The 60,948-nt window shown below is 44.3% G+C and overlaps 2 protein-coding genes across 5 annotated transcripts; one reads left to right on the forward strand and one right to left on the reverse strand.

Moving 5' to 3' along the window:
- Positions 1 to 15,192: 15,192 nt before the first annotated feature.
- Positions 15,193 to 34,217, forward strand: RCN3 (reticulocalbin 3). 2 transcript variants are annotated; one of them, XM_061588102.1, is made up of 7 exons: positions 15,193 to 15,282; positions 18,293 to 18,537; positions 21,145 to 21,338; positions 24,480 to 24,652; positions 29,075 to 29,135; positions 30,397 to 30,596; positions 33,481 to 34,217. In XM_061588102.1, exons 2-7 carry the CDS (start codon positions 18,305 to 18,307, stop codon positions 33,586 to 33,588), a joined length of 969 nt encoding a protein of 322 aa, XP_061444086.1. In that variant the 5' UTR covers positions 15,193 to 15,282; positions 18,293 to 18,304; the 3' UTR covers positions 33,589 to 34,217. The 2 variants fall into 2 exon arrangements, with proteins under 2 accessions (XP_061444086.1, XP_061444085.1); XM_061588101.1 differs by having other exon boundaries at positions 34,054 to 34,217.
- Positions 33,464 to 48,280, reverse strand: NOSIP (nitric oxide synthase interacting protein). 3 transcript variants are annotated; one of them, XM_061588104.1, is made up of 9 exons: positions 48,015 to 48,280; positions 44,761 to 44,874; positions 43,808 to 43,913; positions 42,360 to 42,441; positions 41,398 to 41,539; positions 40,425 to 40,531; positions 39,165 to 39,352; positions 38,907 to 39,015; positions 33,464 to 36,820 (listed from the first exon to the last, which is right to left on the reverse strand). In XM_061588104.1, the coding sequence occupies exons 2-9, from the start codon at positions 44,828 to 44,830 to the stop codon at positions 36,749 to 36,751; spliced, it is 876 nt and encodes a 291-aa protein (XP_061444088.1). In that variant the 5' UTR covers positions 44,831 to 44,874; positions 48,015 to 48,280; the 3' UTR covers positions 33,464 to 36,748. The 3 variants fall into 3 exon arrangements, with proteins under 3 accessions (XP_061444088.1, XP_061444087.1, XP_061444089.1); XM_061588103.1 differs by having other exon boundaries at positions 44,761 to 44,878; XM_061588105.1 differs by lacking the exon at positions 48,015 to 48,280 and adding an exon at positions 47,789 to 47,808 and having other exon boundaries at positions 44,761 to 44,878.
- Positions 48,281 to 60,948: the final 12,668 nt, after the last annotated feature.

Here is a 60,948-nt window from a genome sequence, read left to right on the forward strand (position 1 = left end):
CTGAGACTGGTACCTCAAGGCCACAGGTCTGGGAAGGATGGAGAAGCACTCAACTGTTAGACACGAAAGCTCTAGAAGATTTCATCATCAGAAAGCCCCCTGATTGGCTAATTAATTTGTGGCTGTTGCTGGGCTTTCCCCCATAAAAGTAGAACTAAGATTCTGGGTCTTTGTTCCCCAATGTTTCTTAGTGCTACCTGATGTTGGGGTTCTATTTTCCATCTGCTCTCCAGGCTATACATCTCTGGGGAGATGTGGAACCATGAAGTTACAGAAGACCTCTTGGAGGCTGGGCCTGGCAACCAAGAGGTCTTCTGTTTCTTTAAAAGGTGTGCAGGGGTAAGGGAGAATTCCACCTTGTGGTTTTTCTCATTACAGTGTTGCAAGAACACCTGCATCTAGCTGACTTCCTCTTCTCTTAAAGATACAGGATCAGTCTCAGGCCATGAACCTTGCAACCCTAGTTGTGCCTGGCTGGGATCAATTGCCCTGGGCTTGGGAGTTGGTGAGAGTTCTTGACATACACCATTTTAAAGTAACTAGGATTTTGCTTTTTGGCTTTCTTATCTTCTGCCGTCACAAGAAACCCGTAGAAACTCCAGTCTCAACAGTTCCATCTCAGGAAGGCACCTGAAAGCCCCATATGCCTACTTTCCTAAGCACTGACAACCCCTTCACCCTCAAGTTGGGAGGCCAGTCACATATACACACACACACATGCACAAGGAAACTCAACCATGGCAGTCCACACTAGCAAGAGAGAGAGTTGTTCCCATACCAATAAACACACATACTCAAAATGGCTGCCCTCCCCATCCCATTGCACAATAATATGGAAAAAAATATCTTTTCAGACCTAAGATAATGAAATTTGGGAGGAAAGAGCAGGATTTGAATTAAGGACAATCAGGGAAATGTTTGGTGGAGCAGAAGAAAATACTGGAAAACCACACAATAACAAATTTTTGAGTAGAAATTAAATGTAGGATTTGACATTATACAACACTTCACTTCCTCAAACATATATCCCCATCCCTAGACTCTGTGAGGGACAATGTCTCCCCCAAATCCACTTCCCTTTCCTAGGCTCTTAGATGACTCTATCCACTGGAGTGAGCAAGGTTCTTGCCTTTCTTCCAAATGCAGTTGCTTCCACAGAATCCGCATCCTACTGCATAATCTATTTCAAGATGCTTCAATCCACAACATTTCCAGATGTGTTTGTGTTGCAGCACCAACAAAAGAATTCCATTCCAAACCATTTGCCCTCCCCCATAAATTCATTGGTAAGGTAGCGGGAGTGCGGGGGTGCGGACCTCCGGCGCGCGCCCTCCCAGGTGCATGGACAGGGGTGGCTGGCCTTGCGCGCATGTGCGCACACTCACCACGCACTCCATGCTGACAGTGGAAGGCCCGTCCCGGCTTCACTGCCAGCGAGTGGGTGCCTGCTTTCGGTCTTGCCCGCCCGCCTCCAAGAAGGAGTTGGCTGCGCCGACCTGGAGCGCTTCTCAGCTCCTTTGCCGGGCAACGGCGTGGGGTGGGGCGGCTCTGGGTGTCACCCCCCTCATGGTGTCACCCGGGTGCGGTCCACACCCTCCGCACCCCGGTAGTGACGCCCCTGGTGGACTCCATTCCTAAGTGCCACATAGAATCCATTCTTACTGAAAATCTAGGAGTCCTCACTCCCCACTTCTCATACTCAAACCCTCTAGGCCAGGGGTGGAACCTCAGGCCTGGGGGCCAAATGTGGCCCTCCAGGCCTCTCTACTTGGCCCTGAGGCTCTCCCTAGGCCACATCCCCTCCTTGCCTTTGCATCACATCCTCCTTGAGTGTTTTTCCCGAGCTGGAATGGGTCCTTAAAGTCTGATGTTGCCTGGATGGAGAATAGAGAGCCATGTGCAGAAATTAGCCTACTGTATAAATGTAAAATAATATATTCCTTGCTCTGCCTGCTTTTGCCTCTGGCCCTGCCCATCACTGGTACGTGGCCCTTGGAATGTTGCTTGGAAAAGAATGTGTGTCTCGGGCTGAAAGTTGTTCCCCACCCCTGGCCCCAGTGGCATTCCCAGAGAATCCAGGATTTTTGACTCCTAGCCCCCTCCCCAAAAATGCATTATACAACCAATAAGCTAAATCAGATTCCATTTCAGACAGAGACGAATGGAGTCTTTGCTGCCCGTCTGACTCTTTCACCCAGAAATTGCTAGGCTCCACTCCCACTTCAAAGCTGGGAACAGAAGGCATGAAGTCCTAGGGCCTTTAGGAGAGTCATGAAGTTTACTGGATTTGATCAAGAACAGCCAGGTATTTGTGACCAGCCCAAGGGAGGCAAAAGGCAGGTAAGCGACTGAGAGGGGGGGGATTGGGGCATTCAATTTGAAGGACAGAAGTTGTGGGTCAAGCAGTGGCAACAGATCACAACCAAATAACTTGAAAGAAATGGAGGGTCTGTATGGGGGGTAGGGTTGCCAGGCTCAGGGCCTGAGAATGATTCTGTATCTTTAAGAGAAGAGAAAATTCAGCCAAGTGCAGGTTTTCTTGCAACACTGTAATGGGAAAGACCACAAGGTGAAATTTTCCCTTCCCCCTGAACAACTTTTAAAGATACAAAAGAGAGGCTTCTGATTACTAGAAGCCAACATGGATTTGTCAAGAATAAATCCTACCACGCTAATCTTTTCTTATTTTTTTTTTATCAGGTAACCCCTCTGGTAGACTCTGGGAATGCTGTGGACACAATATATCTCGACTTCAGCAAAGCTTTTGACAAAGTGCCCTATGATGTTCTGATTAGCAAGCTAGCTAAATATGAGCTGAATGGTACAACTATCAGGTGGACCCACAGGTGGCTACAGAATCGTAAGCAAAGAGTGCTTATCAATAGTTCTTAATCTGGGGGGAGGTACCAAGTAGGGTACCACAGAGCTCAGTCCTGGATTCAGTGGTCTTCAACATTTTTATTAATTGCCTGGATCAGGAGGTGCAGGGAATGCTTATCAAATGTGCAAATGATTCAAAATTGGGAGGGATAGCTAATACCCTGGAAGACAGAAACAAAATTCAAAGGATCTTGATAGGCTGGAGCATTGGGCTGAAAACAACAGAATGAAATTTAACAGGGATAAGTGCAAAATTCTACACCTAGGAAAAAGAATGACCAGTTATAAGATGAGGGATACTTGGCTCAGTAATACTGCATGCAAGAAGGATCTTGGAATTGTTGATCACAAACTGAATATGAGCCAACAGTGTGATGTGGCTGCAAAAAATACAAATGCTATTTTAGGCTGCATGAACAGACTTATAGTTTCCAAATCACGTGAAGTACTAGTTCCCCTTTATTATTCGGCACTGGTTAGGTCTCATCTTGAGTACTGTATCCAGTTCTGGACACCACACTTTAAGAAGATGCAGACAAACTGGTTCAGAGGAGGGCAACAAGGATGATCAGGGCACAGGAAACAAAGCCCTATGAAGAGAAACTGAACGAACAGGGCATGTTTAGCCTTGAGAAGAGAAGATTGAGGGGAGATATGATAGCAGTATTCAAGTACTTGAAAGGTTGTCACACAGAGGAGGGCCAGGATCTCTTCTCGATCATCCCAGAATGCAAGACACAGAATAATGGGCTCAACTTACAGGAAGCCAGATTTCAACTGAACACCAGGAAAAACTTTATGTTAGAGCAGTGCAACAATGTAATCAATGACCTAGGGAGGTGGTGGGCTCTCTAACACTGGAGGTGTTCAGGAGGCAGCTGGACAGCCACCTGTAGGGTATGCATTAAGTTGGGTTCCTGCATTGAGCAGAGGGTTGGACTGGATAGCCTGATAGGCCCTTTCCAAATCTACAATTCTATAATTCTCTGACCAAAGAGTCTGCAAGAGAGAAAAAGTAGTCAGGAGAGGGACATCAGGCTTGGTCCAAATAGCCTGTGTGGAGACCTTATAGTACCCACTGGCACTGGGCCAGAATTTCACAATGTACACTGTGAGGGCAGGTGGGAAGAATATGCCTAAGAGCCACAGGAGTGGAGAATCCTGAAAAAGTAGCAATCTCCCTAAAATTGATTGGTGGCAAAGAAAGGCTGGGACATCAAAATTACATGTTTTAAACAGATTTGGGAAGAGTACACACAACTCAAACTTTTCAACAAAACTGGCAACTTTTTATTATGGATCAGATTGAAAAAAACCTGGTGAGACAATAACGATTGATATTCTCTGCCCTGCACTGGATGATATTTATTTATTTATATTACATTTCTATCACCACCTTACCTTTAGAGAACTCAAGGTGATGTGCATGGTTCTTACTCTTCCCATTTCATCCTACAGCAAACCTGTGTGGTAGGTTAGCCTGAAAGACTGTGACTGGCCCGAGATCCCCCAGTGATTTTTGTGGCTAAGTGGGGATTTGAACCCTGGTCTTCCAGGTCCTAGTCCAACACGCTAACCACTATACCACACTGGTCTAAATAGAATATTAGACATGATATGTGACCAGACCATGTATGATTTAAAGATAATTAGGGAATTTTATGTAAATAAATATTTTATTTAAAAAAAAAACAGAATAAAACAAAATCTGGTGTGAAAGAGCAATAAAATAATTTTCTTTAACAAAAAGAGCCACAGGACTAAAGGGCATGGAAATGGCCTTTACAGAGCCTAATAGTTTGAAAAAACAAATGGGATCAGTATCCCAGGATCAGGACCAAACAGCCCAAATGATAAAAAGCAGGCAGGTCCAGCATTATCAGGTCAGGACCAACTGGAGAGAGAGGGGGGTAGAGAAGGAGAGGGTAGAGTAGAAGAATCCTTGGCACTTTGGGCGAGATCATCACCTTCAGGTTAAAATTGAGTTGGCAAAAAATGAAAAACGGGGCTCTTTAGAAAGAGTGTACGGCATAACTGGCAGCATCTCTGAAGAGTGGGAGGGCTATCCATGTGGCAGCCTAGGGAGCAGCGGTGGGGGGGGGGAGCAGCTAAGTACAAATTTCTGTTGCTGCCACACACCGTCAATTAAAAATGCAAAGCAGATTGACTCATGTGTGAAGGGGGCCTGGGGGCAGCCAGGGACTGTCAGGCCGGATCTAACTGCCCGGTAATGGCGACACATGATTGTGGGGTGAGGGAAAGTGGCATGGCAAAGGGTGGATGATGATGCCTGGAGGGGATGGATTGCTGAGGAAATCTAGAGCACATAGTCCCTTGTGCTGCTCCTCCCCCCCAACTTTGGGGGGTGGGGGGAAAGAAGAGCAAATAATCTCCAAGTGTATCAAGGCTGGACACCTGCCTCACAAATATTCTCTTCTCTAGTGCAGTTATGGGTTAAGACTGCAAGACCCTGTACAGCCTAAACAGACACACTTTGTCCTACAAAATGGATTCCGCCCACTACCACATGGAATTGGAGAGCCACACATACCCTGCCTCCATGCCTTGTCCTTCCCTGCATTCCCTTGCCCCCCCCCCAATAACCCTCCGCTCCATCGCTTTAGATTATCTCCTGCCACTGACAGGACCCTGATTTGTTAATTGCGACTTTAAAGTGGTTCTGTTCAAAGGCATGTCTTTACCCTGACTCCAGTGAATGTTTCTCAAGGCTGCCCCAGAAACGGCAGTTTGGGGGGCTGGGTAGCATAAGATTCTCCGCCCTATCCCTTGAGGCCAGAGAGGGAAAGAGAAAGGATTTCAGCAGTAGCCACTGATTCCATAGGCCCAGACACAGTCTCTGAGTTTCAGCGATATGAAGCAGAAGCCGCAACTAGACACGGTGTGTGGGATTGTGGGGGTGAGGGTTTGGGGTACTGTGAGGGGAAGGCAGGAAGCGTATGCTTAAGGAGAGCTGTGGGGCTAAAGAGCTTTGAAATAGGGCTCCTATTGGGAGGAATTATTAGATTTATTAAATCTAATAAATGATAATAATAAAAAACATGCTCCTTGGGGTGGGGGAAAATCTGCTTGAAAACAGAGCTGGGCATCTCTGCCTATGCTGTTCCCCCACCTTTTCCCACGTCAAGGAACTGCCAAGCAGTGGCCCATGTGAGGTGGCACCCATTGCTCGTTGTCATGAGGCCTGAGCCCTCCCCCCCCCAGACCAGGTCCGTGGCACATGTCACTTCAATGTGAGGCAGGGGCTGGGCTGGGGCAATCCAGCATGGCGGAGTGAGCTGCCGCTTCCCTCCCCCAACCATCTCTCAGGGGTCTGGAGGGTCCCAGACATGTCTGGGGAGAAGCAGAATGGGACATTGGAGAATAGTTTTAGATAGTTTTATGACTGTTATGTTCGGTTTATTTATTTTGTTATGTTATGTACTTTGTTGAGATTTATTGTTTAGTTATGTTTATTTAAAATGTGATGTATTTTTCCTTTCAGTTGTACTTTTTTATGTTGTAAACGGCCCAGAAAGCTTCGGCTATGGGGCGGTATAGAAATTTAATTAATTAATAAATAATAATAATAATAATAATATCAAAGGAATTGGAAAATTCCTTCTTCTCCCCATCACCCACCCCTAGTTCTGCTGGCACCCCTCCAATTCAGCCTTTGCCAACCTGGTGCCCTCTAGATGTTTTGGACTACACCAGCCTTTCCCAACCAGTGGGCCACCAGATATTGTTGGACCACAGCTCCCATCAGCCTCAGCCAGCATTGCCAATGGTCAAGAAAGATGGGAATTGTGGTCCAACAACATCTGGTGGCCCACTAGTTGGGAAAGGCTGGACTACACAGATGTTTTTGGATACATCAGCCCAGCCTGCTCAAGAAAGTTAGCTGCACGTGCAGTTCATTCTATCATCAAAGGCGTGATCAATCCAAAAGACATTCCAGAAAACATCTGCCCATTTTAGAGATGAGAACATAACACTTGAGCTCACAGAACCCACAAGTTTTTAAAAGGGTGTTTTTAAAAAAAAAACTTTAAAAAAGGAGCAAAGGGGCAGGAGATCTGGGGCCAAACACAAAAGACCTGAGGCTTGAGCCCTTTGGGCTACCCCCTAACAGCACTTCTGCAGTCACCTCACTGTGCCTAATGGTAGGATTGGCCTTCCCAACTATCGCCCTGTTTTAATGGCTCCCTCCAAATGCTGCCAATAAAGCACCATTCTGACAACCCACAACCCCTCTATGTTACATTCACCCTAAGCTCTCCTTAACCTCAGGCCCATTTCCTTCCCCAACCTCAGTCTTGTCATTCCCATAGCCCTGCTCTGCTGTTGTCACTCAGGCCACATCCGCACCATACATTTAAAGCATGATTATATTGCTTTAACAAACATGTCTTCTCCCTAAGAGTCCTGGGAACTGTAGTTTGTCAAGGGTGCTGAGAGTTGTTAGGAGACCCTATTATTCCCCTTACAAAGTTACAATTTACAGAGCAGTTTAACAATCAATCCCTCTTCTCAGGAAACTCTGGGAATTGTATCTCTGTGAGGGGAATGGGGTCTCCTAACAACTCTCAGAACCCTTCACAAACTACAGTTCCCAGGATTCTTTGGGGGAAGCCATGGCTGTTAAAGTACTATGACAGTGCTTTAAATGAATGGTACAGATGTGGCCTTTGACTTAAGCCAGCACTCTCCCATATCCAACCCCCCTCCAGTGCTGCTAATGCCTTCAGTCCTGGGTCCCACAGCCTCCCAAATGAGCTGGTGAGTCCAGTGACATCTTCACTTTCTTGACCCACATTTTGCTGATAACTCACTCTGCCTCTATGCACTCATCTCAGCATTTGCCTTCTCTTTCTGACCCCCACAATGCCACCCCCACAAGTATTTGGATTTTGTCCAACTTGCCCTGCAGGCAACTTAGTTTCTTCTCCTCTGCTATATACACACAGACTGATTTCTGTTTCTGGAAAATTCCATGCCTGCCTTCTGGGCCGTGGCTAGCCTCGCCTGGGGCTGGCCCAGAAAATGCAGCTGAAGGCAGGGCACATGGCAGAGGAAGGGGAAGTATATCTTTCCAGCCTGGAGCGGATGCCATCAGCTGGTGTCAAAGATCCCTTGGGAAAGCTTGACAAGAGGATGCCAGATGATGCCTCCCCCCATGCCCTCACTCTCCATAGGGATGGAACGGGACTAAAGAACCAGATGGGGTGGAGGGCCTGACAGAGGAGTGGGAGCAGTGTAGAGAGTCGATATGAGAAACAGCACATCAGGAGATGAGATGGGCTGGGAAGGTGTGCTGTGGGTTGGAAGAAGCATCCCAGGACTAGTATTAAGCTCCTATTACACCATTGCTCAACATATATGGAGGTGTTGCCTCAGCAGCACTCTGTGGCCTGTAACCCCCATTGCACACAGTGGGACTTATTTCGGAGTAAACAGGCGTAGAATTGCAGGGTTGGCGCCTCATTTAATGTTCAAGGGGCTGAAGCTCAATGAAAGGGAGGAACCAATAGCAGCTACCTCTAGAGCTCTCTGTAAACAGGAGTGACCTGAGAATGACCAGAGACAATCAAATCCTTCAGAGCCATTTCTCAGGCTGTGAACACACTAGTTGCCTACAGCGAAGAATTCCATTGGCCTCACCTGAAAGGGGCACAGGTTGATCTGCCGATCAGTTGTGAAATCTCTTGGAAGCTGAATTTTTAAAAAAAGATGCACTCAAGCTGCTCCCACCAGGTTTTACAGTAAAAAGGGGCTGGGTTTGATTAGCGTCGTGTACCTCCATTTTCAGAAGAGAGATGTGGAGACGCACTGGAACCGGCAGAACAGTGAGTGTGTTTCTACCCTCAGTTTAACAGAAGCTGGTGACTGAAGATAACCTCTAAAATAATTCCATGTAATTTCTATGCTCCCTTTGATGGCTGGAAACCAGAACAGCCCCCCTCGTCCCCCTGCAAGACCTGATGTGGGTTCAGATCCTGGCCTGTATACATCTAGAAAGAGGGGCAGAAATATAAAATCCAATCTGGATTCAATTAGTGGTTTTCAGTGCTATTCCTGCTCAGAGTGGACCCACTGAAGTTAATAGAAATAATGGGCAGAGCAATCCAAATGCTGGGGAGCCGGCAAAGGGGTGGAGGCGGTGGCAGAGGAGTCGGCGGATGGCTCCGCAGGATCCTCCTTCTGCTCAGGAGTCGCTGGCCTGACTAAATGCCGGCTTTATTGGGAACCATGTGCTGAGCCAGCTGGGAAGCTCTGGCTCCCACAAACAGGCCTCCTAGGGAGTAAGCGCTCCCAATAGGCTGCAATGGAAATGCTTTTACTGCGCCGGCTTTTTGGATGGCGGAGTTTATGGGTGAATCGGGACCCAGAGGAAGGCTCTGAATGCTGAAGATTATCTAAATAATTCAAAGTAAACCAAAAGCCAAGTCAATTTCCTAAAAGCAGTGACTGGAAACCTGTGACCTTCCAGATGTCCTTGGACTACAACTCCCATCATCCTTGATTATTGGCCAGGCTGGCAGGGACTGATGGGATTTGGCATCCAACAACATCTGGAGAGCCACAAGTTCCGCACCTCTGGGCTAGAGTAAGGAGAACAGAAATTGCATCTATATAGAAAGTTTACTGTGTGTTATGAGCCAAATCACTACTGGAGTTGACTATCATGCCCTGCTTTTGGGCTTCTTTATGGGGTAAGGTGCTCTATTATTATTATTATTATTATCTTTATCTTTATTTATACCCCGCCATTTTTCCAAAACTGGAACTCATGGCGGCTTCCAGATAAAAAACACATATAATTAAAAACATACAAAGTCTACATTAAAATAAGATTAAACTATTTCCAATATTAAAACCATACACACATATAGCTAAAAAGTTCAAACTAGTTTAAAAATGATATAATAGACATTAGCAATGCAGCACCCTTCACGCCCTATCCTTAGCCTTCAATTCCAAAGGATTGTTGGAATAGGAAGGTCTTTGCTTGTCAGCGGAAGGACTGCAAAGAGGGGGTCATTCTTACCTCCCTAGGAAGGGAATTCCAAAGCCTAGGGGCAGCCACCGAGAAGGCCCTCTCATGCGTCCCCACTAGTCGTACTTGAGAAGATGTGGGTATTGAGAGAAGGGCCTCTCCTGAGGATCTCAGGGCCCGGGCAGGCTCATACAGGGAGATACAGTCTGATAAATAGCCTGGACCTAAGCCGTATAGGGCTCTAGGAGAGATAATACGTCTGCAGTGGAGAATTGCACTAGAATTGATCTAGGAGCCAAGACCACTGAAGAAACAGGCTAATGTTTTTATGGCTACAAAGGGAAGCTGGAAGCAAACAAACCTCATTCACTTTTACACATGGAGTTTAGCAGCTGAACAGGGTGAGGAGAGGTGGTACTAGACTGACATCTTGTGGAATCAACTGGTACTACAGAAACTCAGGTGAGATAGCCACCGCGAGCCAGAGAGATGCATCTTGGTGGAGGGGAAAAGAGCACAACGGCCCCAAGGCATGAAGCGGGGGTGTGAGAGAGCAGGAGGCAAATGACAATGTCAGATTATGATGCTAACCGCAAATCCAGTTTAGAAAATTTAGAAACATGTTTTAAATCATTTCCACTGGGGTAGCTGTGCTAGTCTGTTGCAGGAAAAACAACAGTTTTGTGGCACCTTACAATGTTTTTTTATGGCAGAAGCTTTTGTGGACTACAGTCTACTGCATGAGATGCACAAAGTGTTATTTTGAGTTGCAGATAGATATGCACAAGGTTCACTGGAGGGGGCTGTAAACAGTGAGGTCAGATGGAAATGAAGTGCAGAAAAGTACATTGATAATTATGTTAAAGTGGCTACTAACAATGATGAAAACAATTATTATTGATATCACAGTCATCCTGGCATTGCTAAGTTAATTAACACAGGTAGTGGTTTTTTTGTTATCCCAATTCAAACCACAGCGACAGCATTAAACCTCTTGATGAACTGTTAATTCAGCAGTTTCACAGTTTCCCTTTGAAGTTCCCAGTGTTCCAGTAAAGCCCACCTTAAGGCCTATTACAAAGTGTCCTGGAGACTGAAATGTCCCCCCACTGGTTTTTGGATATTGGCATTTTTGCTGTTTTAAATATGGCAACTTTCTGTTCACAAAGACTTTGCACCCACTACTTGCTATATATCCACACTGTAAACCCTGAAGTATGGCGTTATACTACCCCCACCCCCATCCCGAAATAGTTGGGTACTTTGAAGAAACACAATTTGTTTGTTTAAAGCAGGAGCGGGGAACCTTTTTCAGCCTGGGAGCCACATTTCCTTTGGTGCAGCCTTCCAAGATCCACATGCCAGTGTGAGGCCACAAGCAAAAGTGGGCAAAGCAACTAATGTAAATTTTACCTTTGTACAGTAGGCAACTTTCTACGGGCACTCCGCACATCCCTCTCTGTCCTCCATCCAGGCAAACGAAAGGCATTATCAGAGTTCAAGAATGCATTTCAGTGTGGCACAACACTCAAGGCAAGGCCAGTGAGATGCGTCGCCTGGGGAGAGCGCATGTGGCTGGGGAAAGGTGTGAACTGGGGAGAGTCCCAAGGGCCATAAAGAGAAGCTTGAAGGACCACATTTGACCCCTGGACCTGGCCTGGCCTCCCCTGGTCTAAATAGAAGCTGAAGATTACTCTGATGGAAGTGTCGGTTCTTTTCACTCTGCTCACCTCCCCCGCTCCAGCCAACTCAGGTCCCTTCCAGTCCAATAAATCAATAACATTTCTAAGGGGTACCTTGGATCTGAAACAAAACTGTTTCTGGTCTCCTGTCTCTGACCCAACTCTACAAGAAAATGTCCCAAATGGCCAATATCCCATGGGGGGGGGAGAAACGATGTGCTTTTCCACAACCTTTGTGACATATCGTTTTCCTTATATCCAGAATCACGTACTGAACATTTGCATATGGACATAAACCAGTAGACACAGGAGAGAAATCAGTCCATTTGGGAGGGCAGACAGAGGCAGCCCCTTACAACCGTGCTTTGGAAAGTAAACGCAAACTGGCTGCCCACCTGTATCCTGAAACTGGTGTTGCTTTTCAAAACACTCTTGTACATACAGAAGGATGAAGTGGGGAGTGGGGGAAGAGGGGAAGAGAGTATTACGAGTGCTTCCAGACCCACTAGTTTTGGGTGGGATTCAATCATGTACCAGCAAATTCAGGTTGTGTGGTTACAGTTGATTGGGAGGTCTTGCACAACAAACCCGTTTCCCCAAAAGTGCAAGGAAAGTGATGGGAAAATGCACTGGAAAGTGTGGGACAATACTTGCTTTAATGAAGCAATGTCATCTTACCTTCCCACAATGCAAACAAATCAGAACGAATGCTCACTAAATAGCCAATGATGGATAGAGACACAGTCATTGTTCTGCCAGTTCCAGCTCCACCTCTCTCTTCTGAAAATGGGAGCACACAACACTAGTTAAACCCCACCCCTTTTTCCTGTAAAACCTAATGGGATCAGCTTGGGTGTTTTTTTTTTAATGATTGGCAGATCAACCTGTTGCCCCTCCAGGTGTGGCCAATGGAAACACTTTTCTGTAGGCGACTAGTTCACTCACAGTCATTGTCTAATCTCGCTGCCAACAAAACAGGATGACTGCTCAATAAAAAGGGCATCTGAAAGCATCCAAGTGGTATACAGAAAAGAAAGACTATTTGGAGGGTCAAATGTCTACACAACTGAATGAAGAGGCAATAGTGGCAGGAAGAGAAGAACAACAGGCTGTATCCAGGACAGACCTTGGAGTTTGGGCATCCTAGGCAAAGTGCCTTCTTTGATACAATGGTGCACCTGGAACACGTGGGCCCTCTTCTCACCCTTCAGTTCCCCTATTCTAACTTCTGTCCCTTTTAGAGCCCCTGGCTCAGCTTGCTTCCTCCACTTCAAGACAGTCTTTCCAGCTGGTCAGGGATTGGGAACTCTAGCTCCCATCAGCCTCAGCCAGCATGAGCAATAGTCAGGGATGATGAGAATTGTAGTCCAGTGACATCAGGGCAGCCACAGCTAGCCACTCCTGCACTAGGCCCAGACAGATTGCTGCTTCCTCCCGCCCCTTGCTTAATTAAATCTATGCAGCTATCCTGCTGGGATCCCCTTTCTTAGAGCATTCTTCTTCTGTTCAAAAACCTCCTTCAGTGCAGCAAAGAGTAATGCAGTGGCAAATTCAGAAGTGCAGGGTCCCTTCATGATAGTCACAGCCACACATTCTCCCCCCTTTTTTCTTTTGCTGCTGGATTGAGAATGAGATCCTTATTAATGCCTTTCCCCACAACAACAGATGTCTCTAGGAGTCAATCATCATGAAAGGGGAGAGTGTTAGCTACTGAAGAGAGTCTTCTCAGTGACTGACTCACTTCCTTTCACTCTGATTGCCTCCAATCAGCAGGAAAAGACAAAGAAGCAAGTTAGAAAACTCTTCACAATGGCTAGAGGCTGATTACCTTGTAAGACACTGGAGACATTGGGACCCTGCTGGCACTCTGCTCCCCAAAAAGTAAAGGGTCTAAGACTCCCTGAGACCCTGGATGACTACCCCTGCAGAATTGTATGGTCATAGTTACACCATACATGTAAAGCACATTTAAAGCACATGGCTTCCCCCAAATAATCTGGGGAACTGTAGTTTGGTAAGGGTGCTGGGAATTGTAGCTCTGTGGGAGAGTAAACTACAGTTCCCAGGATTCTTGGGGGTAAGCCATGACAGTTAAAGTGGTATAAATGTATGGTGTGGATGGAAACATGTGGCAAGATGGTGGTATTGAGGAAGACGTAGTGTCCCCACCTGCAGTTGCTGGTGCATTCTGCCTTGTCTCACCGTAGGCCTCTCTGTCACATCCTTGAACAGTCCAGTGGAGGCTCAGACTGCTTCTAGGGGGGTGAAATTAAACTGCACACTGGCAAGTTCAAGCTGTACAATTAAAGTGTCACTCTTGTGAAACAAACCAGGTTCCAAAAAAGGGGGAGGCATTCTTATAGTAAGGAAACTGATGGGAAAATGCACTGGCAGTTGGGATAACAATTGCTTGATGTGACATCATCTAACCTCCCTGCAAACAAATCTGAATTAATGCTCAATAAACAGGTCGTCTGCAAGCGACTCCAGCCTGGTTTCTCTTTTCGCTGCTGCATGCTCACAGACAATGCTGAGCAAGATGGACCATCGACGGACAGATATAATAAGGCAACTCCTTCTGCTCCTAAGAAACTGGGAACCAACGTCAGTCTTGTCGTGTTCAACCCACTGGACCTCAAATATCCCAGAGAACTCTCAGGCTTCTCCTATGCAGACTTAGGCACCTAAACCTATTGAAATCACATCTCTCTTCCATCCATTGATTTCTTTGGGGACGGAGCCGGCCCTACCATTAAGGAGAGTGTGGTGTGTGTGATGGATGCTGGGGTTGAGGGTCACCACCACCACCTTTCGCTCCGTTTCTCTTAAGCCTCTCCCTCAGCGGTAGAGGAAGCATCATGCTAAAAGTCCCAGGTTCAATCCCCGGCATCTCCAGATAGGGCTGGGAGAGACTCCCTGTCTGAATCCTTGGAGAGCCACTGCCAGTCAGTGTAGACAGTACTGAATTAGATGGGCCAATGGGTCTGACTCAGCATAAGGCAGCTTCCTGGGTCCCTATGCCCTTAAGTGCGGTAGAAGATGCTGCCCCGTCACAATGTCCGCTTCAAAGGCCAACTGCGTTAGCTTCTGCCTGGGCAAGCGGCGTGTGTGTGTGTAATCTTGTCCTTCGCCTGAAGCGGCAAAATCTCCTGGGAGGTGAAAAGGGCGGGTTCATGGACCAAGCCGACAGTTAACGGGCGCTTGAGCTTCTCGATAGAGCCCCAAATCAAAACTGATTGAACTGACGAGGCTTGCTCATTCACTCTGCTTAAGGTGGCCACCCCACCTCCCCCTTTTAAATGCCCGAGCGAGGGTGGCCACATTTTCTGCCTACTTAAACCCTGGCGTGATCGCCAAGGAAAGGGGTGGCGGCAGATCATTGGGGCCGCAGCTGCCCCAAGGGTGGCAGTAGGGGGTAGGTGTCTTTCCGCAGTTGGTCGACGGGAAGCAGGGGGACCCGGAGGAACCAAAAGCCCGCCCCGCCTTGCCTAGTAAGCCTCTGGGGGGGAAACTGTGGGAAGAATGGAACTTTGTGTCAACGTGGCGCCCATCGGCCAGTCCCGGAGCCCCTCGGCCACGCCCCTCGGCTGACGGCGGCCTCCAATTGGGCTCTGCAGAGATGAGGGGCGTCGCCCTGGAGACTGGGGGAGACACCAGCGGGGCTGAAGATGAACGGAGGCGGCACTTCATCCAGAGGGTGCATCGCGCGGGTTGAAGCTGCTGGTAAGCGGGGCGAGGGAAAAGCCGTAGCTGGGATGTCTCCAAGGAGGCTGCGTGTCGGGTGGAAGGGGATTCTTGGCCGCAGTTTAATGGAAGGCGCGGAGTAGAGGTGGGGCAGAGGGATCTGGGGTGCGGCATGAGAAGGAGGGCGCCTGGGCCCTGCTGGGGACACTGAGGAAGAGGAGCGAGAGGAAGGCTGTGGGGAGAAGGCGGCGCTGGGCGTGGGGAACTTTAATATGGAGCAGAAAGGTGCCCCTCCTCTTGCTGGAGGCGCGAGCGTTGTAATGGATAGGGTAGCGCTTTTTGGGGGGGATATCTTAGGCGATCTTTTATCTTTATCTTTTAAGAGATAAGTGCAGTGCCCGGTATATGTGTGTATATTCAATAAGTCAGGGCATCTTGATGGGTGCTGATGTCCTGCTTGGCGGGAGGGACTGTGATTTCCCCCCTTCCCAGTATTGGGGAGCCTCTACTGTAGAAGGGAAGCAGCGTGGCCATGCATTGGATTGCTGGGGTTCCAAAGTCTGAAATGTTACTTTAGCAGGCAGGGGGCTTCACTGAAGGAGAGGAAAGGACACTTAGGCACCAGTGTGTGTGGATGGGTTTTCAGGGGAGGGCAACAAAAGCTGCTCAGTTGTGCCCAGGAGTTTGCTTTCAGACCAGCATTCCTTATGCCAGGGATGGCCAACCTGGTGCCCTCCGGGTGTTTGTTGAGACTACAACGCCCATTAGCCCCAGCCAGCATGGTCAGTGGTCAGGGATGATGGGAATTGCAATTCAACAGCAACAAGAAGGCACCACGTTGGCTATCCCTGCCTTATACCCTACTTCTCCATCGTGGCACATTTCCTGTTATGGGATGCTAATTCTTTTCCTTTTTGTCCTGGGATTAGATCTGCTTCCTTTCATGACTTTTCAGTGTGAAGTGTTATTATTGGGGGCCCTCCTAATCTGAGAAAATGTTTTGGTTTTTTTAATCTTTCCAAAGTCTTTGTGATGTTGAAGCAGAAAGTCATTGTGGTTGTTTTTCTCTAGCTTTGGTGTGTTAATTTTGTCTGTCTTTGGAAGCAGGTTACTTTGTACATTTGTTAGGGCTTGGTTTTAGTTTTGCACATTTCACTGTGGTGAGGTCGTCTGCAAGGGTGAGTTAGTTGAGTACAGTGGTTGAAAGGGGGTGGTGTCCAGTTTATTTCAAGCCCCAACACTGCCTTTGCTGGTGATCTCAATAATTTGGCATCGGATGTGTCTCCCCTTTTGTACTGTGGCCCAGGAAGTCATGCCATGTTCTGAATCTGTGTCACTTTGATCTTCAATGGCTTTGTTCTGAACAGAGTGGGGACAGCTTTAATTCAAACGCCTCCAGGAATTGAACATTCTGTATTTTAGGCAGTACAACTGGGAACTGGCCTAGTTCCCCTTTGATGCTGGGATTACTGAATTTCTTATTATTATTTTGGTAGGGTTTGCCCTCAAAACAGCAGGTGCAGTCCTTGCTTTGGAGTCTCATCTTTCCCTACAGATCCTTAGAGCTCAGGAGATCTAGTGGTTGTGGATTAAAATTGACGTAGGAGAACGGATTAGGAGCCGGGACTCCTGGGTTCTCTTGATGGGTCAAAACTCCAGCACTCCCTGAAAGTGACATTTGTGTGTGGCTGGTGGGACCAAATCAAAGTAGGTGGAACTGCTAGATTGACAATGTGCTTGGGAGTCTGGACTCCTTGTTTCTTTGGTATGGGAAAGAGGACTAGGGGTGAAAACAATTGCTATGCTTGAGGGCATCTTATTTGTGGTGATTGAGAGCCAATGTGCTATAGTGTTGGTCCAAGACTGGGGCGACCCAGGCTGAAAACTGAACTCTGCCGTGAAGCCCATTGGGTGACCCTAGGCCAGTAACTCACTCTCAGCCCAATCTACCTCACAGGGGTGTTGTGATGATGAAATTGGGGTGGGGGAAAAGAACCATGTATGCTGTCCTGAGCTCCTTGGAAGAAGGTTGAGAAGACTGAGATATTAGTTGCGTTGCCCCCCATACTACAGAGGCCCAACTGGCCTCACTCAGAAGACGGGCATTTAGTGTCACTGGTCCCATGCGGCGGAACATTCTTCTAGCAGGATTCGGCAGACATCCTCGCTTTTTTCAGGCATCCCTTGAAGACTTTTTGCACTGCTTTTAATGATTTTTAAAAATGTTCTTATGTTGCTGTGCTTCTGAGAGGGTGGTACATAAATACTTTTATAAATAAATAAAAATAGCTAACAATATTATTATTACACCATTAGCAGAATAGCATTTTACGGAGTATAACAGGACAGGCCCCTGCCCAGAGGAGCTTACAGTATAAAATTTGACACCAGGGAACAAGGGAGAAAGCGGGAGAAGTGGCAACAGGGTAAAAAGGGAAGTAATATGTGGCTGTTTCTTGCATGTGCTTAGACTTAGTTATAAGACGAGTTTACAGAAGGGCATGGGAACAAGAAGGTAGAGCCCAAAGCTTCATGGGCAGGGGGAGAATTGGTTTTGAGGAGGGCTTTGAATAAAAAAAGAGAGGTGGCCTCAGGGCAGGTGTTCTCTGAGGCAGTTCCAAGTATATGGGACAGAAAGGACAGAGACAGCAGGAGACCTTCAGATTCTGGAGGTTCTTTTTCTCTACCCTTGGCGTGTTAATTCTGCCTCCCTTGGAGGCAGATTACTCTGTATATTTGGTACGGTTTTAGTTTTGTACATGTCACTGGTGGTGAAGCTAAGGAGCAAAGATCACAGCCAGGATTGTATCAGGGTATGTACGGTGTTAAAGGCAGAGGACAGAATTGAGGAGCAAGGATTCAAGCCTTGTGGAATTTTGTATGTGTGTGGGGGGGAAGATGGGGATAAATAGGGAGCTGGTTTAAGCTCCCTAGTCGCCCTCCTGTCTTGAAAGAGTATAACAGAGGCCTAGTTGGCCTAAAGTGGCCTGGCTTGTGATTCGGTATATGTGTGTCTTTTTCCTTGCTGACCATGTCCCTTTTTCAAAAGTCGTGTTCTGCAATGGCTTGGCAGAAGATGCTCTTTTCCTCCTGCCTCTTGACTCTGTGCCTCACGTGGGTCTTGGCCAAGCCGCCTCCCGACAAGAAGGATCGTGTCCACCATGGTCAAGACCTCAGCGACCATCCTCATGATGACAGTGAAGATTTCCAGTATGATCATGAAGCCTTCTTGGGCAAAGAGGAGGCCAAGACGTTTGACCAGCTGACTCCTGAAGAGAGCAAACAGCGGCTTGGGTAACCGGTTATGGAATTGGTTATTGGGTGGAGAATTTTGCATCCTAAGGGGCTGAGAGAGAGAGGAGCTTCTAGTCCTCTAGATTGTGTGCAGTGGTTGATGGAGTCCCAGGAGTTAAAGGAGGGAGTACCTGAGTAGGATTTCCCATGTTTGGGGGGGGGATTTAGGGACATGGATAGTACTTTGCTCCTCTTCACAACTAGTGAAACCAGAATCAATTTTGCAGAATAAGTAACCAATATGTTTATTTTCTTAACCAGCATTGATTTAGACCAGACTTCCCCAAGCTGGTGCCCTCGAGAAGTTCCGACATCAGTCCTAGCCAGCACAACCAAAGGTCAGGAATGATGGGAGTTATAGGCCAAAGCATCTAGAGGGCATCAGGTTGTGGAAGGCTAATTTAGATAGATTGTAGAATCCAGATTTGTTTGATATAGAACGTGGGCCATCGCTGTTTCAGTCGCAGGCACCTTTGAAGCACCTGGGTATTGTCACTTGCCCATTGCTATGGCTTTGAGCTCATTGTTGATAAGGCGGTTAGCCTTTTCATTAGGGGTGGGCAACCCAGGGCCCTCCCAGATGTTGCTGAATTCCCAACATGGTCCGTGGTCAGGGCTGATGGAAGTTAGAGTCAAGCAACATCTGGAAGGCCACAGGTACCCTATTCCTACTTAACAGCATAATACACCCCAAAAGAACATTGTGATTAAACAGACATTACACAAATCACAGTGATTTGAGACATGTGCTGTATCTTAACTTTCATCATGTTGGCAAGAGGCACCATTCGCCTTCACAAAGTTAATTTCACTTGTTACTGGCCAAACACACGAAGAGTGCTCCAGTAGTCCTTTCCATGAATTCCTTGAATGCATATCGGCATAAAGTGCATAGCAAGAGTGGGCACACATGGGACACTCCCACCAACAATGTCCCCACCTGCTTCACATTGAGAGGGAAGGTCTGAAGGGGTTTCTAAGCATGTTCAGCTGAACAGGGGAAGTTTGGGATGTGGGCAGTGCATGTCCCTTACATGCGCAAGGAAGTCTGGGGTGGGACATCATGTATGCACCTACTTGCTCCACATATTTTGGGCTCACTTGCATTCTTCCGAACCCACAAAAAGGGCTGTTATGTTCCCACTAAGCATGTGTTCAGCATCCTTCCAAAGACGCCAAAAAAGTAATCTTGAGATGAGACCACACACCCGTTTCAAACTAGTTTCCTTAAGGCATCAAATTTTCTGCCTAACAGAGCAGAAAACCGACTGGGCAATGAGGTGTTCTGTCTAGGACTGTGAAAGCCAGTATGGCATAGTGAAGAGAGTGTTGGTTTTCAAACTTCCTGCCTCAAGTCAACCTTTTCCATGTCTGCTAAGAAACCCCTGTGCATTCTAGAAGGTTCTGTAGCATATTCAAGGCCACATGTTTGGTTCACACCAGGCATTGGCCTGGCCTTTTGGGCCTTACCACTTGACCTGTGTGAATTAAGGGGACATTGTAGACTGTGCTCAATACCCCTATGCAAGTGTGCAGGCAAGGGAAGATTGGTAACCGTGGACACACTGATTTTCGGGGAAGCATGCCCACCATTACAGAGTTTTTTTCATTGGGGAATCCCTGCTAAGCTTCTGGTTTACCCCAGGGCTCTCTGAAGCCCTTTGAAAACCACTAGGATTTCTTGGTCTTGGACTGATATTTTATATATTATACATGCCCATTAATTTCAGTGGGTTTACTCTGAGTATGACTAACACTGGAGTATAACTAACACTGGACACAACTGAATATCTTGTGAGCAGTCAGAAATGCACATCAGACCCAAACAGGAAATTTTAAGAGAGTTTATTAAAAATAAAGCTTAATAGAATAAAAAGGAAAAGGCAGAGTGGTGCATGAAAGAAAAGCAAACGTTTTTGGAAAATTAGCTATGTCTAGGAGCCAAGCTAGGATCGTCCTCAGAAGTAATGCCAAATATTGAACGGTCAGAGGGATGATGGAGGATAGGAGAGAGGACAGAATGTTGACAACTTTCCATTTTTAAGAGCTCTTGACCAGGGTTGGTTCTGATTGGCAGCTGGCTCTGACCAGCCAATCACAGGACTTGCCTGTAGCACGGAAAATGTCCTGAGGCTAGAGGAAGAAAACAAGGGTGGCAAAGGTTTGAAGGTGGGGGCCTGTCAGAAGGCGAGAGAACAACCTTTCCTCAGCTTGTGTATTGGGAACTTGGCTGGATCTACATGGCCTATCTACCTCTAGGAAATGGAAGCTGAGTGAAAATTCAGACAAATTAATGGAGGATAAGGCTATCAACAGCTACTAGCTATTTTCTATCTTCACTATTGGAAGCAGTATACCTCAGAAAGCCAGTTGTCGGGAATCTCACGTGGGTTAGGAGGGGGAGTGGGGAGAACATTGTTGTGCTCAGGTCCTGCTTGTGGGCTTCCCATAGGCCTCTGTTTAACCAATGTGAGAACACGACGCTGGACTACAGAACTTTGGCCTAATCCAGCAAAGATCTTCTTATGATGAGCTGTGAACATATCTTGGTGGCTGTTTCCCTTTTCCCTAAGTCTCTGTATTGTTGCCCCAATACCCTCCCTGCAGGAAGATTGTAGATAGAATTGACCGTGATGGGGATGGCTTTGTGACTCAGCCAGAGCTGAAAGATTGGATCAAGCACACGCAGAACCGCTACATCTACGAGAACGTGAACAAGAACTGGAAAGACTATGACAAGAATAACGATGGCCACATCTCCTGGGCTGAGTTCAAGAATACCACTTACGGTTACTACGAAGGTGCGGGTGGAGGAAGGGAAGTGTGTGAGTGTGCGCAGAAGGGAGGTAAAGATGTGTCACAGAGGTTAGGCCACCTGGAAGATCCTTGCAGATTCTAGTCCAATTCTAGAAGGAGCAATTTAGTAGGAGGGAAGGGCCAGGATAGCAGCATATATAAAAAGGAGCTTGCATTTGAGTGGTGTTGTGGAGAAGCTTGAGACTACAGGCAAAAATCTACTGTCTACTGGATTTAAGAAGCCAGAGCAGATGGTAAAAGGCTGAGAGCCAGGACCACTTCTTCTGGTGGGTGAAAGGGGTTTATTTAATTTGTCTTAGGGCTGGAACCCAGGACTTACAGGTGCTGAAGAACAGGGGCAGGGAGCCTTTTTTCCACCTGAGGGCCACATTCCCTTCTGAGCAACCTTCAAGGGGCCACATGCCAGGGATTGTGGAGCCGGAGGCAAAAGTGGGTGGAGCAATGAATACAAATTTTACCTACAGTAGGCTACTTTAATCGGCGTTCACAGACACATTCCAGCCAGGCAAAAACACTCAAGGAAGGGGCACAGGAGGGCCAATAGTGGGTATGTCTGGGAAGGGGGTGTGGCTTATAGAGAGTCTCGAGGACCAGATAGAAAGGGTTGGAGGGTCAGCCCCAGGCCTGAGGTTCCCCACCTGGGCACTAATAACAGATGGTAGCCTGAAGGAAGAGCATGTGCTTTGCATGCAGAAGACCAAGGTTCAGTCCTTGGTATCTCCAGTTTAATGACCAGAAGTCGTAGAGTGCTGCCAAACCTCATCCACACTGGGATCGTTTTGGTTTCCAAGACATTATTTTAAATGGAATTGCCTCTGTGCATTCAGATGACAATGAATATTGTACTGGATTCTCACCCACCCACCCCACACACAATTTATTAAAGAATTCCATGCCACATGTCAACGTTTAGAGTGAGAGGTGCATGAGGTGAGATGAACAGGTAGTCTGACCTACATAAGGCAGCTTTATATGTTGACAGGGAGGAAAATGTATTGAGCTTGAGAGTCAGGCTGTCTGGGGTTCTTGGGAGCAAACTGGGGTCTTGACAGATTTAGAGGAGTAAGGGTTGGCTTGACTTAAACCCTGCTTACATCAGAGCTGTGTGCAAATGGCTGTCAAAATTCCCTGCCCTATTTGTGGGCAGAGAAACTGAGGCAAAACATTCACCACATTTCTCCAGGAGAAGGAGAAATTCTCCAGCAGTTTCTCAGGAGCAGAGCTTCCCCATCAGCAGTGGCAGGAGAAGAGCTTCTTATTTATTTATTTATTTATTTATTTATTTATTTATTAAACTTGTATACCGCCCCATAGCCGAAGCTCTCTGGGCGGTTTACAATAACTAAAAACAAATACAATTTAAAATACATCTTTTAAAAACAATTTAAAACACAATTTAAAAATGTAAAACAATATAGAACACATGCTAAAATGCCTGGGAGAAGAGGAAAGTCTTGACCTGGCGCCGAAAAGATAACAGTGTTGGCGCCAGGCACACCTTTTTTTTTCCTATGGGATTTCCCCCCTATCGCTGCAAGCAGAGCAGCAGCAACAAGAGCTTTGTTGACAGCCTGGCCACCATTTTGCATCCACCACAATGCCCTGCCCCTACCATCATTCTGGAACAATGGGAGAAGGGAATGGCATCTCCCCCACCCCGACTAAAAAAAAATTGTGGTGAATAATTGAAGACAGTTCCTCAAACAGGTCTTTTTCTAACGGGCAGGGGGAGAGAGAAAAATTAGAAATGTTCTCTGGGAATATTTTTTTCTCCTTGTAGTGTGTTGTAAGTTGCTTGGAGACCTTCAGGTAACAAGCAACAAACAAGTCTAATCAATAATATTAATAAATAATAATTCTGAGGAATTTTGGCTTGGTTCTGGCTTACATGTCCCATTATCCAAACTCTCTCTGATCTGTTTACGCCAGTAAGTTTCTAGCACGATTGGCTGATGGGCACAGGGACAAGTGCTCAATCCACTTCCCCTCAATCACTTGTTGCTAGCAGCCTTGTTGTAGCTGGCTGGGGCTCCCAGGGTTGGCCTGCTGCCTTGGGAGAGAGAGGGAGATGTTGGCCTCTTTCTGCTTTTGGCAGTTTTCCCTCTTCCTGGTGCCAGCTTTGAAGAGGTTGGCTGCCCCTGAGAAGCTAGTTTCAGCTACTAGAAAGGCACCGGGGATTGTTGGTTGAGAGGCTACGTTGGCCTGTGAACCACAGGGGGGGTGTAACCACTGGCTCAAGGGGTGGGGATGCAAACACAAACAGCAGGACTGTCATCTTTTGTATCCAAAAGTAGGCAAACTGTAGAGTTTCCTAGAAATGCTGAAATACCCTGGAGTTCCTCTTTTTTGTAGTTAAACCCCTGAGTCTTGACTGTAAGCCCTGTTCAGGCACTGTATTTCCTCATGCGTGATTACCACTGCATGAAGGGAAGAGTGGGGCCGACCTCCTTGGGCCCACTCCCTCGGTTGCATCACTGTCACCGCTCAGACAGTGTTAAGGTTTGGATTTGTAAGATTAGTTCACTTCCCACAAAGAAAATCCCAAAGTGATTTACAATCAGTAAAAAATACAATAATAAAATTCTCATAATTAAACCATATCATCGTATCAGTGGTGCTGCCCAAACAAAGACATCATTACCTAGCACTGAAACAATGACAAGGTTGGTGCCAGGTGGGCCTCTCCAAGGAGAGCATTCCATAAACTGAGGGGGGCAGAATCACAGAGAAGGCCTGTTCTCTCCTCATCACTCTCCGGACTTCCTTTGGAGATGGCGATGAGAGAAGGGCTTTGGCTGATGATCTCAGGGTCCAGGCAGATTCAGATGGAGAAAGGCAGTCCTTTGGGAGCTGAACAGCTGCAGTGAGGGCCCTGGCTTACTCTTGGAGGCTCCATCTGTGTTTTAGAACCCTGGACAATCAGGGTCCTAAATGACACCGGACACCTACATCAGCAGAAAGGGCTCCCTGCTGCAGATGTTCAGCTCCCAGCAGGTAGAGGAGCACCCATACTGATATGATAGTGATGCATGCCCCTGTTCTCCCCCCTCACACAATGGGAGTGACTGTGCATGGTCAAGCCAACTGAGGGATTCACCGATACTTCTTGTCATTGCTGTCTTTAGGAGAAGAGTTTGGTGATCTTGAAGACAAACACTCCTACCGGAAGATGCTGGCCCGGGATGAGCGGCGATTCAAGGCAGCTGACAAGGATGGGGACATGATTGCGACAAGGGAGGAGTTCACAGCCTTTCTACACCCTGAAGCATTTGACTACATGAAGGACATTGTGGTGACGGTGAGGCTGGAGATGGTGGACTCTTGGGAGAGGAGAAAGCTCTGGCAGACTAAGTCAGGGTTGATTTCTACTCACTGCCAAAGCTGGTTTTGTCTGCTACTTTTGGGGATTTCCAGAAACAGACTGCCAAGTAGCTCACCTCCACCCATGAACCACTTTATACCCAATTAATTAGAGTGAATCATAAGGGAAACATAGGAAACATTTGTATGGGACAGGAGCAAAGTACAAAGAAGCAATATGCCAAAAGCAAGCTTCTATAGATTGTGCTGGGCTCTCCATATCTAAATGCAATAGTTGCCTTTCCACTAGGTCAGCTTGTGGAATTGGGGGGAGGGGTAGAGCTGCTACCAAGATCATAGACCAAGACTGTCCTAAAACCTTTGGTTTTAAGCCTAAATTTCCTCAGCTTTCCCTCCTGGGTTTGGTAGGGATGTTTTTTGTCTCTTCCTTGCAGATTTCCACAGCCTGATTGATCGGTCTAGCATAGCTCAGTCTCAGTCCTCCCTGGCCCACAACAACTAAATTAACATCTCAGCACCCTTGCTAAATACAGTGATTACAGTATTATCTTCCTCTTTAGAAATGCATATTCTGCTGTTATGAATGGTGTGTGCATATGAGAGAGAGAGAGAGAGAGAGAGAGATGAACCCACCCTCTCAGAGCTAGAATTGTTTCCCTGGGGAATGCAGTGTTGTGTGTTGGGGTGGCACACAAGTGCATGGAGCTCAGGGTACAGTGAAGGTGTTGCAACAACTCCACACTACTGAAGACTCCAGATATAATGCCTCCCCCCATTCTTTTCCAGTCTTAAAAGGTTTACAGGACTTTCCCCCCCACTTCATATAAAGCATGTTAACCCTGCTCTTTAGCCAAAAAAAAAAAAAGGCTCCCAGAGCAGCTTACATAAAATCAATAAAAATAAGACCTTCCAATAAGGCTTACGATGTAAAAAGACATGACACAAAAGGAAAAAGGGATGGGGAGAGAAAAGGAAAAAAGTAAACTTAGGCATGAAATCCTTGAGGTTTACCAGTTCGTGATATTCTTGTAACGACGAGCTAGAATAGAAACAGTTCAAGGGGAGAAGGAGCCAAATGTAGCTAGTCGCTCAGCTGCGTTGGTGGAATGGCCCTGCTTATCTCTCCCTTTGCTGCAGCTTCATGGAGCAGGTGGCATGCATTTCTTACTGCTGGGCTCTCTGTATTAGATCATTCTTCGCCTGCCATCTTCGACAATTTATTCTGCTAAGTTTTGAGTCTGTTACAAAAAGTCAGATTCGAGAGGATCTTTTTTCCCCCAGCCCCTTTGTAGAAGTATCTTTGTAAATGCGCGGGCAGTGTCAGAGGCCCAATCTTTTCATCTTACCTTGTGGCTTTCAGTTATATTCTCTCCCCATCCCCCTTCACTCTGCAGCTTACCTGCACCTTCCTTCTTGCTGAAACAAAAATATCTGGCTCAGAAGGAAAACTGAGTGCCTTCATGCAAAATAAGCAATGCTTGCATTACTTGGCAATCACCAAATGATGATATTGGGGCAGGTCTCATATAGTGTTTGGTTCTTCCTTTCCTGGGCACCAGGAAGTCCAAGGTTATCCTTTTTTCTTTTTCTGGCAGGGTTGGCTTCATTTGGAGCATCCCTGTAAAAAGTTGCTTATTTGCAAACCTGTGTCCTGAGAAGGTAGAAGCATCCTGATGTACACATGTAGCAGGAGTTGGGAATAAGGTGGTGGAGCAGACACTACCATTTCAGACAGTAGGAGAGGGATACCATTTTCAAAGGCTCCTCTACATTTAAAACAGGTGTAGAGAACCTCTGGCCCGCCAGAGGCTGCTGAACTGCAACTGCCATCCAGAGCTTGGAAAAGTTACTTTTTTGAACTACAACTCCCATCAGCCCAATCCAGTGGTCATGCTGGCTGGGGCTGATGGGAGTTGTAGTTCAAAAAAAAGTAACTTTTCCAAGCTCTGCTCCCATCAGCCCCAGCCAACATGGCCAATGGCACGATGGGTGTTGTAATTCAGCCATATCTAGAAGGCCAAAGATTTCCTCTTTGAAAGTCAATCTGTCGGGACTGTAAGAGATGGGGAAAGCTTAATCTATCTCTTTCTAGTACAATAGCGGCAATTAAAATGATGATTTTGCCACGGTTTACATATATATATTATGTGCTACCAGTGGAAGTGCCTGATAAATGGTTTAAGATTTGACAAAAAAAGCTGGAAGGATTTATTAAGGGTAAAAAGCCAAGAATGACTAAATTTTTGACACATAGGACATTATGTAAACCTGTAAACCGCCCAGAGAGCTTCGGCTATGGGGCGGTATATAAATGTAATAAATAAATAAATAAATGAGTGGGGGCTGGGCTGTCCCTTTTCTCAAAAACTATTATGAGGCTTACCAGCTGAGACATTTAATTACCTTTATTGTTTCACGGAGCTCATATTGTGTCCAAATTGAACATTCTCTCTTGAAAGATATTCACCCAGCAGTCTTCCCTTTTATTAAGAAAAATATTACATTGGATTTTATTGAGCGGAAGTCTACTTCTGAGGCAGTGATGCAGGTATGGAAAAGACGTAAGGAAAAACTCATGCCAAGGATATCTCCTTTTACCCCCTTGGGGGTACATCCAGATTTTGCAGTGGGAGATAAGCAGTTTAACATGGAAGTGTACAAGCAGGTACAGCTATTTAGGCATAAAGAATTTTATTTGGACGCAAACCCCTTGCCTAGAGAATATTGGCAAACACATCTCAGAAATGAACAGGAGCCCTGGCTCTCTTGGTATCAGGTCAGGAATTTTATAAGGCAACTTGATATCTAGAGACAAGCTCCAAGAGACCTTACACCATTTGAAGTATTACTGCAGTCTGCAGAGGACACAGGCAAGGGATTGGTGTCCCATATCTACACACTTCTTTTGCACATGGGCTCTCCAGATGGTTTGAGGAGAATGTGGGGAATGGAATGGAATACAGAGATTGAAGAAGCAACATGGACAACTATGTGGACTAAATTTCTATACCATTCAACATCAGTGGCCACAAAGGAACTCATGGTAAAATGGTGCAAAAATGGTATCTTACCCCGGTCAAATTGTTGCATATTAATAAAACCATCTCCTTTCTATGCTGGAGAGGATGCTCAGAGAAAGGTTCTTTCCCCCACATGTGGTGGACATATGTTAAGGTGGCTGAATTTTGGGACTTGGTGTTCACAGAAATAGAAAAAATTACAAAGCAGGTAATACATAAAACCCCAGAATTAGCCCTGTTAAATCTATTCTTGAATGGAAAGCAGACCCTGAAGGATAAACAATTGATTAGGTTTCTTTTAGTTGCAACCAGGTTAGTAATAGCACGATTTTGGAAGGATCTGAAAGGTATATCTAATTCATTGTGGTATAGTAAAGTCTGGCAATTGACCGTAATAGAGAAATTGTCACAGACGTTAAGGATGGCGAAAAGATAGGAATGTAAAAACCTGAGGCAGAGTGAGGGAGCTTTATTACATATACGAATATAGCAGACAATAAATACAAGATTCCCAAGGCGTTCCAAAATTTATGGAATCTATAAAGGTGACCAACTAATAACAACTGATTATTTGCTTGTATATTTGAGAGCAGGAAATCTTATTTTATATATATGTTGTTTACCGCTTAATGGATGTATGACTTTTTTTTCCTTTTGAAAATTAATAAAATGGGGGGGGGACAAAGGTTACCCACACCAGAGTTAAAAAAACAAGACTTTCCTCAAATGTGTAACAGTTTTGCTTTGTGGTTGTGCTTTTTAAAATTTGAAGCATTAAAAAAAAAAGATTAGAGGAGAATTAAAATGTCCCCCCAACTGTCTGAAGTGGTGGTATCTCTTATCGCCTCATTTTGCTGGATGTGTAGACAATATGAGGAAGCAATGGCTGTGCAGATTCAAAAGGAGAACTCATGCCAGTACCCAGAATGTCAAATGCTGCAGGGTGGCAGCCATTTTGTGTCATTCCTTTTTGCTAGCATCCAACCAAAACCTCTGTTTTCTCCTGTCCTCAACAAGTTGTACCTTTGCAAGAGCCTTCTCCCCACTGCACAGCTTCCTGCAGGGTGGGCAGCTAACACAGGGGGAAAGACGTTGTAGCTCAGTGGTAGAGTACTTGCTTTGCATGCAGAAGCTCCCAGGTTCAGACCTGGTCATTACCAGGAAAGGCCTGTCAGAGACCCTGGAGAAGTGCTGTCAGTGAGAGTAGATAATACTGAACTAGATGGAGCAAATAATAAACAGTCTCTACTTTTCATAGCTCTTGAGTCTGGCAAGGCCCTGATGTCCTCTGTTCACAAGTCTCTGTAGGGAGGAGAATGCATCTCCTTTTATCACAATGCTATCACTCTTGCTAGCTGCCTTCCTTTTTTCCCCCCCAGGAAACGATTGAGGACATAGACAAGAATGGGGATGGCTTTGTCGAAGTAGATGAATATCTTGGTAAGGAAGAAGGGTTGTGCATGCATGACATTTGTTTGCTCGCTCACCAGTCTAATTTGATTCCTCCTGGGAAGTGCCCAGCTCTTCGGGCAAAGTTGCAAGCTGCTGTTATCATCATCATCATCATATAAAACAAGAATAACAACATAGGGTGCTGCCAGACTGTCCGTATTTTGCAGGAGGGATCCAATACTGGGACTTTAAGTTTTTGCCTTTAAAATGAATTCAAGGGCTCTTTTATCCTAAGCACAACAAATCCCCATTTAAAAAAACCCCAACATTTTCCATTGAAAAGTGTAGGATGAACAAATGATTAATGGGAAGACATGTAGAAACACTCCACAAGCAAATCAGGATGAATGCTCATTGTTATATAACTTTCCTGTAAAATAAGAGGAATTGCTCAGTAAAGACTAGGTATAGTCTAACCACTGTGTAAGCATTATGCAAAGAAATCAGGATGAATCCTGAATAGACAGGTCATCTGGAGGAGCCTATAGTAAAACACACACACACAAGAACCAAAGTTGTTACAACACATATTTTAGCTCAGTGTTCTTCAGCTTTGGATCCCCAGATGTTACTGGACTACAGCTTCCATGATCCCTTGACCAGTGGCTAAGCTGGCTAGGGATGATGGGAGTTGTCCAAGAACATCTGAGGACTCAAGTTTGAAAAACAGCATCTTAGCTGATACATCAAGACTTGGCCCTTTGTTAATCCTTCCAAATCACACCATGCGTTTGTTGGTGGTAAAAGGCTATCCTCCGTGTTCATCTATGCTGTTAAAACAGTGCCATTGTTGTCCAAAGTCATTGCTAAACCCTTTCGCCTCTCTCGCCTGACTCATTTGTTTCTCTTGACACTGTACTGAGTTGCAAGCTTTTTTTGGGGGGGGGGAGGAAGGTCTGGGTTGACTTGGAGAGAGAGAACCAGTGAGGGCATTACTTTGGTCTTCCCAGATAATGGCAGGGAGGGGACATTCCTTTTAAAAATATCTCACTTACTGATTTACTACTACTACTACTACTACATTTATGTCCTACCTTTCCTCCCAAGGAGCTCAAGATGGCATACATGGATCTCCTCTCTCTCTTTTTTATCCTCATAACAAGCCTGCGAAGTAGGTTAGGCTGAGAGTTGGTGACTGGCCCAAGGTCACCCAGCAAGCCAAGTAAGGATTTGAACCCTGGTCTCCCAGGTCCCTGTATGACACTCTTAACTACTACATCAGACTTGCTGTCTTCTGTCTTCTGACCAGGTGACATGTATAGTCCTGAAACAGGGGAGCCCGAACCCGAGTGGGTGAAGACGGAGCGACAACAGTTCTTGGATTTCCGGGACCTCAACAAAGATGGGAAAATGGATCGGGAGGAGATTGGGCAGTGGATCCTGCCACCAGACTATGACCATGCCGAGGTGGAGTCAAAGCATCTTTTCCATGAGTCGGACAAGGATAAGGTGAGGGTAGAATTGGGCAAGGAGAAGGAGGCGCAGCTGGAAACTGGGAAAAGAACCGGGGGGGAAAGGGTTAGGATGATGTTTTAGGGGGTTCTTAGTAGAGAAACAAAAAGAGTCATGGGTGTCTTGCAGGCAGAATTGGCTGCAATGAGACATTAGAATGGTGAGGCTGGGATATATGTGCGGCTAACGCGATTTGAAGTTTTTAAATCCTCTAGTACTGATCTTTCTAAATCTCCTAGCCAAACTGAGTTGACGGGCTTTGAGCCTCTCTGATAGCCCTGAGTTTTCATATATTCTATTAGGACTTTTCTCCCCTAATATAATATATACATATATACGAAAAAGATTTTTGGCAGAAGGGAATACAGAGTGGAAAAGTGGCAGTGGAGGGATGCTTAATCCTTTCCCCACCAGCCATTTCTCTGTTTCAAATTGTGTTCACTTCCTGTTAAGGTTCTCTGTATATACTCACCTTTAGAATCCTACAGGGAGGGAACACACTTGATGGGGGTGAACAGAAACAGAGAAATGGTACATAGGAAAAGGATTAAGCACCACTCACCCGGCACTTCCCAACTCTACATTTCCCTTCCCTGTAGTTGCATTTTTTACATAAAAACAGAATCAGGGGTCGGACAGCTGGAGCTGCCATTCCTGTACTTTCTCCTCTGAATGAAGGGATGCCCTACCAACCATTCTGAGGGTGGGTGGTACCTCATCACTGCTGACCCCAGCCCAGCCAGACCTCTTGCTGCTGCTGCTTGTCATAGCCATCCTGCCTGAAACCAGAGGCTGTTTTTCTGGGTCTGTGAAAGATGGAAACTGGGCTGCAGTTGCTAAGCAACCATAGGATATATTCCCAGTCTCTGGAAAGTCAGCACTAATGGGCTAGGACTGGGGGAAAGAACACAATCAAACCCTATTTAAGGGTGCAGGTCTGGCTCAGTTTTTAACTAATGGGGAAAAGCTTACCTACTTGAACATCCCAGTAAGTAACACAAGGCTATAAAAAATTCCAGTTTCTGGGATAAAAGAAATCTAGATCAACAAAGCTTGGTCTTGCCTTTGATATTCTTTTCAGTCCCCCAATGTCAGACAAGAAACAGATTTCATCTTAAGAAGGAAGATTTTCAATTTGCCCATCAAATGAGCTCATTAATGTTAACACTGACTTTGCTTTGGAAAGACCTTTTTAGTGTCCTCTGCTGAAAGCTTCCTATCTTTTGCCTGAGGAACAGTAGACAGCAGGGTCCCCAATGGCTTTCTTGCCATTGGAGTTGTAGTATTTCTTGATGGGAAGCAAATGATTTTCTCCCACTTTTAAAATAAAATAGAAATTTTATTATAGAGTCTCAGACCTCGCAAAAACAAATCAAAATCATGCAATTTCTGACTCTACACAGGAGTTAAAATATACGGCATTTCATATAAATTAAGATCAAAACAAGGCAAGATACTTTTAAATTAAGAAAATCCCTTTACAAGCCTTTGTAAAAATGAGAAATCTAGCATCTGTTTTCATTATTTGGTTAATGTCGACCGATGAACCGTTATTTGGTTCATGTTGGCCAACTACTGTTCAGAAGTCTTTCCTGGCTGTTTTAATAGGATGGGAGTGAATCTATTTTACTCTTCTTTGTAAAAGTTGCATACAAAAAGAGCATGTGTTAATGTTTCTGTTGCTCCAGCCCCACCGGGGCAGAGCAGTTCATTATATCAAGTACACCCCCAAAATGGCCATCCAGTACAGCAAAAGGAATGCAATTAAGTGTAGCCCTGTTTTTTTAAGAGTTAAGGCAGAACATTAAGGATTTAGGAGGAAGTGTAATCTGCCTGTTTCTTGTCCAAGGCTGTGGCCTGTAGGTGGCACAACGTGCTAAGGTTATCTCCCTATTGTCCATTAAATAAAGCAGTAGGAGAGCAGGGGAAAAGCTTGCAAGTAACCTCATTAGCATCCATTAGACACCCCCCCAATTCTTTTCCTAGAATAAAATAGTAGTCCATCGCTCATGCAATCCTACACATGCCTACTCAGAAGTAAGTCCCATTGCATTCAATGGAACTTACATCCTGGTGAGTGGGTATAGGATTACAGCCCAAGAACATAAAGCCCTGCAAAATGAGACAAAAAGCCTTCTGTTCTGGCCTACCAGGTGCCTATGGGAAGCCTACAAGCAAGACATGAGCGCCTGTAGCACTCTCCTGGTCTTGATCCCAGCAACTGGTATATCTGTCAGGACTAGTAGCCATTGGTAGTCTTATCTTTGAATTTATCTAAACCCCTTTTAAAGCGGCCCAAGTTGGTGGCCGTCACTACATATTGGGAGCAGCAAAATTCCGTAACTAAGAGCCTAAACTGCAGTCCTGTTCACTGGGAACGGAGAATCTTTGGCCTTCCAGATGTTGTTGGATTGCAGATTCCACCATCCCTGACCACTGCCTGTGCTGATCGGAGTTGCAGTCTAGCAGCTTCTGGAGGACTACACATTCCCCATTCCCTGAGAGATACATTTACCTAGGATTAAGTCCCGTTGAACTCACAGGATCCTCATTCCTAATATATACACACATAAATCTCTTAATGGGGGAAAGGCAGAACGTAAGTTTTAAACAACCCTTTTTATGAGTTGTTGAATGGAGGTGTGTTGTTATCAGGTGCTCTTAACTCTTTGAGGAGGCATTCCTAGTTTTTCCTTCCTTCACTTCTTGAATAGGTAAACACAAATGATTCCAATTACATGTAATTGACTAACAAGGTAAACACAATTTAAGGGGGGAGTTCAGAATAATTATTTGGGATGTTAATTGGGTTGTAATTCTGTACTACTCTGCTTGCCTCCCTTTCCCCCCCCCTCTCCTCCACCTCCCCTCCCCGTTGCAGGATGACAAAATAACCAAGCAAGAGATTTTGGACAATTGGAACATGTTTGTGGGGAGCCAGGTCACCAACTATGGCGAAGACTTGACAAAGGATCATGATGAGCTGTGATCAGAACAGGAGGAGAATGTACATTAGAGCATCCTCCTTTGGTGGGGGTGGGGGGTAGCACACTCCAGAAAAGAATTGTGTTCATATTTATTGGTATGAGGGCCTGCATAAGCGTTCCGAGAAGCTAGGGGTAGCTGGCATACCTGGGTGGTTTTCTTTATGCTTCATTCTTGCTCACCTACACCCTCCCATCTTTCCAAAACACTGTGAAGCTTCCTAAACTATAAAGGTGTCTTACACTCCAAAGGAGTTACAAGCAGCGGCAGCTTAAAACACCTCACTCACACACCATTCTGCCACAGCCTTGTCTATTCTACAAGGGCTAGTATTGCATTTATTGCTGTGGATCTCAAGACATGCACTTCCTCTCAGATAGGTATGTGTGTGTATGTGACATGTAGTTAGCCCGTTACTTGGACAAACATTGCTCCTGTGAGCTTGTAGTTCCTCTCTGTTCCTCTCCAGGATGGCAGGCTTTCACAGGAAGAGTTGGTAGAGAGTCTTCGGGAAAGTATTGACAGCACCAAAGAATATGAAGAAACAATCAAGTGGCTGCAGGCCCACCAAGAGCTTTGACCTCATCGCTGTAACACTGCATTATTAATAAAACTATTTCCCACCCCCTTTGATATGTTTGTGGTACAGAATAGACTTAAAAGAGCAAACAGCAAGGTAGAGGACAGAAAACAAGGCTAATACTAATTCAACAGAAAGGCTCTTTGCCTCCTAGAGATGTGTGTAAGATAAAAGATGTTTCCCTTTACCCTTGCTATACATTCTGAGCCAATATGTGGGAGACTTTTCAGAAGGAAGCAAGACTTGATGGTGGTCATTTACCTGAGAGGAGCATAAGCTCCAGAATTACCTTGACCCTATTTTTCAAGAGGAGAAAAGACCAGGGAGCTCAGCAGGACAATGTGCTTCCCCTCTTAGAATTGATGCTCAGAGAGATAACATGGCTAGGGTTGTTTAGCAGAGGGAACGGCAGGCATGCCACCCCCATTTCAACCAAACATGCCTAAAGTTCTCAAAAGGCGCAACTATCCACATTCATGCTCCAAAACCATCCTTCCCCTGCAGGCAATGGGATATTCCATAGCCAAAGGACAATGCCATGTTTAATATAGCACCAACTACTGCAGCTCTAGGAATCTTGGGGGGCTGTTTTTCTCTGCTCTTGGACAAGGGATGGAAGAGGATCAAGTTCTGCAACCACAGAATCTCTTTTCCATCTGGGAGCTGCAGGAGTAGCCAGCAAAAGTGAAGCAATTCTCTAGAGAGAGGAGACAGAAAGGGGGGAGAGAGAATTGCTGACAAGAGGCAGATCTTGCTGCTTGCTCCATCTAGCATCCTTATTAGTTAGATTTAGAACATGATGGGCAGGCCAAGTACTTTCTGGCAAGGGTAGATTTCCTTATCCCCATCCCAATTCAAGCTGGAGGAGGTTGATTGGAACTGTTCACCATGGCTTTGCAGTTGTACAAAACCTGTAATCCAAAACCCACTTCCCTGGGAGTAAGCCTGTTGAACTTGAGGCTTATGCCCAACTGGACATGTCTAGCATGGCACAGACAGTCTCCCTGTTCTTGCATTCATAACTCCCCTTTCATTGGTTTTGACCACTAGTTCTGGTGGATTTTATTTTGGCCAAACGTATACCCATTCTTGTCAACGGTAAAATGCAGACCAACTACCAAAAGTCAGCAAATGCCAACTTGCACCCCAACTCCGGGCATGTTTGCTCAGAAGTATGAAAGTGGATTAAAGCACTCAGTCATCCTAACACAACAAATCCACTTAAAAAAATAAATGACTTTTTTGTGGTTAAGAAAGTGACAGGGAAATGCACTGAAAAGCAGGAGATGAATGATTACTGGTGTTCCCATTAAACCCTGTGCAAGCAAATTGGAACGAATGTTCATGGTCATATAAACACCTAGTAAATCAGGCTGAACAAATGCTCAATAAAGACCAGATGTAGTCTAACCACTGCATAAGCTTTATGCATAGCAAATCAGGTTGAATGCTGAGTTCTTCTGGAGGAGCCCTTGTGATGTTCCTATATTAATGTATATATGGTAAGTGTTGGTTGTTTAGAAGATACATGGTAAGTAGAGTGAAAGAGGAGGGGGAGTGAATGGGCAGTAGAATGCTAGATGATTGGCTGAGTGTTTAAAATGGCTGAACGTATAAAAGGAAGAGTGAGAGTGGAATCTGGGGGGAAAAGAGAAAGAGTGGGTTGTTTGGTGGGGTTGAGAGAGTGGTTTGCCAGGAGAGGGAAAGAGAAGGAGGGAGGTGGAGTTCGGATTAGTATTGAGTAAAACCATATGCTTATGTGCCTTAAGAAGAAATCTTGTTAATCTTGTTAGCTTTGTTATCTTTAATAAATACTTAATTTGGTTTACCAAAGGCCTGATCCTTGGCTGGGGTTTCACAGACCAGAAGGGAGAGTAAGGTAATGACCAAGGCTGAAGGGAAACTGTAACAAATGTTGGCAGCGGTGAAGAGAATAACAATACCAGTATTCAGAGTCTCTGGGAATACTAGTATTAGGACGTGACTGGTGGTTGCTTAGCAGGGGGATCTGTTGAGATCTGTGCTAGAGCGGGGAGAGAAACAATAAAAAAGGACAGTCCGGACTGGTGGAGTCCCTGGTGGTGCCTAGTGACAGGCAGTAGCCACGCGCAGGTAGGAACCTGACAGGGAGAGCCAGGGAAGGACGCCTCACAGCCCTCAGTAGCTTTCTTTAGGCGCTTTAAGAAATATGTAGGGAAGCTACTGATACAGCTGGACTTTGACCATAGCTTGCCATATAAAGGGGATTTTTTGTGTTACAAATACTTTCCATGTTCACTCAGCCAGAAACATACATACTGGACTTCCTGGCATGCATTCCCCTTTTTTGTTTTAAATCTCTACCCATCACCAATCCCCACCCCCACAACCTATAGCACAATGGGAGGCTAGTCGATGGGGCTCTCCCAATCACTTCCCAACTTAATCTTGACATTCTTTCTTCCCCAAAACAAAACAGCTTTTATTTACAAAGTTACAGAAGACTCATGTGCAATGTTTGATGTTTTTGGGTAGCACACGCTGGCCAGCCCAGAATGGCCTATCAGTTGTTCCTCTCCTCTGCCAAGACAGTTGCACGAACATGTTAAGCTTGCATAACAGGACGGGACTTCTTGGCCTCCAGCTCCACACCTGACCCTGAAAATCCTGTGCCACCCTGGAAGATGAAAAGACAAGGATGGATGGCAACAGCTCTAACCCCAGGGCTTGCCTTGCCTTGCATATGGTACTTGTAGAGCTTCAATGCTTATCTGACAATGTGAGAAGTTCTGGAACTCAAGTCCCATTTAAAGTTGTGTAGCATGCCCTGGTTCCTAATCCCAGACTGATAAAGCAAAACAAGGTATTCCTAATCCCGGATTTGCATTGTAACGCTAATGCAAGAGAGGTGCATTTTCAAAGGGACATCAGCAGCCAGGAGGGGAATGATTAACCCTTCTCCCTTATAACCTCCAGATATTTCTGCCTCCCCCACAAGCTACGGTCTAGCACCAGAAATAAATCCAACTGGAAGGAGGGTGCTTGCTGGAGGCAAACAGCAGAGGAAAATGTGTGGCCTCCATGCATTACTTCAGCAAGTATCACTTTTGGAATACTTGTATGTTGTGACAATGCCTACTTCTGCTCCAAGTGTCTTAGCCAGGTATACCCAGCTGGAAGATGTGTTTTATCAGGGTGGGGGCTTGCCTACAGAATAGATAACTTCCACTTCTTATTTCGGTATTTCATGACTGTTTTATTCAGGTTGGCTGTTTCTCCAACCTGATGCCCTCCAGATATTGTAGGCCTCTAACTCACATCAGCCCCAGCTAGCATGGCCAGGTCAGGAATTATCAGAGTTGTAGTCCACAGCATTTGGAAGGCACCAGGTTGGGGAAGGCCGGTTTAGACACTGATATGCTTACATGTGGAGATGACACCCTAATTTGTACACTCCACCATCCTCTGAATACTACATATACAGACTTTACAGTCTTCAAAGCAACTGACAGTCCTTGATTAGATTTTCTATTTTTTAATTCTAGTGATGTTGACAAACTGGTGATGCTGAAGAGAGCAACAGACAACCACCAATCCCCCCCCAACAGCTTTTTGTTTCCTTGTGGCACTTTGAGGGTGTTGGGAGCCCCTCTGATATCTCTGCACTGAATCTGTCCTTTCCCAATTAAAATTGCCTTTCCACTTGTGTCTGTACTCACAGATGCCTCACTGGCACCTTGCAATGAAAACTTGGTGTGTCTTTTGTTGCATGAGGGGCAAAATATGACAGGCTCTAAGCAGGTACAACCAGCAAACAAGTGGAGCTATTCTGCCTCTGTGTCAAAAGCTACCTGCAAGAGATGTTTTGCAGCTGCCCAAGATAAACACATTACAACAGTTCAACATGGCTTCAAGCCTTATGAGTGGGGAATGTGGCATTCAGAGTTTCATGGATCCTCAAGGCTTTGGGTTGCAGCCACAGTACTCAGAGTAGACCCACTGAAATGAATAGACCTATGTTAGCTGTGTCTATTAATTTCAATACCACTTCAGCTAAGAGTAGCACTGGATGCAACCCTTTCTTTTTGTATCACGCTCATTGGCACACAAGGGAATGTAGAGAATTTTCATAGAATCATAGGGTTAGAAGAGGCCTATAAGGCCATTTTAACTTAAAGTCTACTAATCTCTGGCTATCCTCAGGACAGAAATGGCTAGTACTGCCAAGTTTTACAAATTCAGTAGCAACAAGACCATGCTACTGTTGGCACTTCATATCTCTCTGTGTGTTTTTAAACTAGTTCACAAGCCCATAATTATTCAGAGCCCTTCTCCTGGATATGGATTGTAGAGAACATCTTGAACATTGTTTACACTGTAAACCAATAACAGTGAAGCAAATTGATGGTGCTGTGTGAAGCTAGTTAAGTTAAATTCAGGGGGTTATCCTGTGAGGATAACATGCCAACATTACTAAAGAGATTAGTAAATGCTGAAGGAAACTTAGGTAAATTGATAATCCCTAGAATGTATCTCTAAATGCATGGCACAGGCCTTGGGGGACAGAAGCAATTCCTGTTGCATAGCTAGATAGCTGCATCATGGAATGCCTTCTCCTGGGATGCCCTGAATGACAAATAAAGATGGAATTTGTTTCTCAGGAGGCAAAGGAATCCTGCATTAGCAATGCCTCAGCACTTTGCATACAGCACTGTGAGCCTATGAAGGATTGCAGAAGAAAGAAGCTAGACAATCACTCTCACCCGCTGCAGAACAATGATGTCCTTGTCAGTCAACTTCTCCCCGTTCACTGGATCAACCATGTCCTTCTTGATGAGTTTTTCCACGCACTCTAGAGTCACAACAGAGCCCCTTGGGAGAAAAAGGATACACATATGTTGCTATGTACAAAGTGTGGATGCCCACACCTTGCTATCTACAACCAGGATGACACCATCTCCTATCTAGCATTCTAAAGGCCTCCATTCCTCAGTCCAGAAATGCCCCATCCCATCACTCACGACGGACGGAGAACAGCACAAGGGACAGAGTTTCCAAGCATGTCTCGTGTGACGGCACACATGTAGCGGTCCTGCCGGTTGATCAGCCCTACACGATCCACACTAGGATCCACTGGGGTGAAGTGCACTGGGATCAGGTCCTTCAGCTTCAGAGGTTTTCTACTCATGGGACAGTACACACACTTGTCCTGGAATGACAAGAGCAACTTATTGCAACTTCATTTGACTTTAGTAAACACTTAAAAAAAAAAGTATGCACTGTATCTCTTTTCCCCCCCAGTAGCCAAAAGTACTTGAATGGGAATAATTGATGGGGGGGGAATCAATAAGGTACACTCAATGTGGTTCAAATGTTTAAACAAGTTCAAAGCTTTAGTTGGAATTTTTCCTTATTAGAATACTTTTAAGACACGGCAACTCAATAACGCATACTTTCTCAAAAATGATTGCACTGAAAACTGTTGACATACCAATTTCCAAACAGCTATGAAAAAAGTTAATTCTAATTTTGAAACTGCCCAGTTTGACTAGAATTGCTTCCATTATATAACAAATGAATTTTAGGAAATAATGTAGTTTTAGAAATGAACATATTTGTGAAAAAGTGTAGCTGCAAAGTGTTCCACTATGAGAAAATTTCCAGCTTTTTTCACTGGGATTGGGTTGCGCTTCCTGGATACCTTTGAGAGTCCAGGTTATCTAGTCTAAGCCTTTGCAGCTCCTGATTAAGGTCAGGACCATATACACAGCAGGAATGGGAGATCTACTGCTCTCCAGATTTGCTGGACTTTAACCACTCTTATATGCGCTCACCTAGGAGTAAGCCTCATTGAAAGCAACTGGATTTACATCTCAAGAGTCATATATATTATGCCGTCAGCTTCACAGCAGCAGAACACACTAGGTGGATTTTTGGTACCTTTCTACTTCACAACCATAAAGGAAGAAAACCAAGTCGCAGAGAAGTCCAACCTAAACTGGAAGATGATATCTTCCTAATCCTACATTATAGCAACTGGGTAAACATAATTAAATAATTACAACTTCTCCCAAGAACTCTAGAAATACAGTTTTCTGAGCATGTTACAAATTCTTTGTCCCAAGATCCAAGACCCGCATTTCAATTTTCAGGGTGCATTGTAGAAGCCATGACAGTTAAATTGGTTTAAATTCATAGTGTAGACATGCCCCAAAGAGTGCACATCCCGTCAGAAACATGGCAATGTGGGAACCCGGAAAGGGAATGACAGATGAGCTCACTGGCTTCTGAATGACTTTGGTCTTGGCCTCGGGAGTCAGCGAAGGGATCCAGAAGCTGGGCAGTTGTTTGGCTTTGTCTTCATTGCTGGGCCCAGGCTGAGAGGCTTCTGCAATCCACAGAACACGGCAGTTATTAAGACCCACGCTTTTGTAAGCACAAGGCAGAAAATGAAGGTAGTGTGCGGTGCAGCAGAACTCACCTGCAGGCATGCCCCGCTGAACTTTTGACAGGACCCAGTAAGTACTTACTTGGGCACCCCAGAATCTGACCCCCAGTAGTCCAGATCACCATTAAAGATTACAACCTCCACCACACACATTAAACATCACAAAAAAACTCAGCAGTACACAGGTGCATGCAACCCTCTTTACTCCATGCTTTCAAGAGACGTTCCTGTCTCATTGCAGCTGCCCACATCTCCCCCAGGAGTTCTATTTTACACTTGAAGAGTTGTGGGGGGCGAGAAAAATATTCAAAGAGGCTGACAGTAGGAGAGCTATTGAGAACTGGGGAACTGTGGAGATATGGGAAGAGCCTGAAGCCAAGGTAAAAAGGTGTGATCCCAGGAATGGGAGATCTGATCCACGGTATCTGATCCAGGGACACTCGTGTTATGCTGTCATGCTTTAAGAGCACTGCCAAAAATCAAAGAAACCCAAGTAGTAGCTCCTAAAACACCCCATCTCTGCACAGCAGGTAGGACCAGAACAGGGAGAGTGGGGGTTCTTCCTATCATGCATTGGTCAGATTTCCATCAGGGTGGGCAACCGTTGACCCTCCAGATCTACAACTCCCACCAGCCCCAGGAAGCATGGCCAATGACCAGGGTTGATGGGAGTTGTAGTTCAGTAGCATCTGGAGGGCCAAAGGTTCCCCACTCCTGAGGTGGAAGGTATAATTCATTTTCTTCACTTTAAAAAAAAAAATTGTCACTCAGTCCTGTCCCAAATCCTCTGGTTCCTCCACACTTACCCGCCTTGCGATCAAAGGGGTTGAGAGGTTTGCTCACAATGCTCAACTCTTTGTCGAGGAAACTCTTCACCTTGGACTCTTTCGCAGCCTTGCTCAGCTCTGCCATCTCTGTCTTCTTCTCATTCTTCTGCTTTTCATAGGCCTGCAGGTGAAAAAAAGCATCATCACAAAGAGACCACCTCCACTCCTGCTTTACTTCTCCACATCTGTGCATGCTGGTACTAAAATACAAAAGTGGCACACTCCTTGCTGTATGATCTAAGTAAAAGACAGGTCATAAAGGTGAAGAGAGCGAGCGTGCAGGCATTAGACATGGAGGAGAAAGGCATTAGGAGGATATCAGAAAGTACAGAACAGTCTACCCCAGCCTGGTGCCCTCCAGTTGTTTTGGACTACCACCTTTCAGAAAATGTTCTCCAAGCAGTTTAGGTTTTTAAAAAAATTGGACAACAATTAAAACACCACAATACTACATTTTATTCTGTACCCTTCCTGGAAGTTGTTTCTTCAGTCACTAGGTGGATGGCATCGGTAGCTCCCAGAGGCACTGGAGAAACAGTTATGTTTTAAGTGCCCCCCCCAATGGCTGCCTTGCACTGGGCTGGAAGCGGTCACATGGGAGAGGGTCTCTCCTGGAAGGGTGTGACTGAGCGCTAGGCTTGGCTAATGTAAGGCTAGCCTTTATGTGAATTTTTACAAAGACAGAAGCATCAACCTGAGCTCCTTGGAGGAAGGGGAGAATACAAATTTAGCAAATTAAGAAGATTCCAACTAGGTCATGTTGCATGGGTTAGTTTTCACATTGAATGGCACAAATATTTCATTTTATCAGCTTTTGGTTCTCTTGAGTGCCACCTCCTACCATTTTGCAGAATATTGATGCAGTGCCCTCTCACCCAGCTGGCAGGAATGAGCACAGGAATCTCGCTCTTCATATTAACACAATCACCCCCCCTTGTTACCTTCATTTGTCGGGCAATCTCCCTTTTCTGGTGCAAGATGTACTCTAGGATGGCTTCCTTCTCATACAGGTATCCGTCAGGGCTAGAGACAGACACAAGCAAGATGAGAATCACTATTAAATACCCCCCTCCTCAAAGGACCCAGGATATACATGGGAGAGCATTTAACACAAGCCAAGTCACCATGTATCTGGAGAAAATGAAGTGTCTCTTTATGGCAGCTAGGAGCTAGAAGTATGTACACAGTCTACATACAACTGCAGGACCAGGTAAGGCAGGGGTAGGCAACATGGCACCCTCCAGATGTTGTTAAACTACAACTCCCATCAGCCCCAGCTAGCATATTTGTTTATTTATACATATACTTGTACACCACTATTTTGTTAAAAACATCAAAGCAGTTTATAACAGGTTAAAAACAACCACCAACATACAATAAAAGCAAAGGCCAGCTACTGCGACAAGCTGTCTTCTTAATTGCCTGCATAAGCCTGGTGGAACAGAAAGGCCTTCAGCAGGCGTTTAAAAATTAAAACAGAAGGTGCCTGCTGAATCTCTGTTGGCAGAACATTCCAGAGAACTGGGCCGATGACACTGAAGGCTCAGTTCAGTGGCATACCAACATCTGGAAGGCACCACATTCCTATTCCCTACCTCAGGGGTAGGCAAAGAGATGAAAGCAGCAGGATGACAATATCCTTGTGTCTGGCAGAGGTTTGAAAGGGATGAATATTCTTTAGAGCGCTGCCAGGGCTAAGGGTCTCCAATGCTGCCATGTCATCCTTCCTAAGAGTCCTTGGTGTTGCTTCTCCTTTCTTCTTCCCAAAATGTCTATCCCAGACTCACTTCCCTGTAAAAGCCGTATCCTTTTTGCTCCGTCCATTACCCCCAAAACTCCATCCTGTCAACAGCTAGAAACAGTGTATCTTAGTTCAAAATTTTTTGAGAAAATACTATGAAATACAGAGCAGAGCATACTCAAAACAACTCAGGCGTTAAACTAGTACATTGTGAAATACAGTTACCTTCACCAAACCAAGATTTCATTCTACAGAGGGAGAGAACATTATAGTTCATGAGATATGCTAGACCTTGGCTTGGGTTCAAGTTCCTGCTCAGCTGTAAACAAATATATATTTTAGCCGCAATTTGTCATCTGTGAAATGGGAATGTTATCACTGGAAGGGACAGAAAATACTGTATTATATTTTGGACAAAAAAAGAGAAACATGAACAACCATTAGCTCAACAGGCATATGTAGCAAGTGAACAAATTTCACTTAACCCTGTGAGTTAATGAAGAAGGCAACTTTTGGGTGTGTGCATGATATGGATCCAGATTTAGAGATCCACTGATTTATTAGTGAAGTATGAAAGAATCACATGTTTAAGCAGTGTAGCAGCTCTTCCATTTAATCAATCTCTAGTGCCCCCCCCGAGATATTTACGTCACAACAGGATCCTTGCAGGGCTGCAGGGAGAGGCAACAGCAGTCGAAGTCCTTGACAGCATCTTTGCTCAGACGGACGTTCTGGGTCCCATATCCAGAGGCAGCTGAGGAGGAGGGGGCAGGAATGGTCACAGCAAGGCCACATTAACGAAAAGAGACTACCTAAGCGGCTGTCCTGGACCTCTATCCAAATTCAGAAAGGAAAAGCAATCGGTAGAATATCTGCCCAAAAAAGCCCAGGCTGTCAAGAGACTTGCTCAGGACGGCTCACCTTGTTCCTACTGATAGTTTATATGTGCTGGCCATCAATCTCTCCCAGGGATAGAGAGAGGAGATTAGGCTGGAGTTGTATAGTCTAATTCCCACCTGAGTTTCAGTGAAACACTGGGTGGTGTTATATCACACCACAGGGTGTGCCCCAATGTGTTTGACTATCCTAGAGCTGCTCCCAATTTTCACCTGGCCATAAGCAAGCACACCAATGATTTGCCTCCAAGTTTGGACCTTCATCCTCTGGGTACGCTTGCCCCGGGTCAGTGCTCAAGTTACATAGGAGTGAAAGGGAGGGCTGGTGCCCTGCGCTTTCGTGATACTCTCCTTAACTACTACTTTTATGAATGCTACAGGGAAGGGGGACAATTTGATTACAATTAAGGGAGAGCTGAGTGGGAAGGCTTGTTGATTTAATTAATGCCTCCCCTCCAGTTCCGCCTTCCCCCATAAATTCAAGTCCTGCTTTGACGTCCCTGTTCCGCAGCAATCCTGGTTTTAGTCAGCCCCAATTTACAGTTTTGTTCCCCCAATCCCAGCCAGGGCTGCTTCTTCATTCAGGATTGTCACCGCTTCCTGGGTCCTCCCCTGCAGCCCCACGCCTGCCATCTTAGAACAAGGCTCCCCACAGCACAGCCAACGCCCTTCATGTCTCAGCCCCACTGAAAGCACCCTTCTCACCGGTGTCCTTTTTCTTTTCGTGGTAGGTGTAGACGGCTCCCGCTGTGCAGTTCTTGCCATGGCGCGTCATGTAGGCTTCGATGGGCGATCCAGGAAGAAGCCAGCAACTCTTCCCTATCTTCAAGCAAGGAGATGTTTTAGTGAAACATGTTTACGGGGCTTGATTCAACACAGGGCTAGATGCAAAGAAGCTGATGGAGTGTGTTTGATAGGGATGCAGGTAAGAAGAGCCCCCTGGTTAGATGGGGATAATTAAGGAAAAGGGAATGGGGTAGATGGGCAAAAAGGCAAGAAAATATTCACAGGGTGGTTATATAGCCTGCACCAACCTTCTCAGCTGGTGGATTGTTAGATCCAGCTGTGCATATTCAAGAATCCTACTTTTAACACCTTCAGATCCATTTCCCCCCTCCATCCTTCCATCCTCCTCACCACTTCCCAAACCTACCACAGGCAGAGACATATCCCACTCAGAGAATATTTTGCCACAGGCTTCTGTACCTTTAATCATCATGTAGAAGAGAGCTTTTCAACAGCTACAGCTTTACTCACTCCCCCCAACAAGGCAGGTTGTGGCTCCTGAAATTCCCTCTTTTTACACAATGTTAAACAAATAGGGCTCCTTTATTCTTTTGTATCTGGTCATCCTAAAAACTCAGGGGCTCTCTTAATGCCATACAAAGGTTGCCAGATGTGCTTCATTTTAAGGGGTGCCAACTCCTAAGTTCTCCTTATTTTGGAGTCTTTGGAGTCTAGCAGCTTAGCCACAACAAATTCACCACTGAAATGTGCTCCACTTCACAAAGGGGGTTACATCATGGGCATGCTCCTAACAATGTCAGGCACCTCAGAATAAGCCGGCACAGGAAGTGGTTTCTTTGATTGTTTACTGGCACAGCAAGGGGTATGACTGCCACCTAGTGGAGGTTAGCTAACCATTTCACACTGCCTTTCCCAACCAGTGTGCCTCCAGATGTTGTTGGACCACAACTCCCATCTGCCTCAGCCAGCATTGCCAATGGTCAGGAAAGTTGGGAGTTGTGGTCCAACAACATCTGGAGGCACACTGGTTGGGAAAGGCTCGGGTGGAGAACCTGTGGCCCTCCAGATGCTACTGGACTACAAATGCCATGGACCTTGACCACTGGCCATGCTTGCTGGGGCTGATGGGAGTTGGAGTTCAACAACATCTGGAGGGCCACAGCTTCCGCTTCCCGGCTCTACATGCTACAGTCACAATGTTGTGAGCTCTCAACAGCCTTCTACCTATCCACACCTGCTCGATTCTCATGTTAAGACAGTCCTAGATCCAGAGGATTCTATCCTTTAATCCTAACCAAATTCATTTATATCACAGCCATTTCCTCCACAACATATGAAATATAATATTCAAAGAGATTGTTAGGTATTACAAATGGAACCTGCAACTGTATGGAGTGCTTCTGTTCAGCACATAACATTCAGGTCCCTCTACCACCTAGTTTTCCATTCTCCCACCTCCCCACAACAGTAAGCCAACATTCCTTGGCCACTGAGCAAGCTCAGACTTCATGGGGGTGTTTCCCCTCCCCCCTATTTTTATTTTTATGTCTGCACACCTTGGATACCCCCTGAGCCTTTTAATACATCCCTCTCTACATAGATGGTGCAGTATTTTAGCTCCATAAGAACTGGCACTGGGAGGATTGAGAATGCTCTGAGTATATATGTTTTACTATGCATACATTTCCATATGATCCAGGTAACCCTTCCTTTTTTCAAGCCACTCTGTGGTGCACTCAACAACCCATGCTTCCTTGAAGGCCACCAGCCTTTCATCATCCTCTCCAGAATTTCCATACGCACTTTTCATTACACTAGGGCAAAGATTCATAACCCACGGTGCTAATCTGGAAACAGAAACGCTCATAACCCATCTTGTATTTAAAGCATATAAGGAACTGCATACAGGTGAGTGTGCTGGCTAGCAGAGGAGGGATATAGTGCTCGTTCCCTCTGTGTCCAGCATAGAAACCAAGTAGGCTGCCAGAGGAGAGAAGCCCCCTCCTTAGCACCCGGCATAACAATCCTACAAGAAGAACACTACTTTCTGTCCTATTAGCCTCCAGAAGGCTAGCATAACATTTTGCAGGTTAGTAACTCTTGTGGACTTTTTCACAAAGCTGCATAACTGCCCAAGCTATTCCATTCTTTAAAGAAATAAAAGTATGAATATCAACTTCCTCTCTGACAGCACCATTAATTATTAAAATGATCAGAAAATCTGATAGCTTTTAAAAAACTGTGCTGGAGGAACATCTCCACATCATCATCCTCAATCCCCTTTTCCCTTATAACCAAACACCAGTGGGAAAATAGTTGCTCCCCATGCTGATTTCCTGTAATATTTCCCAAAATGCAGTTATCAGCAATAGCACTAGTTGCTATTCCAAAACAAATACAGGAATAAGACTCTGTGGCAGAATTAAGTCTTGTAGGAGAAACATAACATAATACCACTAATTAATATCAAGAAAATTGTTCCCAAACTACTTCATCCTTGCCTGTTTTCCCACTTCCCCAAAGACCATTCTGACTATTAAAACCCTACCAAACAACAAATCTCAAGCTCCTCAGCAGAGCAATTAATCCAAACATTAAAAACATTAAGAAACTTATTTTCTATTTTATTTTTTTAAATTCAATTTGTATGCTGGTTTTCCACACAGACACCCAAAGAAGTTCACAACACAACAGAAGAAAATATGCATATCAATATAACTTTATAATAACAATCTAATGTCCATTTAACCACAATATAACAATCCAAACACAGAGTTCATTTTGATAATATAAATGTGTGACCTTGCATGAAAAGCTACACATCCTGAAACCTCCTCTTCTACACAACGATTTAAGATGCAGGAGCCCCTTTTATTTTTCACCTAACTACCAGAACCCCCCATCTCTTTCCAGGAAGTTTACCCAAACCATTTCACACCCTTGCTTTACACATACAACCCAATGATTTTACCAGACACAAAATTACTTTGCTCTATCACCATTCCCACGATTCTCTGCCGCCGAGCTCTCTGACTGAAGCAGCAATCGCTTACTCAAAAAAACCGGGGTTGCCCTCATCTCCCTCTAGTGGCCTTGTCAAGATCACACGGCTAGAAAAACAACAACAGCAGCCTGCTCTTGTGCCTGTGCCACCTATTCGATATGCAGGATTTGGCGGGCGAAGCTTTTCACGGAATGGTGATAAATATTACCTGATATTAGGTGCAGATCGAATGGCTGCGAAAGGTACAGTTACAGCAGCTAGTTCAAAAGTTGGCAACCCTACCAACCGACTCCTGCACTCATCCCACAACCATATCTCCTTCTCTCGCGTACGTTAAAGGGGAGGGGGAAATCCTGTAAAAAGAGACGTGTTGCCCCGCAAGGCTTCACTTTTGTCAAGAGAACGGGAAGCAGGAAGCTGATAAGCACCGGAAGTACTTCAAAGTCCTGCACTCTGAGCTGTGCATGCACCACAGCGCTCCTGTTACCGGAGAAACAAGATGTTGAGGACAGAAGAGCCGGGGCTCCGAGGTTCCTAGGCGGAGAGCGTCAGTGTTACTTTTTTTGGATACCGTCAAGGTTCCTCATTCAGCGCGGGTGTTGGGGGCGGCGAGAGAAAAATCAGGAGGGGGCCCTTAAAAAAGTATCAAACTCCAACGTTTTACACGACGGTCTCTTCTCCGCGAGTCTATTTATTTCTGTATCCACTTCCTATTTACCAAAGTCAGTCTCTGATATTTGACCGTATTTTCTCCATGGTCCCCTACTCCTTTTGGGGACGATTTGGATGATGCCCTTTTCCATGCACTTGAGTTGCTGCTGTTCTTGAGTTTTAATTTCACCCCTCTTCCTTGAGTCCCTAGAAATTAAATAGGAATTAACAGGACTAAAGAAGCACTGTGGCTTGTATCTGTATATCAGAGGTGGGAAATCCTTTTCATCCTGAGGGCCACATTGGCTGTGAGGAACTTTACGGGACCACATGCCAGTGCTGGGTGGGGGCAGGAGTCAAAAGTGGTTGGCCCAAAGAAAAGAGTGGGTGGAACAATGGAAGTAACTTGTACATTAGTGTATGGTGATGTACATTTGAGCCAAGCAACATCTCTCCATCCAGGCAACCAAGCAGCATTGTCATAGTTCCAGGACATATTGCTGCCAGGCAAAAGCATCCAGCGGTAGGTACAGCAGGGCCAATAAGGAGTGTGGCCTAAGAAGAGGGGATATGGCTTGGAGAAGAGTACTGAGGACCAGAAAGAGAGGCCCAGGAAGGGCCATATTTGGCCCCCTGAGTCTGAGGGTTCCCATCGCTGTTGCATATGAATACTGTACTAACAGGTATGAATGTAATGAGTACTAATTCTATACAAACCAATGAGTTAACATGCGTAGGATTGCGCACTAGATGATGATTGACATTGCAATCTGCCATTTCAACTGCTACAACTGATGACCTACATTTTTAACTTAAGTATGATTACATGTTTATTAGGACAATTATGTTGTGGAAAGGGTCTGTTTTGCTTTTAAATCATGTGACCAGATCCAGGTGAAAATCCATTATTGCTGTTTTTTATCCAAGCACAAAATTCCCAATACAGCCACTTACCTGCAGTGACAGTCCTATGCTTTGGAAGCAGCACCGTTTCACACAGTGGAGTTTACTTCTAAATAAACATGCACAGGACTGGTGAGGAAATATTACTTGCTTAATGTGTTTGCATTGCAACTATTTCTTCTATAAGTGTAACCAGATCAATGGGAGATTAAACAACGGGAGATTACAAAACACAATAAGCCTCCAGTGACATCCTTTCAGACCCAATCAGACAAGGCTATCTGCTGCATTCCTGAAACTTCTCTCTGCTTGACAACATATAACAACATATAATGGGGGTGGGGAATGGTGTTGGTGTTAGAAACAAGAATGCTACAAGCATACAAGATTACCCCTAGTTTAGTTTGTGAAACTATTATAGGTATATCTCTGTGCTGAGCTTCCGTTGTGCAGCTATCCAGAGGTGTGTGTGTATGCATGTTTCTTTTTTTAAAAAACTGAGTTCACTTTAAGCATGGATTAGGCATGTCTGTGAGTGTGACGAGGTGGAATCATGAAAGAAGAGCATGAAAAGAGCCTGGAGTATCAAGTGATTACTTACAGGCATAACTGAGCCATCACAGACCTTTCACATCACTGGATGTCACCTTAAAACACCATTCAGTGGAATCACTTGACACATTCTGCTGCAACTCATCTTCAGGTGTACAGCAGTCAGAAATAAAATAGTTAAGTGATGCACATAAATGTGTGAACCAGCCCTAAGCATATCTAATTTCAAATCTCAAACCTTGGCAGATACGTGCTACTAAAAACACAGACAAAACACATGCCATCTATGTCTCGGCTAATGCTCCTGGCACTGCAAACCTCAAGAGATTCTTGAACACTCAATGTACATAAGCACAATCTATTCCTATGGCTCACCATTTCCCCAAGCTAAAAAAGCTGCTGATCGATTGAGCAATCAAAACTGGTAAGTGTTGATGTTTGTAGACAAACAACTGTTACAACAACACTGTACTCACCACTGATATAGAAAAGCTACAAGCTGGATCCCCGCCAAACAGAAATGAACATCAGTTTGCTGCCAAAAACAGCAATCCAGTGGTAAGTGATGTCTCCATCCAGACATTTAAAACAGCTTAGAGTGCAGATCGTTTTGATCATGATGGAAATTGTCATGCCTACCCACTAGTGGCTGGCAAAAATGTTTGGAGAGAACATGGAGATTTACAACATGAGAATATATGATTTGCATAGTCAGCAATCTGAATCTGAAACGCTATGACTAGGGATGAGCAAATCTTGACTATTTCAGTTTCTCAGCTTCTCATTTTTTTCAATCTTACTCAGGTCTTGACATTTCTATATCAGTCTGCTTTTTCTAAAAAAAAGTTCTTATGAAAATTCAGCAACATTTAAGTGCAGATTTTCCCTAAAATACACATTTTGGCATGCAATTTTGTCTAATATACATTTTTGCAAAGCTATTTCATCTGATGCATTTTACAGTTTCACAAATATTGTCACCAATTCTTTTAGATTAAGCCTGTGGGCAGGGACTGTCTTGTATTAACTGACTATACGCAAGCTACTCTGGGAGCCTTTTTGGCTGAAGAGTGGGGAACAATACAATAAATAACTAAATAATATATGCACAGTTTACCCTAGTGTATGCATTTTTGTACACATTACATGGTTGAAGAACAGCACTGCAAAATTTGGAAAAGTGCAAATTTTGAAGGATAGCTATGGTTTTTGTTTGTATATTGTTTTGGAAAGTGTGAATTAGGTAGATTTGCTTTTAAATGCAAACTGAAATAATTCTTTCCTCCATCCCTAGCTATGACACAAGTTAGGGTTCAGCCTGTGCTCCTAAGATAGACCCCTAATGAAAACAGATTTTGGGATCCAAAGCAGACAGGAATAAGGTGGCTCATGGTTAAAACTTAACTACCAATCTAGCTCAGCAGTTTTCAAACTTCTTACCTTTAGAGAACATTCTCCACACTTATTAATCTATCAAGGATCTGTCACAACCCCCCCAAGAGGATTCCATGCGACACTGTTGCGCCCCAGGAGTCAGCTCAGGGAGAGAGAGAGGAGTCAGATGAGGACGAGGTCCCCGGGAGCGTTGAAGGAAGGGAGAGCGCAGTCAGCCCGCAGACTCCCATCGGCCAGCCCCCCCATCAAGGCAGTTCCTGCTCTGCCTGCGAGCCTCCCACCTGAGCTGTTGGGAAGCAACCCCTCATGCACCAACCACGCCCCCAAAGGAATCCCTGCCTGAAACTTCAAACGCTTCCCAGCCAACCAGCTTCCTGCTTCCTGAGGTTGAGCCATTGCCTATCGAAGCCCCGCTGTCAGATGGGCCAGCAGAGGCTCACCCCAAGCAAGACGGCACAAGAAAAGGGCCCTTGAGAGGGTGGAACTTTGGAGGAGCTGTTGGTTACGGGCGAAGACCTTCCCTACGTAAGCAGGTGCCCGCCCAGGCTCCAGTGCTGATTCAATTGTCCCCACAAGCTGCAGAGACTGTCCAGGTAGCTTAGTTAGGGAAGGTAGTGAGCTAGAGTAGACAGGTTTATGAAGTGCACTGCTTTGGACATAAGCATCACTCTAATAAAAAGAATTAAATCAAGCCTAGTCTCCGTCTTGTGTTTCAGGCTCTGGGCAGGACAGCTTGAATCAGCCATCACCCCCCTTCACCACTGCTCCCATGACTGACACTATGGAGACTAGCAATGGCGCCGAAGGGGGACTTCAAGGAATCGTCCAAGCCTTGTATGCAAAAGTCGAGAATCTCCAGGCAGTAACCCAAAATCTCCAACTTGAGAACCAAAACATTCGAGCCCTGATTGCCCAAGGGTGTGTGGCACCAGCAGCCGCACCACCCATCCGAGTCTAGGTGCCAGTGGGACTACCTCCTCGCTATGGTGGCTAGAGTGACCAGTTCGCCACGTTCCTTGCCCAGTGTGAACTATAAATGCGTGTGTGTCAAGCTGGGTTTCCGAATGATGATGTGACGGTGGCTTTTCTCATCAACCTCTTGGAAGGAGAGGCAGCCAAGTGGGCTACCCCATATCTTGTGAGAAACAACCCTGTCCTGGGACAATACACCGCCTTAGTTGCAGCCATGACCGAGATGTTTTGTGACCCTCAGCGCAAGGAGAAGGTCGCCCACCAGCTAGGAACTTTGAAGCAGTGGAAGGGCTCCGTGGTGACCTACACTAACACGTTTTGCATCTTAGCCTAGGAGGTGGAATACAATGACCTGGCTTTGATGTACTTCTACCGGAATGGGCTTAGCCCTGAGGTGCTGGACAGATTGGCATGCACCTCCCCACCTGGCAGCCCGGCAGAGCTGATCCAGTTATGTTTGCAGATAGACAGCGGGATTGAAGGTCATCATTTGGAGCGCAGGGAGGAATTTCCAAGTTCTCAGGCTCCCACACCTCTCCCCCGTGTCCATTTCCCACCTAGCGTGGGAACCTCGACTCCGTTGGGGGTGGAGCCCATGGAAATTGGAGGGGCTAGTCCATGTCTGTCAGAGGAGGAGAAGGAGAAGCACAGGAGGGAGGGGCTATGTCTGTACTGCGAGAAAGGGGAGCACCTGGCCCGAGGATGCCCCTCCAAAGGAGAAAGAGCTCCAGTGCAAGAAAATTTCAAATCCCAGCTCTCGTAGAGGCCAAAGAGCTGGGAGCGAAGCAGGCACCATGGCCTCGCCAACAAACCCTCCTGTCACAACCCACCCTGACTGACTCTCCCTTCGGGGCAAAGTCTCCAGGTTAGTGATCGACAGTAGGGCTTCGTCAAGTTTTATGGACTGGAATTTCGCTCAGGAGCATGGTGTGCCCACCCAACTGCTTGAGCAGCCCTTGTCCGTCGAGACCATTGATGGGCTGCCCTTAAAGTCATGAGCTGTTACCAGGGCAATGGAGATGCTAGAAATGGAAATCCCAGGACACATGGAGAGACTGTCATTCTACACGGCTTTCCTGCCTCGCTTTCCAGTAGTACTGGGAATGCCCTGATTGGTTCAGCACAAGCCCACAATTTTCTGGGATGAAGCAATGGCGGTGTGTACCTCGGGATATTGCCATCAGCACTGCCGACCGCGGAATAAGCTCCGCCCCGATGTTGTGGCTGGAGTTGTACTGCAGGAGGGAGTCGTCCTGCCTGACAAGTATGAGGAGTACCAGGATGTGTTTGACAAAAAGGAAGCCAATCAGTTGCCCTCCCACCAACCATACGACTGCACCATAAATCTGATACCGGGGTCACCCATCCCTGCAGGGCAGATTTACTCTATGTCAGAACCAGAGCTGGCGGCGCTAAGGGAATTCCTGGAAACTAACATAAAGAGAGGCTTTATTCGACCCTCCCAGTCTCCAGCCGGGGCCCCTTTGCTGTTTGTTAAGAAGAAGAATGGAGAGCTACGCCTGTGTAACAACTGCCGAGAGTTGAATAAGAACACCATTCCCAACAGCTACCCGCTGCCACTCATCACAGAGATGTTGGAACGACTGCGGTCAGCCAAGATTTATACCAAGCTTGATTTGAGGGGAGTTTACAATCTGGTACGAATCAAGGAGGGGGATGAGTGGAACACCGTGTTCAAGACACTTTATGTACAGTTTGAGTACTTGGTCATGCTGTTCGAACTATCCAATATCCCAGAGGTCTTCCAGAGCTTCATGAATGACATATTTAGGGACTATTTGGACCCGATCATGATTGTGTATCTGGATGATATCCTTATATATTCGGACTCCCCAGGGGAACATGAGAAACACGTGCGGGCAGTGCTACAACGTCTTAGGGAACATTGTCTTATGCCAAGCTGGAGAACTGCAGCTTTGACCTGACCACACTGGACTTTCGGGTATTGCATCTCCCCCACTGGGGTGGAGATGGACCCAGGCAAGGTTCATTGCATCCTCACGTGGCAGCCACCCAAAACAAAGAAAGACCTTCAGTGATTCCTGGGGTTCGCCAACTACTACCATAGGTTCATTTCTAATTACTCTGACGAGACTGCACCCCTCACGGACTGCCTGAAGGGACTGGGTCCCTTTCACTGGACTGATGCTGCGCAAGGAGCCTTCAAGGAGCTGAAGGTGCGGTTCGCCTCAGAACCCATACTGCAACACGCGAACCCAGCACGCCCCTTTGTGGTGGAGATGGATGCATCAGACATGGCCATCGGTGCAGTGCTTTTACAACCAGCATGGGGTGTGTGTGTGTGAGACCATGTGCTTACTTTTTGTGGAAGTTGACAAGCACAGAGCAAAATTACATCGTGTGGGAAAAGGAGTTGCTGGCCATTCGGGATGCATTTGAAACTTGGTGACACCTTTTGGAAGGAGCACAGCATGAGATTGAGGTGCGCACCGACCATCGGAACCTGGAGAACCTTCTCACTGCCCGTAAGCTGAACCAGAGATAGGTGCGTTGGACGCAGTTCTTCACTCGCTTCAGCTTCAAGATCCATTACATTCCTGGGACTTCCGGGAAGTGGTGCTGGCTGGTGGTTGTCTCTGAGGGAGCTCTGCCTCAGAGGAAGCTTTTTTCAGGTTAAAAGCCAGCCAAGAGGAATCTTGGACTGGCTTAAATGTTCTCCAAGGTATAGGAGAACCGATCAGATCTTCCACAAGACTTCGTTGAGCTGTCGGCGGCTGGAATTGATCAGGAAATTCCTGAGATAAGAAGGCAAGCCGATCGGCTGAAGACGGAGTCAGGAATTCCACGCAAGCTGAACTGGAATAAAGCGAAGCGTTTTTTCTTCTCTCAAAAAAAAACGTTCTTAACCAGCGAGCCCACTTCTGCCTAAACCTTATCATTCGGCTTAAATTACTGCAATAAAAGGGATTTGTTTATGAATCAGCAATTGAGAAACCTGGGTGAGTCATACTTTTTCTCTTTTAAATATAATTAAGGAAGAAAGAAAATATAAACAACTTATATACTTTTTTTACGACAAAAAGCTGGCTTGAATTTGGACTTTTAAAGTTTAAAAACGGATGAGAGGTAATTATTATATTTTGGACTATTTTTCTCTTTGGACTATTTCTTGTTGGATGAATCCGCTGCTCGTATATGCTACTAATTGTTTAGTCTTGGCAACCAGAATTGTTTTGCATTCTTGGAAGCAGATAAGGACTGTGTTGTGCTGGCTGGATTTCAATAATAGGCCTGGAATATTAACTCTTCTTTTTGGTGGAGGGAAAAAAAGAAAAGAAATAGACTGCCCTTAGGTTCTGAAACAGTGATTAATATTAGAAATTAAAGGCCTCTTTTTGAAAATGACAACTAAAAAAACAACCAAGGCCCAGGGGCGAAGAGGTTCTATTGATACACAGGAAGAGGATATACCCCCAGAAATGTTTCAAAAAATAATGGAAGGGATTAATGCTATAAAACAGGAAATGAAAACTGAATTGACAGATATAAAAGACTATATTAAAACACAAGTGGATGAGATTAAAGGGACAATTGGGCAAATAAAGGAAGATGCAAAAAATACTAAAGAAAAGGTACAAACCTTGGAGAATAGAACAGATATACTAAATCTGGAACTAGAAAAAAATTTGGACTATTTAGCTGTGACTGAAATGAGAAATAAAGAGCATTGTTTGAGATTCCGTGCAATCCCTGAGGAAACAGGTGAAGACATTAGAGATAAAATTGTTAATGCTTTAGTAAAATTTCTGGACTTGAATGAAGATAGGATGGAATTTGAAATAGACAAAGTTTATAGAATTAACTCCAGATATGCAACAATGAAAAAAATTCCAAGAGATGTGCTTGTTCATTTCGTAAAGAAGACGACCAGAGATATGGTTTTACAGCAACACTTTAAATATACCTTTAAAATTGATGGTAAGGAAATACTGGTGATGAAGGAAATTCCTATTAGACTTTTACGTAAGAGAAAAGAATATGCTTTCCTTACAGAAAAACTTAAGCAATGCAAAATTCAATTTAGGTGGGACGTTCCAGAAGGAGTGATTTTTACATTCAGACAACAGAAATACAGACTGAATACTGTTCAAAAAGCAAGGGACTTCTTGAGAAAAGCTTCAAAAGATATGGAAGAAGATAAACTCAAAGATATGGATATAGTTCCTGGGAAACAAAGTCAACAAGGATATGCAGAGGAGGGGAAGGAAGATGATGGATCAAAAGGAGCATCAGGCAAATTTTAAAATACACGCTTAATGATGGATTACAAATACCTAACTTGGAATATAAATGGAGCCAACACGGCGCAGAAGAGAAAGAAAGTGTTTCATTATTTGAAAAAATTAAAATTGGATATAATTTGTCTACAAGAAACTCATATTCAGAAGAAAGATTCCAAATATTTGATTTGTAAAAATTTGGGTGAAGAATTTATTTCAGCTGGACCAAAAAAAAAAAATGGAGTTGTTCTCTATATTAACCCACAATTGCTTCCTAAATTGGTATTATTGGACGATAGTGGTAGATTTGTGGGGGTTGAAATTACTTTACAAGGTACAAACATTTTGATAGTGGGTATTTATGCCCCCAATGAAGATAAAACAAGGTTTTATACAGGACTTATGGAAAAATTGTCAGAGTTTTCATATGAGCATTGGTGTGTCATGGGTGACTGGAATGGGGTAATCTCACCAAAAATTGATAGGCTTTCTGAAAAAAATATCAAAGAGACACAAGGTAAATTACCGAAGATTTGTTTTGAACTCATGGAACATTTAGAATTGGTGGATACCTGGAGATATATAAATGATAATGCAAAGGAATTTACTTATTTTTCAGAAAGACATAAAACATTTTCGAGGATTGATATGATTTGGATGTCAAAAATTTTAGCGAAGGATATTTTTAAAATGGATATATTACCAAAAACTTTTTCGGACCACAATCCTGTGATATTAACTTTAAAAAAAAAAAATCTTGGATTTAGATGGAGACTAAATGAATCTTTATTACAGAATGATAAAGTAGTACAAGAATGTAAGAAGAAATTAAAGGAGTTCTTTGAATATAATTTATATAAAGGAACAAGTGAAAATATTGTTTGGGATACTAGTAAGGCATTTATGAGGGGATACTTTATTAAATGTAATTCTGAATTTAAAAAAAAGAAACAACAGAAAATGCAATTAATTTTGGAAGAAATAAAACAAAAAGAGGAAGAATTGAAAAAGAATCCAGCTAAAGTTTCTATTGTAAATCAAATTAAAATGTTACAGAAGCAAGTATCAATGTTGACAGTTAGAGAAATTGAAAGGAAATTAAATTTTGCTAAACAAAGGACTTTTGAATTTGCAAATAAACCTGGGAAATGGTTAGCATATAAATTAAGAAAAGAACGTCAAAAAAATATTATTTTAAAGATACAAGAAGGAGATGAGACGCTGACAGATAATGTAAAAATCAAAAAGATTTTTCATCAATATTACTCAACATTGTATAAGTGTCAAGAAATTCCATCTGAAAAAATAGAAGAGTATTTATCTAAACAGAATTTGCCGAAAATTACAGATTTTCAGAGACAAGTTATTAATGGCCCTATTACGTCAAGAGAGATATCTGAAGCTATAAATAAAATTAAATTAGGAAAGGCGCCAGGACCAGATGGGCTATCTGCAATGTATTATAAATGTTTGGAGGAAGAACTCTTGCTACCCTTACAGTCTACAATGAATTCTATTTTGCAAGAGGGAAAGATACCGGATAGTTGGAAAAATGCTAATATAACATTAATACCTAAAGAGGACCAAGATTTAACTAAAACAAAAAATTATCGGCCAATATCTCTACTGAATAATGACTATAAAATTTTTACAATGATTTTGGCTGAAAGATTGAAAATAATATTGCAACAATTTATTCAGGAAGATCAATCAGGGTTTTTACCTAAAAGACAATTACGTGACAACGTCAGGAATGTTTTGAATGTGTTGGAATATTTAGAACAACGAAATGATAAACAAGCAGCTTTGATTTTTTTAGATGCTGAAAAAGCATTTGATAATTTGAATTGGAAATTTATGTTCCAGGTTTTGGAGCAAATGGATTTTGGAGACAACTTTATAAAATGGATCAGATCGATTTATACATCACAGAAGGCCCAGATAATTGTTAATGGAGACTTAACGGATTCATGTGAAATACAAAAGGGTACAAGACAGGGATGTCCATTATCTCCCCTTTTATTTATTCTGGTTTTAGAAGTGCTGCTTAGAGATATAAGGCAAGATAAAAGGATTTCGGGATTAAAAATAAAAAAAGAAGAATATAAATTGAGAGCATTTGCTGATGATTTGATAATTGTACTAGAAAACCCTTTGGAAGGAATTCATATATTGATGGACAAATTAAAAGAATTTGGACCGTTAGCAGGATTTAAGATCAACAATCAAAAAACAAAGATGTTGGTGAAAAATTTAACTTTAAGGGAACAGAAAGAGTTAATGGACAAGACAGATTTTACAATAGAAAAAAAGTTGAAATATTTAGGCATCATCATGACAAATAAAAACTCAAAGCTGTTTCATAATAATTACGAAAAATTATGGACAGAGATTAAGAAAGACTTGCTAAGATGGGATAAACTACAACTGTCATTAATGGGTAGAATATCTGTGATAAAAATGAATGTATTACCGAGAATGATGTTTTTGTTTCAAACAATACCTGTAATATCCTCTGATTTACCTTTTAAACAATGGCAAAAAGATATTTCTAAATTTGTATGGCAAGGAAAAAAACCAAGAGTTAAATTTAAATTACTTCAAGACGCTAAAGAAAGAGGAGGACTGGGATTACCAAATTTGAGACTTTATTTTGCTGCCTGCTGTTTAGTCTGGATAAAGGAATGGATCTTATTGAGGAATAAAAGACTATTGGATTTGGAGGGCCACAATCTGAAGTGGGGATGGCATGGATATCTATGGTATGACAAAGTAAAAGTAAACGTAGACTTTAACAATCATTTTATAAGACGTTCTCTGTTGAAAATATGGAATAGATACAAACCAAGGTTTTATTCGAAAATACCATTATGTGTCTCAAGTCAAGAAGCGTTTTATAGAAGAGAAATGTCTGGAAAAGAGAAATGGTTAACTTATCAAGAACTATTAGAAAATGTACATGGAGAATACACAATGAAAGAGAGAGAACAATTGATAAAGGAAGGATATAGTTTTCATTGGTTTGCCTATTTACAATTGTTAGAAAGATATAAAATGGACAAGAAAATGTATGGGTTTGAAATAAGTAAATCTGATTTTGAAATAGGTTTGTATACAAATGATGAAAACATAATTGCAAAAATGTATAAACTTTTATTGAAAATGGATATGGAGGAAGAACAAGTAAAAGAGTGCATGGTAAAGTGGGCAAAAAATTTTGGTCATAACATACAAATGGATCAATGGGAAAATATGTGGAAAAAAGGCTTGAAATTTACATTATGTTATAATCTTAAAGAAAATTTTTATAAAATGATGTACCGTTGGTACATGACTCCAGAAAAGCTGTCAAAAATGTATAGTAATGTCTCTAATGTTTGTTGGAAATGTAAACAACAAGAAGGATCTTTTTATCATATGTGGTGGTCATGTAAAAAGGCGAAATTATTCTGGGCACAGATAGGTAGGAAGATGCAAAAAATTTTAAAGATAAATATTCAGTCAAAACCAGAATTTTTTTTACTGGGTTTTATGGATAAACAAATAGAAAAGAAATATGGAAGAATATTATTATATATGATTACGGCAGCAAGATTATTATATGCACAAAAGTGGAAAATGGAATCAATACCAACAATGGAAGAATGGCTACTGAAATTAATGGACTTAGTAGAAATGGATAAATTGACGTGTTTACTTAGAGAAAAATCGACAGATACATTCCTTAAGGATTGGAAGCCTCTCTTAGACTTTTTGTCGAAAGATCAAAATAAAATGATGATACTGGGATTTGATGATTAATTAAGACAGCTTATGGAGAAAAGGGATTCTGTATGTACATATTAAGGGACAGGTTTGATGTATATTATATACTTATAGCTGATCTGTGACAAATCGGAAGTCAACCATTTTATTTTTATTTTTTGTTGTAGTATTGTTATGTTTTTTCTTACTTTGTTTTGTTTGTTTTTTGGAAAAATTTGAATAAAAACTATATAAAAAAAAAAAAAAGATCCATTACATTCCTCAGGCACAGAACAAGTGGGCAGACGCCCTATCCCGCAAACCGGAATACCTGGAGAATCCAACTCCGAGACTGCTGGAACTGATCATACCTCTTGAAAAGATGGTGGTGGGGGGTGCCAGGACTCCTGGGTGGAGGATCTGCGGATGGCACAAGAACAAGATCCGTTTGTCCAGGAGAAGCACTCAGAGTTAGAGGAGCAGCCTACTTTATTTTTATTTATTTATTTATTTATTTATTTATTTCATTTATAAACCGCCCATAGCAAGTAGCTCTCTGGGCGGTGTACAAAAAGTTTAAAATACAAAAATAACACAGTAAAATCAGATTACAAATGATAAGCACAAGCAACAAAACAAAATAATATATTAAACAAAATATAA

Source organism: Rhineura floridana, chromosome 11, assembly GCF_030035675.1.
Source record: "Rhineura floridana isolate rRhiFlo1 chromosome 11, rRhiFlo1.hap2, whole genome shotgun sequence".
Classification (NCBI taxonomy): Eukaryota; Metazoa; Chordata; class Lepidosauria; order Squamata; family Rhineuridae; genus Rhineura; species Rhineura floridana.

What these genes read in the sequence shown, in the direction of transcription:
- RCN3 (XM_061588101.1), top strand. Translation starts at nt 18,305, where the DNA reads ATGGCTTGGCAGAAGATGCTCTTTTCCTCCTGCCTCTTGACTCTGTGC. An exon ending in CACTTACGGTTACTACGAAG is followed by an intron (nt 21,339 to 24,479) that starts GTGCGGGTGGAG and finishes TGCTGTCTTTAG; the next exon opens with GAGAAGAGTTTGGTGATCTT. An exon ending in CGAAGTAGATGAATATCTTG is followed by an intron (nt 29,136 to 30,396) that starts GTAAGGAAGAAG and finishes TCTTCTGACCAG; the next exon opens with GTGACATGTATAGTCCTGAA.
- NOSIP (XM_061588104.1), bottom strand. Translation starts at nt 44,830, where the DNA reads ATGACGCGCCATGGCAAGAACTGCACAGCGGGAGCCGTCTACACCTAC. An exon ending in TGTGCTGTTCTCCGTCCGTC is followed by an intron (nt 39,016 to 39,164) that starts GTGAGTGATGGG and finishes TTTTCTCCCAAG; the next exon opens with GGGCTCTGTTGTGACTCTAG. An exon ending in ACATCATTGTTCTGCAGCGG is followed by an intron (nt 36,821 to 38,906) that starts GTGAGAGTGATT and finishes TTCATCTTCCAG; the next exon opens with GGTGGCACAGGATTTTCAGG.